The sequence below is a fragment of the Callithrix jacchus genome, chromosome 7 (genome assembly GCF_049354715.1).
Source record: "Callithrix jacchus isolate 240 chromosome 7, calJac240_pri, whole genome shotgun sequence".
Taxonomy (NCBI): domain Eukaryota; kingdom Metazoa; phylum Chordata; class Mammalia; order Primates; family Cebidae; genus Callithrix; species Callithrix jacchus.
Window position 1 is genome coordinate 872604 of NC_133508.1, and position 72089 is coordinate 944692.

The window sequence follows — 72089 nt, forward strand, 5'->3', positions numbered from 1 at the left end:
AATGTTAAAAGAAATTTCTCTGAATATAGTCTGTTAGAAAAAATATACAATGCCTTATTCTACTATGTTTTGGAGTATATACACCAACTTAAGACACTCTCTCATGTAAAATTCAGAAATTCTATATTTAAGCGAATCGAATAAATCTAAATAATATCTAGGCACCCCAATGTTATAAGGATAATTTCTCTGAATGTAGTCTGTCAGAAAAAATATAAAATGCCTTTTTCTACTCTATTTTGGTGTATATACACCAACTCAATATGCTCTCTCATATAAAATACCGAAATTCTAATTTTACGTGAATCGAAAATAATTGAAATAATATCTAAGCGCCCCAAAGTTAAAAGAAAATGGCTCTGAATATAGTCTTTTAGAGAAAATATACAATGCTTTATTCTACTCTCTTTTGGAGTATATACACCAACTAAGTATTCTCCCTCATGTAAAATACAAAATTCTAATTTTTCCCGAATCGATAAAAATCTAAATATTATCTAGGCACCCCAATGTTAAAACCAAATTGCTCTGAATATAATCTGTCAGAACAAATATACAATGCCCAATTCTACTCTGTTTTGGAGTATATACACCAACTTTATATGCTCTCTAATGTAAAATACAGAAATTCTATATATAAGCGAATCGAAAAAAATCTAAATATTATCGAGGCACCCCAATGATAAAAGCAAAATTGCTCTGAATATAATCTGTAAGAAAAAATATACAATGCCCTTTTCTACTACGTTTTCGAGTAAATACACCAACGCCGTATGCTCTCTCATGTAAAATACAGAAATTCTAATTTTACCAGAATCGAAAAAATCTAAATATTATCTAGGCACCCCAATGTTAAAAAAAAATTGCTTTCAATATAATCTGTCAGAAAAAATATACAATGCCCTATTGTACTCTGTTTTGGAGTATATACACCAACTGCATACGCTGTCTCATATAAAATACAGAAATTCTATATTTAAGAAAATCGAAAAAATCTAAATATTATCTAGGCACCCCAATGTTAAAAGCAAAATTGCTCTGAATATAGTCTGTCAGAAAAAATATAAAATGCCCTTTTCTACTCTCTTTTGGAGTATATACACCAACTCAATATGCTCTCTCATGTAAAATACCGAAATTCTAATTTTACGTGAATCGAAAGAAATCTAAATATTATCTAGGCACCCCAATGTTAAAAACAAAATTGCTCTGAATATAATCTGTCAGAAAAAATATACAATGCCTTGTTCTACTCTGTTTTGGAGTATATACACCAACTCAGTATGCTCTCTAATGTAAAATACTGCAATTCTAATTTTACGTGAATCGAAATAAATCTATATATTATCTAGGCACTTCAATGTTAAAAACATTATTGCTCTGAATATAATCTGTCAGAAAAAATATACAATGCCCTATTCTACTCTGTTTTGTATTATATACACCAACTCAATATGCTCTTTCATGTAAAATACAGAAACTCTAATTTTACCCGAATCAAAAAAATCTGAATATTTTATAGGCACGTTAATGTTAAAAACAAAATTGCTCTGCATAAAATCTGTCAGAGAAAACATACAATGCCCTTTTCTACTTTGTTTTGGGGTATATACACCAACTCCATAGGCTCTCTCATGTAAAATACCGAAATTCTAATTTTACGCAAATCGAAAAAAATCCAAATGATATCTAGACGCCCCGAAGTTAAAAGTTAATGGTTTGGAATAAAGTCTGTTAAAAAAAATATACAATGCCTTATTCTACTCTGTTTTGGAGTATATAAACCAACTCAGTATGCTCTCTCATGTAAAATAGAGAAATTCTATATTTAAGCTAATCGAAAATAATTTAAATATTATCTAGGCACCCGAATTTTAAAAGAAAAATACCTCTGAATATAATCTGTCAGGAAAAATATACAATGCACTATTCTACTCTGTTTTTAGTATATACAAGAACTCAATATGCTCTCTCATGTAAAATACAGAAATTCTAATTTTACCTGAATCGAAAAAATCAAAATATTATCAAGGCCCCCAATGTTAAAAGTAAAATTTCTCTGAATATAATCTGTCAGAAAAAATATACAATGCCCTATTCTACTCTGTTTTGGAGTATATACACCAATTCAGTATGCTCTCTCAAGTAAAATAGAGAAATTCTATATTTAAGTGAATCGAAAAAAATTTAAATATTATCTAGGCACCCAAATGTTAAAAAAAATAGCTCTGAATATAATCTGTCAGAAAAAATATACAATCCTGTATTCTACTCTCTTTTGGAGTATATACACCAACTCCATATGCTCTCTCAGGTAACATGCAAAAATTCTCTATTTAAGCGAATCGAAAAAAATCTAAGTATTATCTAGGCACCCCAATGTTAAAAAAAAAATTGGTCTGAATATTATCTGTCAAAAAAATTTACAATCCCGTATTCTACTCTCTTTTGGACTATACAAACGAATTCCATATGCTCTCTCATGTAAAATACAGAAATTCTATATTTAAACAAATCGAAAAAAATCTAAATAATATCTAGACGCTCCAAAGTAAAAAGAAAATGCCTCTGAATATAGTCTGTTAGAAAAAATATACAATGCCTTATTCTACTCTGTTTTGGAGTAAATAAACCAACTCAGTATGCTCTCTCATGTAAAATACAGTAATTCAAATTTTACCCGAATCAAAAAAATCTAAATATTATTTAGGCACCCTAATGTTAATAACAAAATTTCTCTGAATACAAAGTGTCAGAAAAAATATACAATGCCCTATTCTACTCTGTTTTTGAGTATATACACCAACTCTACCTGCTCTCTCATTTAAAATACAGAAAATCTATATTTCAGCGAATCAAAAAAATATATAAATATTATCTAGGCACCCCAATGTTAATAGCAAAATTTCTCTGAATGTAATCTGTCAGAAAAAATATACAACGCCCTTTTCTACTATGTTTTGGAATATATACACCAAATCAATATGCTCTCTTATGTAAAATACCGCACTTATAATTTCACATGAATCGAAATAAATCAAATTATCTAGGCACCCCAATGTTAAAAGCATGTTTGCTCTGAATATAATCTGTCAGAAAAAATATACAATGCCCTTTTCTACTCTGTTTTGTAGTATATACACCAACTCAATATGCTCTTTCATGTAAAATATAGAAATTCTAATTTTACATGAATTGAAAAAGTCTAAATATTATCTAGGCACACCAATGATAAAAACAAATTGCTCTGAATATGATCTGTCAGAAAAAATATACAATGCCCTATTCTACTCTGTTTTCGGATATATACAAAAACTCAGTATGCTCTCTCAAGTAAAATACCGAAATTCTAATTTTACGTGAATAGAAAAAATTCTAAATAATATCGAGGCGGAGGAGGGGACTCAAGATGGCGCTGTGAGAACAACCCAGGATTGGAGCCTGCGTTGAATTCGCAAACGGTGAGTCAGTGCTGCATTTCCAGACTGATCTTTGTTGCCCACAGAATGGGGAAACTTCCAAGTATAAAAAGACACGGGACGCCAGGCAGTAGGTCTGCCTGGCGAAGCCGGCAGCCGGGGCGGCGGCGGCCGGCCCTACCCAGCAATCCCCACAGGGCGCGCTTGTCCGGGTGCCTTGTTGAACCGGCAACCTGAGACTTGAGAGGGCTGGACTTGAGACTGAACGAGACTTGCACAGTAGCCCAGCCCAGGGGATTGCAGGGACAGATCGGTTGGGATACCCAGTGGGATGAACAAAACCGCGATTTCAAACTATCCCGGGCAGACGGTCCGAGACGCTCTGTGGGGGAGGGGCGTCCACCACTACGGAGGCAACCTGCCCCAACTGATATACACGCCCACTGCTGAGGCAGCCAGCCGTTGCTGAGGCAACCCGCCCCAACTGAGATACACGCCCACTGCTGACGCAGCCAGCCGTTGCTGAGGCAACCCGTCCCTACTGAGATACACGCCCACTGCTGACGCAGCCTGCCGTTGCTGAGGCAACACGCTACAACGAAGAGACTCTGCCGCAGGGCGTGGCGGAGACCACAGCAGAGCCGGCAGGAACAGCGCAAATCACACAACAGCAGGGCGGAGCCTCAGCAGCCAAACAGTGGCTAGTCTGCCTTTGAGCTGGGCAGGACACCTGATCGGACATCCAAAAATAAAGCCCAAACCCCTCAACACAGAGCATTTGAGAAAAAAAAAAAAGGGTTGTTTAATGAGCTGTGTTGCAGCAGAATCAAACATAGCAGCCTAACAGCCCTGAATGAACAACAGAGTGCACAGCTCAGCAATTAAACCCCTATAAAGTACAAACTGTCTCCTCAAGCAGCTCCCTGACCCCTCTATATCCAAAAGACTGTCATTAAGCAGGCATCATCCTGGGACAAAGAGAGCAGAAAAAGAAACCGGTAGCATCCCTCGCTGTGCCACGGCTACTAGAGGTGCACCCCAGACAAGCAGGGTCTGGAGCGGACCTCAACAGTCGTACAGCGAAGGGGTTAGACTGGTAGAAGGAAAACCAAGCAACAGAAATACTTCATCATCAACATTCTGGGTGTCCACTCAGAGACCCAAACGAAAAGTCAGCAACTACGCAGACGACCAGCGGACAAATCCACAAAGATGGGAAGAAACCAGTGCAAAAAGGAGGAAAACACCCGAAACCAGAACACATCGCCTCCTAGAAAGGACCAAGACTCCTCACCAGCAAGGGAACAAAGCTGGACGGAGAATGACTGTGACGAAATGACGGAATTAGACTTCAGAAGATGGATAATGAGAAACTTTTGTGAGCTAAAAGATCATGTATTAAATCAATGCAAAGAAACTAAGAACCTTGAAAAAAGATTTGAAAAAAGATTCGAGGAAATGATAACAAGAATGGATACCTTACAGAGGAATATGAATGAATTAAAGGAGCTGAAAAACACAATACGAGAACTTCGCGAAGCAAACGCAAGTTTCAATAGCCGAATTGACCAAGCAGAAGAGAGAATATCAGAAGTCGAAGACCAACTCAATGAAATAAAACGAGAAACCAAGATCAGAGAAAAAAGCGCAAAAAGGAATGAACAAAGTCTCCAAGAAATGTGGGACTATGTGAAAAGACCTAACCTACGTTTGATAGGTGTACCAGAAGGAAACGAAGAGAATGAATCCCAGCTGGAAAATACTCTTCAGGACATCATCCAGGAAAATTTCCCCCACCTAGCAAGACAAGCCAACACTCAATTGCAGGAAATACAGAGAACACCACAAAGATATTCCGCAAGAAGAGCAACCCCAAGGCACATAATCGTCAGATTCAACAGGGTTGAAATAAAGGAGAGAATACTAAGGGCAGCCAGAGAGAAAGGTCGGGTCACCCACAAAGGGAAGCCCATCAGACTCACAGCAGATCTCTCAGCAGAAACACTACAAGCCAGAAGAGAGTGGGGGCCAATATTCAACATTCTTAAAGAAAAGAACTTTCAACCCAGAATTTCATATCCAGCCAAACTGAGCTTCAGAAGTGAAGGAAGAATAAAATCCTTTGCGAACAAGCAAGTACTCAATGATTTTGTCACCACCAGCCCTGCTTTACAAGAGCTCCTAAAAGAGGCACTACACATAGAAAGGATCAATCAGTACCAGCCATTCCAAAATCACACTGAATGCTAAAGAGCTTCAACATAATGAAGAATCTGCAACAACTAACAGGCAAAACAGCCACTTAGAATCAAAATGGCAGTATCAAATGCACACATAACAATATTAACCCTAAATGTAAATGGACTAAATGCACCAATCAAAAGACACCGACTGGCAAATTGGATAAAAATCCAAAACCCATCAATGTGCTGTATCCAGGAAACCCATCTCACATGCAAGGATAAACAAAGGCTCAAAATAAAGGGATGGAGGAAGATTTACCAAGCTAATGGAAAGCAAAAAAAAGCAGGAGTTGCAATTCTCATCTCTGATAAAATAGACTTTAAAGCAACAAAGATCAAAAGAGACAAAGAAGGCCATTACATAATGGTAAAAGGATCGATACAACAAGAAGAGCTAACGATCCTAAACATATATGGACCCAATGCAGGAGCACCCAGATACATAAGGCATGTTCTTAATGACTTACAAAAGGACTTAGACTCCCACACAATAGTAGTGGGAGACTTTAACACTCCACTGTCAATACTAGACAGATCAACCAGACAGAAAATCAACAAGGATACCCAGGGCTTGAACTCAGACCTGGAGCAAGCAAACCTGGTGGACATTTACAGAACTCTCCACCCCAAATCCACAGAATACACATTCTTCTCAGCACCACATCACACCTACTCTAAAATTGACCACATAATTGGAAGTAAAGCACTGCTCAACAAATGCAAAACAACTGAAATCATAACAAACAGCCTCTCAGACCATAGTGCAATCAAGTTAGAACTCAGAATTCAGAAACCGACCCAGAACCGCACAGCTTCATGGAAACTGAACAACTGGCTCTTGAATGTTGACTGGGTAAACAACGAAATGAAGGCAGAAATAAAGAAGTTCTTTGAAACCAATGAGAATGAAGACACAACGTGCCAGAACCTCTGGGACACATTTAAAGCAGTCTCTAGAGGAAAGTATATAGCAATAAGTGCCCATATGAGGAGAATGGAGAGATCCAAAATTGACACCCTATCGTCAAAATTGAAAGAGCTAGAGGAGCAAGATCAAAAAAACTCAAAACCCAGCAGAAGACAAGAAATTACTAAGATCAGAGCTGAGCTGAAGGAGATTGAGACACGAAAAACCCTTCAAAAAATCAATAAATCCAAGAGCTGGTTTTTTGAAAAGATCAACAAAATAGACAGACCACTAGCCAGATTGATTAAAAAGAAAAGAGAGAACAACCAAATAGATGCAATAAAAAATGATAACGGGGAAATCACCATAGATTCCACAGAAATTCAAACCATCATCAGAGAATGTTACAAACAATTCTATGCACATAAACTAGTAAACCTGGAAGAAATGGATAAATTCCTGGACTCCTGTGTCCTCCCAAGCCTAAACCAGGAGGAAGCTGAAACTATGAATAGACCAATAACAAGGTCTGAAGTTGAGGCAGCAATTAAGAGCCTACCTCACAAAAAAAGCCCAGGTGCAGATGGGTTCACAGCCGAATTCTACCAGACACACAAGGAGGAGCTGGTACCTTTCCTTCTAAAACTATTTCAAACAATCCAAAAAGAGGGAATCCTTCCCAAATCATTTTATGAGACCAACATCATCCTGATACCAAAACCCGGCAGAGACCCAACGAGAAAAGAAAACTTCAGGCCAATATCCATGATGAACATAGATGCAAAAATCTTCAATAAAATATTGGCAAGCCGATTGCAACAGCAAATCAAAAAACTTATTCATCATGATCAAGTAGGATTCATCCCAGGGATGCAAGGCTGGTTCAACATACGCAAGTCTATCAACGTAATTCACCACATAAACAGAACCAAAAACAAAAACCACATGATTATCTCAATTGACGCAGAGAAGGCATTTGACAAAATTCAACAGCCCTTTATGCTAAAAACCCTCAATAAACTCGGTATCGATGGAACGTATCTCAAAGTAATAAAAGCTATTTATGACAAACCAACAGCCAATATCATACTGAATGGGCAAAAACTGGAAGCATTCCCTTTGAAATCTGGTACTAGACAAGGATGCCCTCTCTCACCACTCCTATTCAATATAGTACTGGAAGTTCTAGCCAGAGCAATCAGGCAAGAAAAAGAAATAAAGGGTATTCAAATAGGAAAGGTGGAAGCCAAATTGTCTCTATTTGCAGACGACATGATAGTATACCTAGAAGACCACATCGCCTCAGCCCAAAAACTCCTGAAACTGATAAACAACTTCAGCAAAGTCTCAGGATATAAAATCAATGTGCAAAAATCACAAGCATTCGTCTACACCAATAACAGACTTAAAGAAAGCCAAATCAAGAGCGAACTGCTATTCGCAATTGCTACAAAAAGAATAAAATACCTAGGAATACAACTCACAAGGAACGTAAGGGACCTCTTCAAGGAGAACTACAAACCACTGCTCAACGAAATCAGAGAGGAAACGAACAGATGGAGAAACATTCCATGTTCATGGTTAGGAAGAATTAATATCGTGAAAATGGCTATACTGCCCAAAGTAATTTACAGAATCAATGCTATCCCCATCAAGCTACCATTGACTTTCTTCACAGAACTGGAAAAAACCACCATGAACTTCATATGGAACCAAAAGAGAGCCCGCATAGCCAAGTCAATTCTAAGCAAAAAGAACACAGCGGGGGGCATCACACTACCGGATTTCAAACTATACTACAAGGCTACAGTAATCAAAACAGCATGGTACTGGTACCAAAACAGAGATATAGACCAATGGAACAAAACAGAGGCACCGGAGGCAACACAACATACATACAACTATACAATCTTTGATAAACCTGACAAAAACAAGCAATGGGGCAAGGATTCCATGTTTAACAAATGGTGTTGGGAAAACTGGCTAGCCATGTGCAGAAAGCAGAAACTGGACCCCTTCCTGACACCTTACACTAAAATTAACTCCAGATGGATTAAAGACTTAAACATAAGACCTGGCACCATAAAAACCCTAGAAGGAAATCTAGGCAAAACTATCCAGGACATAGGAGTAGGCAAGGACTTCATGAACAAAACACCAAGAGCATTGGCAACAAAAGCCAAAATAGACAAATGGGACCTAATGAAACTCCACAGCTTCTGCACGGCAAAAGAAACAGTCACTAGAGTGGATCGGCAACCAACAGAATGGGAAAAAATTTTCGCAGTCTACCCATCTGACAAAGGGCTGATATCCAGAATTTACAAACAACTCAAGCAGATTTACAGGAAAAAAACAAACAAGCCCATTCAAAAGTGGGCAAAGGATATGAACAGATACTTTACGAAAGAAGACATATATGAGGCCAACAATCATGTGAAAAAATGCTCATCGTCACTGGTCATCAGAGAGATGCAAATCAAAACCACATTGAGATACCATCTCACGCCAGTTAGAATGGCGATCATTAAAAAATCTGGAGACAACAGATGCTGGAGAGGATGTGGAGAAAAAGGAACACTTTTACACTGTTGGTGGGAGTGTAAATTAGTTCAACCATTGTAGAAGACAGTGTGGCGATTCCTCAAGGCCTTAGAAATAGAAATTCCATTTGACCCAGCAATCCCATTACTGGGTATATATCCAAAAGACTATAAATCGTTCTACTATAAGGACACATGTACACGAATGTTCATTGCAGCACTGTTTACAATAGCAAAGACCTGGAATCAACCAAATGCCCATTGATGATAGACTGGATTGGAAAAATGTGGCACATATACACCATGGAATATTATGCAGCAATCAGAAATGATGAGTTCGTGTCGTTTGTAGGGACATGGATGAATCTGGAAAACATCATCCTCAGCAAACTGACACAAGAACAGAAAATGAAACACCGCATATTCTCACTCATAGGTGGGTGATGAAAAATGAGAACACATGGACACAGAAAGGGGAGTACTAAACACTGGGGTCTATTGGGGGGAAAAGGGGAGGGCCAGTGGGAGGGGGAGGTGGGGAGGGATAGCCTGGGGAGAAATGCCAAATGTGGGTTAAGGGGAGAAGAAAAGCAAAGCACACTGCCATGTGTGTACCTACGCAACTGTCTTGCATGCTCTGCTCATGTACCCCAAAACCTATAATCAAATAAAAAATAAAAAAAAAAAATAATAATAATAATATCGAGGCGCCCCAAAGTTTAAAGAAAATGGCTCTGAATATAGTCTGTTAGAAAAAATATACAATGCCTTATTTGACTCTTTTTTGGAGTATATACACCAACTCAGTATGCTCTCTCATGTAAAATACAGAAAATATAATTTTACTTGAATCGAAAACATCTAAATATTATCAAGGCACACAATGTTAAAAACAAAATTACGCTCAATATAATCTGTCAGAAAAAATATACAATGCCTTATTCTACTCTGTTTTGAAGTATATACACCAACTCCATATGCTCTCTCATATAAAATACAGAATTTCTATATTTAAGCGAATCAAAAAAAATCTAAATATTATCTACGCACCCCAATGTTAAAACCAAAATTGCTCTGAATATAGTCTGTCAAAAAAATATACAATGAACTTTTCTACTCTCTTTTGTAGTATATACAACAACTCAATATGCTCTCTCATGTAAAATGCAGAAATTATGATATTACCCGAATCAAAAAACTAAATATAATCTAGGCACACACTATTAAAAACAAAATTGCTCTGAATATAATTTGTCAAAAAAAATATACAATGCTTTATTCTACTGTGTTTTGTGGTATATACACAAACTCAGTATGCTCTCTCATGTAAAATAACGAAATTCTAATTTTTCATGAATCGAAAAAAATCTAAATATTATCTAGGCACCCCAATGTTATAAGCAAAATTTCTCTGAATATAATCTGTCAGAAAAAATATACAATGCCCTTTTCTACTCTGTTTTGGAGTATATACACCAACTCAATATGCTCTCTCATGTAAAATACCGAAATTCTAATGTTACGCGAATCGAAAAAAATCTAAATAATATATAGGCGCCCCAATGTTATAAGAAAATGGCTCTGAATATAGTCTGTTAGGACAAATATACAATGCCTTATTCTACTATGTTTTGGTGTATATAAACCAACTCACTATGCTGTCTAGTGTAAAATGCAGAAATTCTAATTTTACCTGAATCGAAAAATCTAAATATTATCTAGGCAACCCAATGTTCAAAACAAAATTTCTCTGAATATTATCTGTCAGAAATAATATACAATGTCCTATTCTACTCTGTTTTGGGGTATATACACCAACTTTATATGCTCTCTCATGAAAAATAGAGAAATTCTATATTTAAGCAAATCGAAAAAATCTAAATATTATCAAGTTACCCCAATGTTAAAAACAAAATTGCTCTGAATATAATCTTTCAGAAAAAATATACAATGCCCTATTCTACTCTGTTTTGGAGTATATACACCAACTCTATATGCACTCTCATGTAAAATAGAGAAATTCTATATTTATGGAAATCGAAAAAAATCTAAATATAATCTTGGCACCCCAAAGGTAAAAGCAAAATTGCTGTTCACATAATCTGTCAGAAAAAATATACAATGCCCTTTTCTACTCTGCATTGGAGTATATACACCAAATCAATATGCTCTCTCATGTGAAATACAGAAAATCTAATTTTATGCGAATCGAATAAAAACTAAATAATATCTACGCACCCCAAAGTTTCACGAAAATGGGGACGAATATAGTCTGTTAGAAAAATAAACAACGACTTATTCTACTCTGTTTTGGAGTAAATACACCAACTCCGTATGCTCTGTCACGTAAAATACAGAAATTTAATTTTACCAGAATCGAAAAAATCTAAATATTACCTAGGCACCCCAATGTTAAAATATACAATGTCCTATTCTACTCTCTCATTTAAAATACAGGAATTCTATATTTAAGCGAATCGAAAAAAATCTAAATATTATCTAGGCACCCCAATGTTAAAAGCAAAATTGCTCTGAATATAGTCTGTCAGAAAAAATATACAATGTCCTTTTCTACTCTGTTGTGGAGTATATCCACTAACTCAATATGCTCTCTCATGTGAAATACCGAAATTCTAAATTTATGTGAATCGAAAAAAATCTAAATATTATTTAGGCACCCCAATGTTAAAAGAAAAATTGCTCTGAGTATATTCTGTCATAAAAAATATACAACGCCTTTTTCTACTCTGTTTTCTCGTATATACAACAACTTAATATGCTCTCTCATGTAAAATACCGAAATTCTAATTTGACTCGAGTCGAAAAATATCTAAATATTATCTAGGCACCCCAATGTTAAAAGCAAAATTGCTCTTAATATAGTCTGTCACAATAATTATGCAATGCCCTATTCTACTCGGTTTTGACGTATATACACCAACTCAGTATGCTCTCTCAAGTAAAATACACAGATTCTATATTTAAGCAAATCGAAAAAAATCTAAATATTATCTATGCACCCCAATGTTAAAAGCAAAATTGCTCTGAATATAATCGGTCAGAAAAAATATACAATGCCCTTTTCTACTCTGTTTTGTAGTGTATACACCAACTAAATATGCTCTCTCATGTAAAATACAGAAATTCTAATTTTACTTGAACCGAAAAAACCTAAATATTATCTAAGCACACCAATGTTAAAAGCAAAATTGCTCTGAATATAATCTGTCAGAAGAAATATACAACGCCCTCTTCTATTCTGTTTTGTAGAATAAACACCAACTCAATATGCTCTGTCATGCAAAATACAGAAATACTAACTCTACCCGAATCGAAAAAATATAAATATTATCTAGGCACCCCAATGTTAAAAGCAAAATTGCTCTGAATATAATCTGTGAGGAAAAATATACAATGCTCTTTCCTACTCTGTTTTGGCGTATATACACCAACTCAACATGGTCTCTTATGTAAAATACGGAAATTCTAATTTTAGGTGAATCAAAAAAAATCTAAATAATATCTAGGATCCCCAAAGTTAAAAGAAAATGGCTCTGAATATAGTCTTTTAGAAAAAATTTACAATGCCTTATTCCACTCTGTTTAGGAGTATATACACCAACTCAGGATGCTCTCTCATGTAAAATACAGAAATTCTACATTTAGGCGAACCGAAAAAAATCTAAATATTATCTAGGCACCCCAATGTTAGAAGCAAAATTGCTCTGAATAAAATTTGTCAGAAAAAATATACAATGCCCTTTTCTACTCTGTTTTGGAGTATATACAGCAACTCAATATGCTGTCTCATGTAAAATACTGAAAGTCTAATTTTAGGCGAATCAGAAAAGATCTAAATAATATCTAGGCGCCCCAAAGTTAAAAGAAAATGGCTCTGAATATAGTCTGTTAGAAAAAATATACAATGCCTTATTCTACTCTGTATTGGAGTATATACAGCAACTCAGGATGCTCTCTCATGTAAAATACAGAAATTCTATATTTAAGCGAATCGAAAACAATCTCAATATTATCTAGGCACCCCAATGATAAAAACAAAATTGCTCTGAATATAATCTTTCAGAAAAAAAATACAATGCCCTGTTCTACTCTGTTTTGGAGTATATACAGCAACTCTATATGCTCTCTCATGTAAAATACAGCATTTCTAATAGTACGCGAATGGAAAAAAATCTAAATAATATCTAGACGCCCCAACGATCAACAAAAATGGCTCTGAATAAAGTCTGTTAGAAAAAATATACACTGCCTTATTCTACTTTGTTTTGGAGTATATACACAACTCCATATGTTCTCTCATGTAAAATACAGAAATTCTAATTCTACCCTAATCGAAAATATATACATATTGTCTAGGCATCTGAATGTTAAAAACAAAATTGCTCTGAATATAATCTGTCACAAAAAATATTCAATCCCCTATTCTACTCTGTTTTGTAGTATATACACCAACTCAGTATGCTCTCTAATGTAAAATACCGCAATTCTAATTTTACGTGAATCGAAAAAGTCTATACATTATCTAGGCACTTCAATGTTAAAAACAATTATTGCTCTGAATATAATCTGAAAGAAAAAATATACAATGCCGTATTCTACTCTGTTTTGTATTATATACACCAACTCAATATGCTCTTTCATGTAAAATACAGAAATTCTATATTTAAGCGAATCGAAAAAAATCTAAATATTATCTAGGCACCCCAATGTTAAAAACAAAATTACTTTGAATAAAATATGTCACAAAAAATATACAATACCCTTTTTTACTCTGTTTTTTTGTATATCCACCAAATCAATATGCTCTCTCATATAAAATACCGAAATTCTAAATTTACGTGAATCGAATATAATCTAAATATTATCGAGAAACCCCTATGTTAAAAGCAAAATTGCTCTGAATATTATCTGTCAGAAAAAAATATACAATGCCCTTTTCTACTCTGTTTTGGAGTATATACACCAACTCCATATGCTCCCTCATGTAAAATACAGAAATTCTATATTTAAGCGAATCAAAAAAATTCTAAATAATATCTAGGTGCACCAAAGTTAAAAGAAAATGGCTCTGAATATAGTATGTTAGAAAAATTATACTATGCCTTATTCTACTATGTTTTGGAGTATATACACCAACTCAGTATGCTCTCTCATGTAAAATACAGAAATTCTAATTTTACCCGAATCGAAAAAAATCTGAAAATTATCAAGGCACCCCAACGTTAAAAACAAAATTGCTCTGAATATAAATCCTCAGAAAAATATAGAATGCGCTATTCTACTCTGTTTTTGAGTATATACACCAACTCTACATGCTCTCTCATGTAAAATACAGAAATTCTATATTTAAGCGAATCGAAAAAAATCTAAATATTATCTAGACACCCCAATGTTAAAAACAAAATTGCTCTGAATATAATCTATAATTAAAAATATGCAATGCACTTTTCTGCTCTGTACTGGAGAATATACACCAACTAAATATGCTCTCTCATGTAAAATACCCAAATTCTAATTTTACGCGAATCAAAAAAAATCTAAATAATATCTATGCGCCCCAAAGTTAACAGAAAATGGCTCTGAATATAGTCTGTTAGAATAAATATACAATGCCTTATTCTACTACATTTTGGAGTATATACACGAACTCAATATGCTCTCTCGGGTAAAATAAATAAATTATAATTTTACCCGAATCGAGAAAATCTAAATATTATCTAGCAACCCCAATATTAAAAACAAAATTGCTCTGAATATATAGTGTCAAAAAAATTATACAATGCCCTATTCTTTTTTGTTTTGGAGTATATACACCAACTCCATATGCTCTCTCAGGTTAAATACAGAAATTCTATATTTAAGCGAACCAAAAAATCCTAAATATTATCTAGACACCCCAATGTTAAAAGCAAAATTGCTCTGAATATAATCTGACAGAAAAAATATACAATGCCTTTTTCTAATCTGTTTTGGTGTATACACACCAATTCTATATGCTCCCTCATGGAAGATACAAAAATTCTAATTTTACGTGAATCGAAAAAAATCTAAATAATATCTAGGCGCACCAAATTTAAAAGAAAATGGCTCTGAATATATTCTGTTAGAAAAAATATAAAATGCCTTATTCTACTATGTTTTGGAATATATACACCAACTCAACTTGCTCTCTCATGTAAAATACCGAAATTCTAAATTTACGCGGATCGAAAGAAATCTAAATATTATCTAGGCAACCCAATGTTAAAAGCAAAATTTTTCTGAATATAATCTTTCAGAAAAAATATACAATGCCATTTTCTACTGTGTTTTGCAGTATATACACCAACTCAATATGCTCTCTCTTGTAAAATACAGAAATTTTAATTTACGTGAATCGAAAAAATCTAAACAATATCTAGACGACCCAAACATATCAGAAAATGCCTCTGAATATAGTCTGTTAGAAAAATATACAATGATTTATTCTACTGTGTTTTGGAGTATATAAACCAACTCAGTATGCTCTCTCATGTAACATACCGAAATTATAATTTTGCGTGAAGTGAAAAATATCTAAATATTATCTAGGCACCCCAATGTTAAAAACAAAATTGCTCTGAATATAGTCTGTCAGAAAAAATATACAATGCCCTATTCTACTCTGTTTTGGAGTATATACATTAACTGTATATGCTCTCTCATGTAAAAAACATAAATTCTATATTTAAGCGAATCGAAAAAATTCTAAATATTATCTAGGCACCCCAGTGTTAAAAGCAAAATTGCTCTTAATATAATTTGTCAGAAAAAATATACAATGCCCTATTCTACTCTGTTTTGGAGTAGATACACCAACTCAGTATGCTATCTCATGAAAAATACCGGAATTAAAATTTACGCGAATGGAAAAATATCTAAATAATATCTAGGCGACCCAAAGTTTAAAGAAAATAGCTCTGAATATACTCTGTTAGAAAAATATGCAATGCCTTATTCTACTCTGTTTTGGAGTATATACACCACCTCAGTATGCTCTCTCATGTAAAATACCGAAATTATAATTTTACGTGAATCGAAAAATATCTAAAAATTATCTAGGCACCGCAATGTTAAAAACAAAATTGCTCTGAATATAATCTGTCATAAAAAATATACAATGCCCTATTCTACTCTGTTTTGGAGTATATACAACAACTCAATATGCTCTCTCATGTAATATACCAAAATTCTAATTTTACGAGAATAAAAAAATCTAAATAATATCTAGGTGTCTCTAAGTTAAAAGAAAATGGCTCTGAATATAGTCTGTTAGAAAAAATATACAATGCCTTATTCTACTGTGTTTTAGAGTATATTCACCAACTCAGTTTGTGCTACCATGTAAAATACAGAAATTCTAATTTTACCCAAATCGAAAATATCTAAATAATATCTAGGCACCCCAAAGTTAAAAGCAAAATTGCTCTGAATATAATCTGTCAGAAAAAATATACAATGCCATTTTCTACTCTGTTTTGTAGTATATACCTTCACTTAGTATGCTCTCTCATGTAAAATGAAAAAATTCTAATTTTAACTGAATTGAAAAAATCTAAATATTATCTAGGCACCCCAATGTTAAAAGCAAAATTGCTCTGAATATAATCTGTCAGAAAAAATAATACAATGCCCTATTCTACTCTGTATTGGAGTATATACACCAAATCCATATGCTCTCACATGTAAAATACAGAAATTCTGTATTTAAGTGAATCGAAAAAAATCTTAATATTATCTAGGCACCCCAAGGTTAAACACAAAATTGCTCGGAATGTAATCTGTCAGAAAAAATATACAATGCCTTTTTGTACTCTGTTTTGGAATACATACACCAACTCAGTATGCTCTCTCATGTAAAATACCGAAATTCAAATTTTATCTGAATAGAAAAAATCTAAATATTATCTAGGCACCCCAATGTTAAAAAAAATGGCTCTGAATATAATCTGCCAGAAAAAAATATACAATAAACTATTCTACTCTGTTTTCGAGTATATACACCAACTCAATATGCTGGCTCCTGTAATATACAGAAATTAAAATTTTAGCGGAATCGAAATAATCTAAATATAATCTAGGCACCCCAATGTTAAAAACAAAATTGCTCTGAATATAATCTGTAAAATAATATATAAAATGCCCTATTCTACAATGTTTTGGTGTATATACACGAACTCAGTGTTCTCTCTCATGTAAAAGATCGAAATTCTGATTTTACGTGAATCGAAAAAAATCTAAATGTTATCTAGGCACCACAATGTTAAAATCAAAATTGCTATGAATATAATCTGTCATAAAAAATATACAGTGCCCTTTTCTACTCTTTATTGGAGTATATACACCAACTCAATAGGCTCTCTGATGTAAAATACTCAAATTCTAATTTTACGAGAATCGAAAAAAATCTAAATGATATCAATTCGCCCCAAAGTTAAAAGAAATGGCTCTGAATATAGTCTGTTAGAAGAAATATACAATGCCTTACTCTACTATGTTTTGGAGGATATACACGAACTCACTATGCTCTCTCGTGTAAAATACAGAAATTCTAATTTTACCCGAATTCAAAAAATCTAAATATTATCTAGGCACCCCAATGTTAAAAACAAAATTACTCTGAACATAATCTGTCAGAAAAAATATACAATTCAGTTTCCTACTTTGTTTTGGAGTATATACACCAACTCCATATGCTCTCTCATGTAAAATACCGAAATTCTAAATTTACGCTAATCAAATAAAATATAAATATTATCGAGGCACCCCAATGGTAGTAGCAAAATTGCTATGAATATAATCTGTTAGAAAATATATACAATGCTTTTTCTTCTCAGTTTTGGAGTATATACACCATCTCAATAAGCTCTCTCATGTAAAATACCAAAATTCTAAAATTACGCGAATTAAAAAAAAATCTCAATATTATCTAGGCACCCCAAGGTTAAAAGCAAAATTGCTGTGAATATAATCCGTAAGAAAAAATAAACAATGCCCTTTTCTACTCTGTTTTGGAGTATATACAACAACTCAATATGCTCTCTCATGTAAAATACAAAAATTCTAATTTTACGCGAATTGTAACAAATCTAAATATTATCTAGGCATCCCAATGTTAAAAGAAAAATTTCTCTGAATATAATCTGTCAGAAAAAATATACAATTCCTTATTCTACTCCCTTTTGGAGTATATACACCAACTCAGTATGCCCTCTCATGTAAAATACAGAAATTCTAATTTTACCCGAATCGAAAAAATCCAAGTATTACCTAGGCACCCCAATGTAAAAAACAAAATTGCTCTTAATATAATCAGTCACAAAAAATATTCCATGCCCTATTCTACTCTGTTTTGGAGTATATACACCAACTCCATATGTTCTCTCATGAAAAATACAGAAATTCTATATTTAAGCGAATCGAAATAAATCTAAATAATATCTAGGCACCCAAATGTTAAAAACAATATTGATCTGAATATAATCTGTCAGAAAAAATATAAAAGGCCTTATTCTACTCTGTATTGTAGTATATACACCAACTCCATATGCTCTCTCATGTAAAATACAGAAATTCTATATTTAAGCGAATTGAAAAATATCTAAATATTATCTAGGCACCCCAATGTAAAAAGCAAAATTGCCCAGAATATAATCTGTCAGAAAAAATATACAATGCTTTTTTCTACTCGGTTTTGTAGTATATACACCAACTCATTATGCTCTCTCATATAAAATACAGAAATTCTAATTTTACCCGAATAGAAAAAATCTAAATATTATCTAGGCACCACAATGTTAACAACAAAATTTCTCTGAATATAATCTGTCATAAAAAATATACAATGTCCTTTTCTACTCTGTTTTGGAATATATAAACCAACTCAATATGCTCTATAATGTAAAATACCGAAATTCTATATTTTAGCGAATCGAAAAAAATCTAAATAATATCTAGGTGCTCCAAAGTTAAAAGAAAATGGTTCTCAATAAAGTCTGTTAGAACAAATATAGAATACCTTATTCTACTATGTTTTGGAGTATATACACCCACTCAGTATGCTCTCTCATGTAAAATACGGAAATTCTAAATTTACGTAAATCGAAAAAAATATAAATATTATCTAGGCACCCCAATGTTAAAAGAAAAATTGCTTTGAATATAATCTGTCAGAAAAAATATACAATGCCGTTTTCTACTCTGTTTAGTAGTATATACACCAACTCCATATTTTGTGTCATGTAAAATACAGAAATTCTAATTTTACCCACATTGAAAAAATCTAAATATTATCTAGGCACCCCAATATTAAAAACAAAATTGCTCTGAATATAATCTGTCAGAAAAAATATACAATGCCGTATTCTAGGCTGTTTTGGTGTATATACACCACATCCATAAGCGCTCTCATGTAAAATATAGAAATTCTATATTTAAGCGAATCGAAAAAAATCTAAATATTATCTACGCATCCAAATGTTGAAAGCAAAATTGTACCGAATATAATCTGTCATAAAAAATAAACAATGCCCTTTTCTACTCTGTTATGTAGTATATACACCAACTCAATATGCTGTCCCATGTAAAATACCAAAATTATAATTTTTCATGAATCGAAAAAAATCTAAATCTTATCTAGGCGCCCCAAAGTTCAAAAAAATGACTCTGAATATAGTCTGTTAGAAAAATATACAATGCCTTATTCTACTCTGTTTTGAAGTATACACAAGAATTCAGTATGCTCTCTCATTTAAAATACAGAAATTCTAATTTTACGTGAATCGAAAATAATCTAAATATTATCTAGGCACCCCAATGTTAAAAGAAAATTGCTCTGAATATAATCTGTCAGAAAAAATATATAATGCCCTATTCTACTCTGTTTTGGAGTATATACATAAACTCAATATGCTCTCTTATGTAAAATACAGAAATTCTATATTTAAGTGAATCGAAAAAAAATATAAATATTATCTAGACACCCCAATGTTAAAAGCAAAATTGCTCTGATATCATCTGTCAGAAAAAATATACAATGCTCTTTTCTACTCTGATTTGTATTATATACACCAACTCAATATGCTCTCTCCTGTAAAATACCAAAATTCTAATTTTACGTGAGTCGACAAAAATATAATTAATAGCTAGGCGCCCCAAAGTTAAAAGAAAATGGCTCTGAATATAGTCTGTTAGAAAATATATACAATGCCTTATTCTACACTTTTTTGGAGTATATACACCAACTCTGTTTGCTCTCTCATGTAAAATACCAAAATTCTAAATTTACGTGAATCAAAAACAATCTAAATATTATCTAGGCACCCCAATGTTAAAAACAAAATTGCTCTGAATATAATCCGTCAGAAAATATATACAATGCACTATTCTACTCTCTTTTGGAGAATATACACCAACTCAGTATGCTCTCTTATGTAAAATACCGAAATTCTAATTTTACGTGAATCAAAAAAAATCTAAATATCATCTAGGCACACCAATTATAAGAGCAAAATTGCTCTGAATATAATCGGTCAGAAAAATTATACAATGCCCTTTCCTACTGTGTTGTGGAGTATATAAACCCACTCAATATGCTCTCTCATGGAAAATATCGAAATTAAAATTCTAAGCGAATCAAAAAAAATTTAAATAATATCTAGGCACCCGAAAGTTAAAAGAAAATGGCTATGAATATAGTCTGTTAAAAAAAATATACAATTTCTAATTCTACTCTGTTTTGGAGTATATACACCATCTCAGTATGCTCTCTCATGTAAAATACCGAAATTCTATATTTACGTAAATCGAAAAAAATCTAAATATTATCTAGGCACCCGAATATTAAAAGCAAAATTGCTCTGAATATAATCTGTCAGAAAAAATATACAGTGCCCTTTTCTACTTTGTTTTGTAGTATATACACCAACTCAATATGCTTTCTCATGTAAAATACAGAAATTCTAATTTTACCCGAATTGAAAAAATCTAAATATTGTCTACAACAACTCCATATGCTCTCTCATGAAAAATACAGAAATTCAATATTTAAGCGAATCGAAAAAAATCTAAATATTATCTAGGCACCCCAATGTAATTAGCAAAATTGCTCTGAATGTAATCTGTCAGAAAAGATATACAATGCCCTTTTCTACTCTGTTTTGGTGTATATAAACCAACTCAATATGCTCTCTCATGTAAAATACCGAATTTCTAATTTTACGCAAATCAAAAAAATTTAAATAATATCTAAGCACCCCAAAGTTAAAGAAAATGGCTCTGAATATAGTCTGTTAGAATAAATATACAATGCCTTACTCTACTTTGTTTTGGAGTATATACACCAACTCTGTATTCTCTCACATGTAAAATACCGAAATTCTAATTTTACATGAATCGAAAAAACTCTAAATATTATCTAGGCACCGCAATGTTAAAAACGAAATTGCTCTGAATATAATATATCAGAAAAAATATACAATGCCATTTTCTACTCTGTTTGGGAGTATATACACCAACTCCATACGCTCTCTCATGTAAAATACAGAAATTCTATATTTAAACGAATCGAAAAAAATGTAAACATTATCTAGGCACCCCAATGTTAAAAGCAAAATTGCCCTGAATATGATCTGTCAGAAAAAATATACAATGCCCTTTTCTACTTTGTTTTGTAGTATATACACCAACACAATATGCTTTCTCTTGTAAAATACCGAAATTCTAATTTTACCCGAATCGAAAAAATCTAAATATTGTCTAGGCACCCCAATGTTAACAACAATATTGCTCTGAATATCATCTGTCAGATAAATATACGATGCACTTTTCTAGTTTGTTTTGTAGTATATATACCAACTCTATATGCCCTCTCTTGTAAAATACTGAAATTCTAATTTTACTTGAATCGAAAAATTCTAAATATTATCTAGGCTCCCAATCTTAGAAACTAAATTGCTCTGAATATAATCTGTCCGACAAAATATACAATGTCCTATTCTACTCGCTTTTGGAGAATATACACCAACTCAGTATGCTCTCTTATGTAAAATACTGAAATTTTTATTTTACGTGAATCAAAAAAAATCTAAATATTATCTAGGCACGCCAATGTTTAAAGCAAAATTGCTCTGAATATATTGTGTAAGAAAAAATATACAATGCCCTTTTGTACTCTGTTTTGGAGTATATACACCAACTCCATATGCTGTCTCATATAAAATACTGAAATTCAAATTTTATGCGAATTGAAAAAAATCTAAATAATATCTAGGCGCCCCAAAGTTATAAGAAAATGGCTCTGAATAAAGTCTGTTAGGGAAAATACACAACGCCTTATTCTACTCTGTTTTGGAGTATATAAACCAACTCAGTATGCTCTCTCATGTAAAATACAGAAATTCTAATTTTACCCGAATTGAAAATATCTAAATATTATCTAGGCACCCCAATGTTAACAACAAAATTGCTCTGAATATAATCCGTCAGAAAAAATATACAATACCCTATTCTACTTTGTTTTGGAGTATATAAACCAATTCCATATGCTCTCTCATGTAAAATACAGAAATTGTATATTTAAGCAAAACAAAAAAATCTAAATATTATCTAGGCACCCCAATGTTCAAAGCAAAATTTCTCTGAATATAATCTGTCACAAAAAATATACAATGCCCTTTTCTACTCTGTTTTGTAGTATATACATCAACTCAATATGGTCTCTCATGTAAAATACAGAAATTCTAATTTTACCCAAATAGAAAAAATCTAAATATTATCTAGGCACCCCAATCTTAAAAACAAAATTTCTCTGAATATAATCTGTCAGAAAAAATATACAATGCCCTATTCTACTCTGTTTTAATGTATGTACACCAACTCAATTACTTCTCTCATGTAAAATACCGAAATTCTCATTTTACGCGAATCGAAAAAATCTAAATAATATCTAGGCGCCTGAAAGTTAAAAGAAAATGGCTCTGAATATAGTCTGTTAGAAAATATATACAATGCCTTATTGTACTATGTTTTGGAGTATATACACCAACTCGGTATGCTCTCTAATGTAAAATACCGAAATACAAATTTTACGTGAATCGAAAAAAATCTAAATATTATCTAGGCATTCCAATATTAAAAACAAAATTGCTCTGAATATAATCTGTCAGAAAATATTTACAATGCCGTATTCTACGCTGTTTTGGAGTATATATTCCAACTACATAAGCTCTCTCATTTAATATACAGAAATTCTATATTTAAGCGAATCGAAAAGAATCTAAATATTATCTAGGCACCTTAATGTTAAAAGCAAAATTGCTCTTAATATAATCTGTCAGAAAAAATAAACAATGCCATTTTCTACTCTGTTTTGTATTATATACACCAACTCAATATGCTCTCTTATGTAAAATACCGAAATTCTAATTTGACGAAAATCAAAAATAATCTAAATAATATCTAGGCGCTCCAAAGTTAAAAGAAAATGGTTCTCAAAATAGTCTGTTAGAAAAAATATACAATACCTTATTCTACTCTGTTTTGGAGTATATACACCAACTGAGTATGCTCTCTCATGTAAAATACCGAAATTCTAAATTTACGTAAATCGAAAAAAATCTAAATATTATCTAGGCAGCCCAATGTTAAAAGCAAAATTGCTCTGAAAATAATCTCTCAGAAAAAATATACAATGCCCTTTTCTACTCTATTTTGTAGTATATACACCAACTCCATATTCTGTGTCATGTAAAATACAGAAATTCTAATTTTACCAACATCGAAAAAATCTAAATATTATCTAGGGACCCCAATGTTAAAAACAAATTTGCTCTGAATATAATCTGTCAGAGAAAATATACAATGCCGTATTCTATGCTGTTTTGGAGTATATACACCACGACCATTAGCTATCTCATGTAAAATACAGAAATCCTATATTTAAGCGAATCGAAAAAAATCTAAATATTATCTACGCATCCAAATGTTGAAAGCAAAATTGTACAGAATATAATCTGTCATAAAAAATAAACAATGCCCTTTTCTACTCTGTTATGTATTATATACACCAATTCAGTATGCTCTCTCATGAAAAATATAGAAATTCTAATTTTATGTGAATCGAAAAAAATCTAAATATTATCTAGGCACCCCAATGTTAAAAACAAAATTGCTCTTAATATAATCTGTCAGAAAATATATACAATGCTGTATTCTACGCTGTTTTGGAGTATATATTCCAACTCCATAAGCTCGCTCATGTAATATACAAAAATTCTATATTTAAGCGAAACGAAAAAAATCTAAATATTATCTAGGCACCCCAATGTTAAAAGCAAAATTGCTCTGAATATAATCTGTCAGAAAAAGTAAACAATGCCCTTTTCTACTCTGTTTTTTAGTATATACACCAACTCTATATGCTCTCTCATGTAAAATACCGAAATTCTAATTTTACACGAATCGAAAAAAATCTAAGTAATATCTAGGCGCCCCAAAGTTAAAAGAAAATGGCTCTGAATATAGTCTGTTACAGAAAATATACAATGCTTCATTCTACTTTGTTTTGGAGTATATACACCAACTCAATATGCTCTCTCATGTAAAATACAGAAATTCTAATTAAACCTGAATCGAAAAAATATAAATACTGTCTAGGCATTCCAATGTTAAAAACAAAATTGTGCTGAAAATAATCTGTCCGAAAAAATATACAATGCCCTATTCTACTCTGTTTTGGAGTATATACACCAACTCCATATGCTCTCTCATGTAAAATACAGAAAACCTATATTTAAGGGAATCGAAAAAAATCTAAATATTATCTAGGCACCCCAATTTTAAAAGTAAAATTGCTCCGAATATAATTTGTCAAAAAAATATACAATGCCCCTTTCTACTCTGTTTTGTAGTATATACACCAACTCAATATGCTCTCTCATGTAAAATACAGAAATTCTAATTTTACGTGAATCGAAAAAATCTAAATATTATCTAGGCACCCCCATGTTAAAATCGAAATTACTCTGAATATAATTTGTCAGAAAAAAATATACAATGCCCTATTCTACTCTATTTTTGAGTATGTACACAAAATCTGTATGCTCTCTCATGTAAAATACCATAATTCAAATTTTACGTGAATCGAAAAAAATCTAAATATTATCTAGACACCCCAATGTTAAAAGCAAAATTGCTCTGCATATATTCTGTCAGAAAAAATATACAGTGTTTTTTACTACTTTGTTTTGGAGTACATACACGAACTCCATATGCTCTCTCATGTAAAATACAGCAATTACAATTTTACAAGAATCGATACAAATCTAAATAATATCTAGGCACTTAGAAGTTAAAAGAAAATGGCTGTTAATATAGTCTGTTAGAAAAAATATACAATGCCTTATTCTACTCTGTATTGGAGTATATACACCAACTCAGTATGCTCTCTCATGTAAAATACAGAAATTCAAATTTTACCTGAATCAAAAAAATCTAAATATTATTTAGGCAACCCAATGTTAAAAGCAAAATTGCTCTGAATATAATCAGTCAGAAAAAATATACAATGTACTATTCTACTCTCTTTTGGAGTATATACACCAACTCCATATGCTCTATCGTGTAAAATACAGAAATTCTATATTTAAGCGAATGGAAAACAATTTAAATAGTATATCGGCACGCCAATGTTAAAAACAAAATTTCTCTGAATATAATCTGTCAGAAAAAATATACAATGCCCTATTCTACTCTGTTTTTGAATATATACACCTACTCCATATGCTCTCTCATGTAAAATACCGAAATTCTAATATTACGCGAATCGAAAAAAATCTAAATAATATCTATGCCCCCCAAAGTTAAAAGAAAATGGCTCTGAATATAGTCTGTTAGAAAAAATACACAATGCCCTATTCTACTCTCTTTTGGAGTATATAAACCTACTCAGTATGCTCTCACATGTATAATAATGAAATTCTAATTTTACGTGAATTAAAAATATCTAAATATTATCTAGGCACCCCAATGTTAAATGAAAATTGCTCTGCATAAAATCTGTAAGAAAAAATAAACAATGCCCTATTCTACTCTGTTTTGGAGTATGTACACCAACTCAGTATGCTGTCTCATGTAAAATACAGAAATTTTAATTTTACCTGAATCGAAAAAATCTAAATATTATTTAGTCAACCCAATGTTAAAACCAAAATTGCTCTGAATAAAATCTGTCAGAAAAAATATACAATGCCCTTTTCTACTCTGTTTTGTAGTATATACACCAACTCAATATGCTCTCTAATGTAAAATACAGAAATTCTAATTTTCCGCGAATCGAAAAAAATCTAAATAATATCTAGGCGCCTCAAAGTTCAAAGAAAATAACTCTGAATACAGTCTGTTAGAAAAAATATACAATGCCTTATTCTATTCTGTTTTCGAGTATATACACCAACTCAGGATGCTCCCTCAAGTACAATATAGAAATTCTTATTCTACCCGAATCGCAAAATCTAAATATTATCTAGGCCCCCCAATGTTAAAAACAAAATTGCTCCAAATATAGTCTATCAGAGAAAATCTACAACGCCCTATTCTACTCTGTTTTAAAGTATATACACCAACTCCATATGCTCTCTCATGTAAAATACAGAAATTGTATATTTAACTGAATCGAAATAATTCTAGATAGTATCTATGCACCCCAATGTGAAAAGCAAAATTGCTCCTAATATAATATGTCAGATAAAATATACAATGCCCTTTACTTTTCTGTTTTGTAGTATATACAAGAAATCAATATACTCTCTCATGTAAAATTCAGAAATTCAAATTCTACCCAAATCGAAAATATCTAAATATTATCTAGGCACTCTAATGTTAAAAACAAAATTGCTCTGAATATAAACTGTCAGAAAAAATATACAATGCCCTATTCTACTCTCTTTTGCAGAATATACACCAACTTTATATGCTCCCTCTTGTAAAATACAGAAATTCCATATTTAAGTGAATCAAAATAAATCTAAATATTATCTAGGCACCACAAGGTAAAAAGCAAAATTGCTCTGAATATAATCTGTCAGAAAAAATATATAATGCTCTTTTCTACTCTGTTTTGGAGTATATACACCAACTCCATATGCTCTCTCACGTAAAATAGAGAAATTCTAATTTGACGCGAATCAAAATATATCTAAATAATATCTAGGCGCCCCAAAGTTAAAAGAAATTGGCTTTGAATATAGTCTGTTAGAAAAAATATACAATGCCTTATTCTACTCTGTTTTGGAGTATATACACCATCTCAGTATGCTCTCTTATGTAAAATACAGCAATTCTAATTTTACGTGAATCAAAAATAATCTAAATATTATCTACGCACCCCAATGTTTAAAAAAAATTGCTCTTAATATAATCTGTCAGAATAAATGTACAATGCTCTATTCTAATTTTTTTTAAAGTTTATACACCAACTCCATATGCTCTCTCATGTAAAATACAGAAATTCTAATTTTACTTGAATCGAAAAAATCTAAATATTATCTTGGCACCTCAGTGTTAAAAAAATTGCTCTGAATATAATCTCTCAGAGAAACTATACAATGCCCTATTCTACTCTGTTTTGGAGTATGTACACCAACTCAGTATGCTCTCTCATGTAAAATACAGAAATTCTAATTTTACGTGAATCGAAAAAAATGTAAATATTATCTAGGCACCCCAATGTTAAAAGGAAAATTGCTCTGAATATAATCTGTCAGAAAAAATACACAATGTCCGATTCTACTCTGTTTTGGAGTATATACACCAGTTCCATATGCTCTCTCATGTAAAATACAGAAATACTAATTCTACGCGAATCGAAAAAATGTAAATAATATCTAGGCCCCACAAAGTTACAAGAAAATGGCTCTTAATATAATCTGTTAGAGAAAATATACACTGCCTTATTCTACTGTGTTTTGGAGTATATACACCAACTCAGTATGCTCTCTTATGTAAAATACAGAAATTCTAATTTTACCCGAATCGAAAAAATCTAAATATTATTTAGTCAACCCAATGTTAAAAACAAAATTGCTCTGAATATAATCTTTCAGAAAAAATATAGAATGCCCTATTCTACTCTGTTTTGGAGTATATAAACCGACTCCAAATGCTCTCTCATCTAAAATACAGAAAATCTATATTGAAGTGAATCGAAAAATGTCTAAATATTACCTAGGCACCCCAATGTTAAAAGCAAAATTGCTCTGAATATAATCTGTCAGAAAAAATACACAATGCCATTTTCTGCTGTGTTTTTTAGTATGTACACCAACTCAGTATGCTCTGTCATGTAAAATACAGAAATTGTAATTTTACCCGAATCGAAAAAATCAAAATATTATGTAGGCAACGCAATGTTACAAACAAAATTTCTCTGAATATAATCTGTCAGAAAAAATATTCAATTCCCTATTCTACTCTCTTTTAAAGTATATAAACCAACTCAGTATGTTCTCTCATTTAAAATACCGAAATTCTAAATTTACGTGAATTGAAAAAAATCTAAATATTATCTAGGCACTTCAATGTTAAAAACAAGATTGCTCTGAATATAAGCTGTCAGAAAAAATATACAATGCCCAATTCTACTCTGTTTTGGTGTATATATAGCAACTCCATATGCTCTCTCAAGTAAAATACCGAAATTCCAATTTTACGCCAATCGAAATAAATCTAAATAATATCTAGGTGCCCCAAAGTAAAAAGAAAATGGTTCTCAATATAGTCTGTAAGAAAAAATATACAATGTTTAATTCTTCTCTGTTTTGGAGTATATACACCAACTCCATATGGTCTCTCAAGTAAAATACAGAAATTCTATATTTAAGAGAATTGAAAAAATTCTAGATATTATCTAGGCACCCAAATGTGAAAAGCAAAATTGCTCTTAATATAATCTGTCAGATAAAATATACAATGCCCTTTACTTCTCTGTTTTGTAGTATATACACCAACTCAATATGCTCTCTCATGTAAAATACAAAAATTCTATTTCTACCCAAATCGAAAAAATCTAAATATTATCTAGGCACCCCAGTGTTAAACAAAAAGTTGCTCTGAATATCATCCGTCAGAAAAAATATAAAATGCCCTATTCTACTCTGTTTTGCAGTATATACACCAACTCCCTATGCTCTCTCATGTAAAATACAGAAATTCTATATTTAAGCGATTCGAAAAAAATCTAAATATTACCTAGGCACCGAAATGATAAAAAAAAAAATCGCTCTGAATATAATCTGTCAAAAAATATATAAAATGCTCTATTCTACTCTGTTTTTGAGTATATACACCAACTCCATATGCTCTCTCATGTAAAATACAGAAATTATTTATGCGAATCGAAAAGAATCTAAATATAATCTAGGCACCCCAATGTTAAAAGCAAACTTGCTCTGAATATAATCTGTCAGATAAAATATACAATGCCCTTTTCTACTCTGTTTTGGAGTATATACACCAACTCCATATGCTCTCTCATATAAAATAGAAAAATTCTAATTTTACGTGAATCGAAATATATCTAAATAATATCTAGGCGCCCCAAAGTTAAAAGAAATTGGCTCTGAATATAGTCTGTTAGAAAAAATATACAATGCCTTATTCTACTCTGTTTTGGAGTATATACACCATCTCAGTATGCTCTCTTATGTAAAATACAGCAATTCTAATTTTACGTGAATCAAAAAACAATCTAAATATTATCTAGACAACCCAATGTTAAAAAGAAAATTGCTCTGAATATAATCTGTCACAATAATTATACAATGCCCTATTCTACTCGGGTTTGGAGTATATACACCATCTCAGTATGCTCTCTCATGTAAAATACAGTAATTCTATATTTAAGCAAATCGAAAAAAATCCAAATATTATCTAGCCACCCCAATGTTAAAAGCAAAATTTCTCAGAATATAATCTGTCAGAAAAAATATACAATGCCCTTTTCTACTCTGTTTTGTAGTATATAGACCAACTCAATATGCTCTCTCATGTAAAATACAAAAATTCTAAATTTACCCGAACCGATAAAATCTGAATATTATCTAGGCACCCCAATGTAAAAAGCAAAATTGCTCTGAATATAAACTGTCATAAAAAATATACAATGCCCTATTCTACTCTCTTTTGGAGTATATATACCAACTCCATATGCTCTCTCAGATAAAATACAGAAATTCTATATTTAAGCGAATTGAAAAAAATCTAAATATTATCTAGGCACCGCAATGGTAAAATCAAAATCGCTATGAATATCATCTGTCATAAAAAATATACAATGTTCTAATCTACTCTATTTTTGAGGATATACACCAACTCAATATGCAATCTCATGTAAAATACAGAAATTCTATATTTATGTGATCGAAAAAAATCTAAATATTACCTAGGCACTCCAATGTTAAAGCAAACTTGCTCTCAATATAATCTGTCAGAAAAAATATACAATGCCCTATTCTACTATGCTTTAAAATATATACACGGACTCAGCATGCTCTCTCATGTAAAATACCAAAATTCTAATTTTACGTGAATCGAAAAAAATCTAAATATTATCTAGGCACCCCAATGTTAAAAACAAAATTGCTCTAAATATAATCTGTCAGAAAAATTATACAATACCCTATTCTACTTTGTTTTCGAGTATATACACCAACTTCATATGCTCTCTCATGTAAAATACAGAAATTCTGTATTTAAGCGAATCGACAAAAATCTAAATATTCTCTAGGCACCTCAATTTTAAAAGCAAAATTTCTCTGAATATAATCTGTCAGAAAAAATATACAATGCCCTTTTCTACTCTGTTTTGGAGTATATAACGCAACTCAGTATGCTCTCTCATGTAAAATACAGAAATTCTATATTTAAGCGAATCGAAAAAAATTTAAATATTATCTAGGCACCCGAATGTTAAAAGTGAAATTGCTCTGAATATAATCTGTCAGAAAAAATATACAATGCCTTTCTACCCTGTTTTTAGTATATACACCAATTCAATATGCTCTCTCATGTAAAATACAGAAATTCTAATTTTACCCGAATTGAAAATATCAAAATATTATGTAGGCACCCAAATGTTTAAAACATAATTGCTCTGAATATAATCTGTCAGAATAAATATAAAATGCCCTATTCTACTCTGTTTTGGAGAATATACACCAACTTTACATGCTCCTCCATGTAAAATACAGAAATTCCATATTTAAGCGAATCGAAATAAATCTAAATATTATCTAGGCACCACAAAATGAAAAGCAAAATTGCTCTGAATATAATCATTCAGAAATAATATATAATGCCCTTTTCTACTCTGTTTTGTAGTATATACACCAAATCAATATGCTCTCTTAGGTAAATTACAGAAATTCTAATTCTACCCGAATTGAAAATATCTAAATATTGCCTAGGCACCCCAAGTTAAAAAAAAAATTGCTCTGAATATAATGTATCAGAAAAAATTAACAATGCCCTATTCTACTCTGTTTTGGAGTATATACACCAACTCAGTGTGCTCTGTCATGTAAAATACGGAAATTCTAATTTTACGTGAATCGAGAAAAATCTAAATTTTATCTATGCACCCCAATGTTAAAAGTAAAATTGCTCTGAATATAATCTGTCATAAAATATATACAATGCCCGATTCTACTCTGTTTTGGAGTATATACACCAACTCCATATACTCTCTCGTGTAAAATACAAAATTCTAATTTTACGCAAATCAAAATATATCTAAATAATATCTAGGCGCCCCAAAGTTAAAATAAATTGGCTCTGAATACAGTCTGTTAGAAAAAATATCAAATGCCTTATTCTACTTTGTTTTGGAGTATATAAACCATCTCAGTATGCTGTCTTATGTAAAATACAGCAATTCTAATTTTACGTGAATGAAAAAAAATCTAAATATTATCTACGCACCCCAATGTTTAAAACAAAATTGCTCTGAATATAATCTGTCAGAAAAAATATACAATGCCCTATTCTAATCTGTTTTAAAGTTTATACACCAACTCCATATGCTCTCTCATGTAAAATACAGAAATGCTAATTTTACTTGAATCGAACAAATCTAAATATTATCTAGGCACCTCAGTGTTAAAAAAATATTCCTCTGAATATAATCTCTCAGAGAAAATATACAATGCCCTATTCTACTCTGTTTTGGAGTATATAGACAAACTCCACATTCTCTCTCATGTAAAATACAGACAATCTATATTTAAGCGAATCGAAAAAAATCCAAATATTATCTAGTCACCCCAAAGGTAAAAACAAAATCGATCTGAATATAATCTGTCAGAAAAAATATACAATGTCCTATTCTTCTCTGTTTTGGTGTATATACACCAACTCCATATGCTCTCTCATGCAAAATACAGAAATTCTATATTTTAGCAAATCGAAAAACTCGAAATATTATCTAGGCAACCCAATGTTAAAAGAAAAATTGCTCTGATAGTAATCTGTCAGAAAAAATATACAATGCTTTTTTCTACTCTGTTTTGTAGTATATACACCAACTCAATATGCTCTGACATGCAAAATACAGAAATTTTAATTTTACCCGAATCGAAAAAATCTAAATATTATGAAGGCAGGCCAATGATAAAAACAAAATTGCTCTGAATATAATCTGTCAGAGAAAATATACAATACCGTATTCTACTCTGTTTGGGGTATATACACCAAGTGCATATGCTCTCTAATGTAAAATAGAGAAATTCTATATTTAAGCTAATTGAAAAATATCTAAATATTATCTTGGCACCCCAATGTTAAAAACAAAATTTCTCTCAATATAAACTGTCAGAAAAAATACACAATGCCATTTTCTACTCTGGTTTGTATTATATAAACCAACTCAATATGCTCTTTCATGTAAAATACAGAAACTCCAATTTTACCCGAATCGAAAAAATCTAAATATTTTTTAGGCACGCCAATGTTAAAAATAATATTGCTCTGCATAAAATCTGTCAGAAAAAATATACAATACCCTTTTTATCTTCGTTTTGGGGTATATACACCAACTCCATATGCTCTGTCAAGTAAAATACCGAAATTCTAATTTTATGCAAATCGAAAAAAATCTAAATGATATCTAGACGCCCCGAAGTTAAAAGTTAATGGCTCGAAATATAGTCTGTTAAAAAAAATATACAATGCCTATTCTACTCTGTTTGGGAGTAAATAAACCAATTCAGTATGCTCTCTCATGTAAAATAGAGAAATTCTATATTTAAGCGAATCGAAAAAAAGTTAAATATTATCTAGGCACCCGAATGTTAAAAGAAAACTACCTCTGAATATAATCTCTCAGAAAAAATATACAAAGCCCTATTCTACTCTGTTTTTAGTATATACACCAACTCAATATGCTCTCTCATGTAAAATACAGAAATTCAAATTTTACTTGAATCGAAAAAATTGAAATATTATCTAGGCACCCCAATGTTAAAAGTAAAATTTCTCTGAATAAAATCTGTCATAAAAAATATAGAATGCCATATTCTACTCTGTTTTGGAGTATATACACTAATTCAGTATGCTCTCTCAAGTAAAATAGAGAAATTCTATATTTAAGTGAATCGAAAAAAATTTAAATATTATCTAGGCACCCCAATGTTAAAAGCAAAATTGCTCTGAATATAATCTTTAAGAAAAAATATACAATGCCCTTTTCTACTCCGTTTTGTAGTATATACACCAACTCAATATGCTCTCTCATGTAAAATACAGAAATTAAAATTTTATCCGAATCGAAAAAATCTAAATATTATGTAGGCACGCTAATGGTAAAGAAAAAATTGCTCTGAATATAATCTGTCAGAAAAAATATACAATGGCCTATTCTACTCTGTTTTAAAGTATATACACCAACTCAGTACGCTCTCTCACTTAAAATACCGAAATTCAAATTTTACGTGAATCGAAAAAAATCTAAATATTATGTAGGCATTCCAATGTTAAAATCAAAATTTCTCTGAATATAATCTGTCAGAAAAAATATACAGTGTCCTTTTCTACTCTGTTTTGGAGTATATACAACAACTCCATATGCTCTCTCATGTAAAATACAAAAATTCTAATTTTACTCGAATCGAAAAAAATCTAAATAACACCTAGGCGCCTCGAAGTTCAAATAAAATGGCTCTTAATATAGTCTTTTAGAAAAAATATAGAATGCCTTATTCTACTTTGTTTTAGAGTATATACACCAACTCAGTATGCCATCAGATGTAAAATACTGAAATTCATATTTTACCCGAATTGAAAAAATCTAAATATGATTAAGGCAACCCAATGTTAAAAACAAAATTGCTCTGAATATTATCAGTCAGAAAAAATATACAATGCACTATTCTACTCTATTTTGGAGTATATACACCAACTCCACCTGCTCTATCATGTACAATAGAGAAATCCTATATTTAAGCGAATCGAAAACAATTTAAATATTATCTAGGCACCCCAATGTTAAAAACAAAATTTCTCTGAATGTAATCTGTCAGAAAGAATATACAATGCCCTATTCTACTCTGTTTTGGAGTATATACATCAACTCCATATGCTCTCTGATCTAAAATACAAAAATTCTATATTTAAGCGAATCGAAAAATATCCTACTATTATCTAGGCACCCCAATGATAAAAACAAAATTGCTCTGAATACAATCTTTCAGAAAAAAAATACAATGCCCTATTCTACTCTGTTTTGGAGTATATACAACAACTCTATATGCTCTCTAATGTAAAATACAGAAATTGTAATTTTACGCGAATAAAAAAAAATCTAAATAATATTTAGGCGCCCCAATGATCAACAAAAATGGCTCTAAATAGAGTCTGTTAGAAAAAATATACAATGACTTATTCTACTTTGTTTTGGAGTATATGCACAACTCCATATGCTCTCTCATGTAAAATATAGAAATTCAAATTCTACCCTAATCGAAAAAATATACATATTATCTAGGCATCTGAATGTTAAAAACAAAATTGCTCTGAATATAATCTGTCACAAAAAATATACAATGCCCTATTTTACTCTTTTTTGGAGTATATACACCAACTCCATACACTCTATCCTGTAAAATACAGAAATTCTATATTTAAGGGAATCGCAAAAAATCTAAATTTTATATAGGCACACCAATATTAAAAGCAAAATTGCTCTGAATATAATCTGTCAGAAAAAATATAAATGCCCTTTTCTACTCTGTTTTGTAGTATATACACCAACTCAATATTCTCTCTCATGTAAAATACAGAAATACTAATTTTACCCGAATCAAAATATCTAAATATTATGTAGGCACCCTAATGTTAAGAACAAAATTTCTCTGAATATAATCTCTTAGAGAAAATATACAATGCCCTATTCTACTCTGTTTTGGTGTTTGTACACCAAATCAGTATGCTCTCTCATGTTAAATACCGAAATTCTAATTTTATGTGAATCGAAAGAAATATAAATATTATCTAGGCAGTTCAATGATAAAAAAAATTGCTCTGAATATAATCTGTCAGAAAAAAATATACAATGCCTATTCCACTCTATTTTGGAGTATATACAGCAACTCTATATGCTCTCTTATGTAAAATACAGAAATTCTAATTTTACGTGAATCGAAAACAATCTAAATAATATCTAGGCACCCCGAAGTTCAAAGAAAATGGCTCTTAATATAGTTTGTTAGAAAAAATATACAATGCCTTATTCTACTCTGTTTTGGAGTATAAAAACAAACTCAGTATGCTCTCTCATGTAAAATACAGACATTCTATATTTAGGCGAATTGAAAAAAATCTAAATATTATCTAGGCACACTAATGTTAAAAAAAAATTGCTCTGAATATAATCTGTCAGAAAAAATATACAATGCCCTTTTCTACTGTGTTTCAAAGTATATACATCAACTCAATATGCTCTATCATTTAAAATACAGAAATTCTAATTTTACGTGAATCGAAAATTATCTAAATAATATCTAGGCACCCCAAAGTTAAAACAAAATGGCTCTGAATATAGTCTGTTAGAGAAAATATAAAATACCTCATTCTACCCTGTATTGGAGTATATAAACTAACTCAGTATGGTCTCTCACTTAAAATACGAAAATTCTAATTTTAAGCAAACCAAAATAAATCTAAATAATATCTAGGCACCAAAATGTTAAAAGAAAAATTGCTCTGAATATAATCTGTCAGAAAAAATACACAATGCCCTATTCTACTCTGTTTTGGGGTATATACAACAACTCAGTATGCTCTCTCATGTAAAATACCAAAATTCTAATTTTACGTGAATCGAAAAAAATCTAAATATAATCTAGGCACCCCAATGTGAAAAACAAAATTGCTCTGAATATAATCTGTCAGAAAAAATATACGAAGCCCTATTCTACTCTGTTTTGGAGTATATACACCAACTTCATATGCTCTCTCATGTAAAATACAGAAATTCTATATTTAAGCGAATCAAAAAAAATCGAAATTTTATCTAGGCACCCCAATGTTAAACGCAAAATTGCTCTGAATATAATCTGTCAGAAAATATATACAATGCTCTTTTCTACTCTGTTATGTAGTGTATACGCCAACACAATATGCTCTCTGATGTAAAAAACCGAAATTAAAATTTTACGCTAATCGAAAAAAATCTAAATAATATAAAGGCGCACGAAAGTTAAAAGAAAATGGCTCTGAATATAGTCCCTTAAAAAAATTAGAAGAAATATACAATGCCCTATTCTACCCTGATTAAAAGTACATACACCATCTCCATATGCCCCCTCATGTAAAATACAGAAATTCGGTATTTAAGCGAATCGAAAAAAATCTAAATATTATCTAGGCACCCCAATGTTAAAAGAAAATTTGCTCTGAATATAGTCTGTCAGATAAAATATACAATGCCCTTTTCTACTCTATTTTAAAGTATATACACCAACTCAATATGCTCTCTCATGTAAAATACCAAAATTCTAATTCTACGTGAATCGAAAAAAATCTAAATAATATCTAGGTGCCCCAAATTTAAAAGAAGATGACTCTGAATACCGTCTGTTAAAAAAATGTACAATGCCTTATTCTACTCTGATTTGGAGTATATACACCAACTCACTATGCTCTCTCACGTAAAATGCAGAAATTCTATATTTAAGTGAATCGAAAATAATCTAAATATTATCTAGGGACCCCAATGTTAAAAGCAAAATTGCTCTGAATATAATCTGTCAGAAAAAATATACAACGCCCTTTTCTACTCTGTTTTCGAGTATATACACCAACTCAATATGCTCTCTCATGTAAAATACAGAAATGCAAATTTTACCCGAGTCGAAAAAAATCTATATATTATCTAGGCACCCGAATGATAAAAAAAAAATTGCTCTGAATATAGTTTTTCAGAAAAAATATACAATGCCCTATTCTACTCTGTTTTCGAGTATATACACCAACTGACTATGCTCTCTCATATAAAATACCGAAATTCTTACTTTACGTGAATCGAAAAAAATCTAAATATTATCTAGGCACCCCAATGTTAAAAGCAAATTTGCTCTGAACATAATCTGTCAGAAAAAATAAACAATGCCCTATTCTACTCAGTTTTGAAGCATATACACCACCTACATATTCTCTCTCATGTAAAATACAAAAATTCTATATTTAGGGAAATCAAAAAAAATCTAAATATTATCTAGGCACCCAAATGTTAAAAGCAAAATTGCTCTGAATATAGTCTGTCAGAAAAAATATACAATGCTTATTTCTACTCAGTTTCAGAGTATATACACCAACTGAGTATGCTCTCTCATGTAAATTACAGAAATTGTAATTTTACACGAATCGAAAAAATCTAAATATTATCTAGTCACCCGAATTTTAAAAAGAAATTTGCTCTGAATATAATCTGTCATAAAAAATATACAATGCCCAATTCTACGCTGTTTTGGAGAATATAAACCAACTCAGTATGCTCCCTATGTAAAATAACGAAATTCTAATTTTACGTGAATCGAAAAATAACTAAATATTATCTGGGCACCACAATGTTAAAAGCACAATTGCTGTGAATATAATCTGTCAGAAAAAATATACAATGGTTTATTCTACACTATTTTGGAGTATATACAACAACACAGTATGCTCTCTCATGTAAACACCGAAATGGTAATTTTACGCAAATCGAAAAAATCTAAATATTATCTAGGCACCCGAATGTTAAAAACAAAATTGCTCTGAATATAATCTGTTATAAAAAATATACAATGCCCTATTCCACACTGTTTTGGAGTATATACACCAACCCAATATGCTCTCTCATATAAAATACCAAAATTCTAATTTTACGTGAATCGAAAAAAATCTAAATAATATCTAGGCTCTTCAAAGTTAAATGAAAATGGCTCTGAATATAGTCAGTTAAAAAAATATACAATGCCTTATGCTACTCTGTTTTGCGGTATATACACCAACTCAGTATGCTCTCTCATGTATAATATGGAAATTCTAATTTAACGCGAACTGAAAAAATTCTAAATAATATTTAGGTGCCCCAAAGTTAAAAGAAATGGCTCTGAATATCGTCTGTTAGAAAAAATATACAATGCCTTATTCTACTCTGTTTTGGAGTACATACACCAACTCAGTATGTTCTTCCATGTAAAATACCGAAATTCTAATTTTAAGTGAATCAAAAAAAATGTAAATATCTAGGCGCCCCAAATTTAAAACAAAATGGCTCTGAATATACTCTGTTAGAAAAAATATACAATGCCTTGTTCCATTTTGTTTTGGAGTATAAACACTAACTCAGTGTCCCCTTTCATGTAAAATACAGAAATTATATTTTTACCGAAATCGAAAAAATCTAAATATTATCTAGGCACCCCAAAGTTAAAAACCAAATTGCTCTGAGTATAATCTCTCAGAAAAAATATACAATGCCCTATTCTACTCTTTTTTGGAGTATTCACCAACTCCGTATGCTCTCTCATGTAAAATACTGAAATCCTAATTTTACGTGAATCGAAAAAAATCTAAATCATATCTAGGCGCCCCAAAGTTAAAAGAAAATGGCTGTGAATATAGTGTGTTAGAAAAAAAAATACAATGCCTTATTCTACTCTGTTTTGGAGTATATACACCAACTCAGTATGCTCTCTCATGTAAAATACAGAAATTCTAATTATACCCGAATTGAAAAAATCTAAATATTATCGTGGAACTCCAATGTTAATAACAAAATTGCTCTGAATATAATCTGTCATAAAAAATATACAATGCCCTATTCTACTCTTTTTTGGAGTATATGAACCAACTGAATATGCTCTCTCATGTAAAATATAGATATTCTATATTTAAGCGAATCGAAGAAATTCTAAATATTATCTAGGCACCGCAATGTTAAAAGAGAAATTGCTCTAAATATAATCTGTGAGAATAAATATACAATGCCCTTTTATACTCTGTTTCGAACTGTGTACACCAACTCCATATGCTCTCTCATGTAAAATACCGAAATTCTATATTAAAGCGAACCGAAAAAAATCGAAATATTATCTAGAAACCCCAATGATATAAGCAAAATTGCTCTGAATATAATCTATCAGAAAAAATACACAATTCCTTTTTCGACTCTGTTTTGTAGTATATACACAAAATTAATATGGTCTCTCATGTAAAATACCGATATTCTAATTTTATGCAAATCAAAAAAAATCTAAATAATATCTAGGTCCCCAAAGTTAAAACAAAATGGCTCTGAATATTGTCTGTTAGAAAAAATATAGAATGCCTTATTCTACTCTGTTTTGGAGGAAATACACCAACTCACTATGCTCTCTCATGTAAAATACACAAATTCTAATTTTACCAGTATTGAAAATATCTAAATAATATCTAGGCACCCCAAAGTTAAAAGAAAATGGCTCTGAATATAGTGTGTTAGATTAAATATAGAATGCCTTATTCTACTCTGTTTTGGAGTATATACACCAACTCACTATTCTCTCTCATGTAAAATACAGAAATTATAATTTTACCAGAATTGAAAAAATCTAAATATTATCTAGGCACCCCAATGTTAAAAACAAAATTGCTCTGAATATAATCTGTCAGAAAAAATATAAAATGCCCTATTCTACTCTTTTTGGAGTATATACACCAACTCCATATGCTCTCTCATGTAAAATACAGAAAGTCTATATTTAAGCGAATCGAGAATAATCTAAATATTATCTAGGCACCCCAATGATAAAAGCAAAATTGCTCTGAATATAATCTGTCAGAAAAAATATACCATGCCCTTTTCTATTCTGTTTTGTAGTATATACACCAACTCAATATGCTCTCTCAAGTAAAATACAGAAATTCTTATTTTACCCGAAAGAAAAAATCTAAATATTATCTAGGCACCCCAATGATAATAACTAAATTCCTCGAAACATAAACTGTCATAAAATATATACAATGCCCTATTCTAATCTGTTTTGGAGTATATACACCAACTCAGTATGCTCTCTTGTGGAAAATACCGAAATTCTAATTTTATGTGAATCGAAAAAAATCTAAATATTATCTTGTCACCCCAACGTTAAAAGCAAAATGGCTCTGAATATAATCTGTTGGAACAAATATATAATGCCTTAATCTACTATGATTTGGAGTATATACACCAACTCAGTATGCTCCCTCATGTAAAATACAGAAATTCTAATTTTAACCGAATCGAAAAAATCGAAATATAATCTAGGCACCCCAATGTTAAAAACAAAATTGCTCTGAATATAGTCTGTCAGAAAAAATATACAATGCCCTATTCTACTCTGTTTTGAAGTATATACACCAACCCCATATGCTCTCTCATGTAAAATACAGAAATTATATATTTAAGCGAACCGAAAAAAATCTAAATATTATCTACGCACCCCAATGTTAAAACCAAAATTGCTCTGAATATAGTCTGTCAGAAAAAATATACAATGCCCTTTTCTACTCTGTTTCGTAGTATATACAACAACTCAATATGCTCTCTCATGTAAAATACAGAAATTATAATTTTACCCGAATAAAATATCTAAATATAATCTAGGGACCCACTGTTAAAAACAAAATTGCTCTGAATATAATCTGTCAAAAAATATATACAATGCTTTATTCTACTGTGTTTTGTGCTATATACACCAAATCAGTATGCTCTCTCATGTAAAATACCGAAATTCAAATTTTTCGTGAATTGAAAAAATCTAAATAACATATAGGCGCCCCAATGTTAAAAGAAAATGGCTCTGAATATAGTCTGTTAGAACAAATATACAATGCCTTATTCTACAATGTTTTGATGTATATAAACCAACTCACTATGCTGTTTCTTGTAATATGCAAAAATTCAAATTTTACCCGAATCGAAAAAATCTAAATATTATCTAGGCAACCCAATGTTAAAAACAAAATTGCTCTAAATATAATCTGTCAGAATAAATATACAATGCCCTTTTCTACTCTGTTTTGGTGTATATACACCAACTCAATATGCTCTCTCATGTAAAATACCGAAATACTAATTTACGTGAATAGAAAAAAATCTAAATAATATCTAGGCAACCCAAAGTTAAAAGAAAATGCCACTGAATATAGTCCGTTAGAAAAATATACAATGCCTTATTCTACTCTGTTTTGGAGTATATAAATTAACTCCATATGCTCAATCATGTAAAATATAGAAATTCTATATTAAAGCGAATCAAAAAAAATCTAAATATTATCTAGGCACCCCAATGTTAACAACAAAATTGCTCTGAATATAACCTGTCAGAAAAAATATACAATGGCTTATTCTACTTTGTTTTGGAGTATATACACCAACTCAGTATGCTCTCTCATGTAAGATAGAGAAATTCTAATTTTACGCGAATCGAAAAAAATCTAAATAATATCTAGGTGCCCTAAAGTTAAAAGAAAATGCCTCTGAATATAGTCTGTTAGAAAAAATATACAATGCCTTATTCTACTCTGTTTTGGAGTATATACACCAACTCAATTTGCTCTCTCATGTAAAATAGGGAAAGTCTAATTTTACCCTATTTGAAAATGTGTAAATATTTTATAGGCACCCCAATGTTAAAAATAAAATTGCTCTGAACATAATCTGTCAGAAAAAATATACATTGCCCTATTCTCCTCTGTGTTGGAGTATATACACCAACTCAATATGCTGTCTCATGTAAAATACCAAAATTCTATATTTAAGCGAATTGAAAAAAATATAAATACAATCTAGGCACCGCTATGTTAAAAGCAAAATTGCTCTAAATATAATCTCTCAGAAAAAATATAAAATACTTTTTTCTACTCTCTTTTGGCGAATATACACCAACTCAATATGCACTCTCATGTAAAATACCGAAATTCTAATTTTACGTGAATCGAGAAAAATCTAAATAATATATACGTGCCACAAAGTTAAATGAAAATGGCTCTGAATATAGTCTGTTAATAAAATATACAATGCCCTATTCTACTATGTTTTGGAGTACATACACCAACTCACTATGCTCTCTTATGTAAAATAATGAAATTCTACTTTTACGTGAATCCAAAAAATCTAAATATTATCTAAGCAACCCAATGTTAAAAGGAAAATTGCTCTGAATATAATCTGTCTGAAAAAATATACAATGCCCTTTTCTACTCTGTTTTAGAGTGTCTACACCAACTCAGTATGCTCTCTCATGATAAATACCGAAATTCTAATTTTACGCGAATCGAAAAAAATCTAAATAATATCTAGGCACCCCAAAGTTAAAAAAAATGGCTCTGAATATAGTCTGTTAGGAAAAATATACAATGCCTTATTCTACTCTGTATTGGAGTATATGCACCAACTCCATATGCTCTCTCATTTAAAATAGAGAAATTTTATATTTAAGCGAATCGAAAAAAATCTAAATATTATCTAGGCACACCAATGTTAAAAGCAAAATTGCGATGAATATATTCTGTCAGAAAAAAATATACAATGCCTTATTCTACTCTGTTTTGGAGTATATACTCCAACTGAGTATGCTCTCTCATGTAAAATACCGAAATTCTAATTTTACGGAAATCAAAAATAATCTAAATATTACCTAGGCACCCGAATAATAAAAGCAAAATTTCTCTGAATATAATGTGTCATAAAACATATACGATGCCCTTTTCTTCTTTGTTTTGGAGTATATACACCAACTCCATATGCACTCTCATATAAAATAACGAAATTCTAATTTTACGTGAATCGAAAAAAATCTAAATAGTATCTAGGCGCCCCAAAGTTAAAAGAAAATGGCTCTGAATATAGTCTGTTAGAAAAAATATACAATGCCTTATTCTAATCTTTTTTGGAGTATATGCACCAACTCAGTGTGCTCTCTCATGTAAAATACAGAAATTCTAATTTTACCTGAATCAAAAAAATCTAAATATTATCTAGGCACCCCAATGTTAAAATCAAAATTGCTCTGAATATAATCTGTCAGAAAAAATATACAATGGCTTATTCTACTCCATTTTGGAGTATATACACCAACTCAGTATGCTCTCTCATGTAAGATAAAGAAATTCTAATTTTACGTGAATCAAAAAAATCTAAATATTACCTTGGCACCCAAATGTTAAAAACAAAATTACTCTGTATATAATCTGTCATAGAAAATATACAATGCCCTATTCTACTATGTTTTTGAGTATATACACCAACCCCATATGCTCTCTCATGTAAAATACCGAAATTCTAATTTTACGCGAATCGAAAAAAATCTAAATATTATCTAGGTGCCCTAAAGTTAAAAGAAAATGCCTCTGAATATAATCTGTCACAATAATTATAAAATGCCCTATTCTACTCGGTTTTGGAGTATATACACTAACTCAGTATGCTCTCATGAAAAATACAGAAATTCTAATTTTACCCATTTTAAATAAATTTAAATATTTTCTAGGCACTGCAATGTTAAAAACAAAATTGCTCTGAATAAAATCTGTTAGAAAAAATATACAATGCCCTATTCTTTTCTGTTTTGGAGTATATAAACCAACTCAATATGCTCTCTCATGTAAAATGCCAAAATTCTATATTTAAGCGAATTGAAAAATATATAAATATAATCTAGGCACCACTATGTTAAAAGCAAAATTGCACTGAATATAATCTCTCAGACAAAATATACAATGCCCTTTTCTACTCTCTTTTGGCATATATACACCAACTCAATATGCACTCTCATGTAAAATACCGAAATTCTAATTTTACGTGAATCGAAAAAAATCTAAATACTATATAGGCGCCACAAAGTTAAATGAAAATGGCTCTGTATATAGTCTGTTAAAAAAAATATTCAATGCCCTATTCTACTCTATTTTGGAGGATATAAACCAACTCAGTATGCTCTCTTATGTAAAATACCGAAATTCAAATTTTACCTGAATCGAAAAAATATAAATATTATCTAGGCACCCCAATGTTAAAATCAAAATTGTTCTGAATATAATCTGTCATAAAAAATATACAATACCCTATTCTACTCTGTTTTGGAGTATATACACCAACTGAGTATGCTCTCTCATGTAAAATACCAAAATTCTATATTTAACCGAATCGAAAATATCTAAATGCAATATAGGCACCACAATGTTAAAAGCAAAATTGCTCTGAATATAATCTCTCAGAAAAATTATACAATGCCCTTTTCTAATTTGTTTTGGCGTATATACACCAACTCAATATGCACTCTCATGGAAAATACGGAAATTAAAATTTCACGCGAATCAAAAAAAATCTAAATAATATCATGGATATTGGCCTGAAGTTTTCTTTTCTTATTGGGTCTCTGCCGGGTTTTGGTATCAGGATGATGTTGGTCTCATAAAATGATTTGGGAAGGATTCCCTCTTTTTGGATTGTTTGAAATAGTTTTAGAAGGAATGGTACCAGCTCCTCCTTGTGTGTCTGGTAGAATTCGGCTGTGAACCCGTCTGGACCTGGGCTTTTTTTGTGAGGTAGGCTCTTAATTGCTGCCTCGACTTCAGACCTTGTTATTGGTCTATTCATAGTTTCAGCTTCCTCCTGGTTTAGGCTTGGGAGGACACAGGAGTCCAGGAATTTATCCATTTCTTCCAGGTTTACTAGTTTATGCACATATAGTTGTTTGTAATATTCTCTGATGATGGTTTGAATTTCTGTGGAATCTGTGGTGATTTCCACTTTATCATTTTTTATTGCATCTATTTGGTTGTTCTCTCCCTTTTTTTTAATCAATCTGGCTAGTGGTCTGTCTATTTTGTTGATCTTTTCAAAAAACCAGAAAACCTCAGGCCAATATTTATGATGAACATAGATGCAAAAATCTTCAATAAAATATTGGCCAGCCGATTGCAACAGCAAATCAAAAAACTTATTCATCATGATCAAGTAGGATTCATCCCGGGGATGCAAGGCTGGTTCAACATACGCAAGTCTATCAACGTAATTCACCATATAAACAGAACCAAAAACAAAAACCACATGATTATCTCAATTGACGCAGAGAAGGCATTTGACAAAATTCAACAGCCCTTTATGCTAAAAACCCTCAATAAACTCGGTATCGATGGAACGTATCTCAAAGTAATAAAAGCTATTTATGACAAACCAACAGCCAATATCATACTGAATGGGCAAAAACTGGAAGCATTCCCTTTGAAATCTGGTACTAGACAAGGATGCCCTCTCTCACCACTCCTATTCAATATAGTACTGGAAGTTCTAGCCAGAGCAATCAGGCAAGAAAAAGAAATAAAGGGTATTCAAATAGGAAAGGTGGAAGCCAAATTGTCTCTATTTGCAGACGACATGATAGTATACCTAGAAGACCCCATCGCCTCAGCCCAAAAACTCCTGAAACTGATAAACAACTTCAGCAAAGTCTCAGGATATAAAATCAATGTGCAAAAATCACAAGCATTCGTCTACACCAATAACAGACTTAAAGAAAGCCAAATCAAGAGCGAACTGCCATTCGCAATTGCTACAAAAAGAATAAAATACCTTGGAATACAACTCACAAGGAACGTAAGGAACCTCTTCAAGGAGAACTACAAACCAGTGCTCAACGAAATCAGAGAGGACACAAACAGATGGAGAAACATTCCATGTTCATGGTTAGGAAGAATTAATATCGTGAAAATGGCTATACTGCCCAAAGTAATTTACAGAATCAACGCTATCCCCATCAAGCTACTTCACAGAACTGGAAAAAACCACCATGAACTTCATATGGAACCAAAAGAGAGCCCGCATAGCCAAGTCAATTCTAAGCAAAAAGAACACAGCGGGGGGCATCACACTACCGGATTTCAAACTATACTACAAGGCTACAGTAATCAAAACAGCATGGTACTGGTACCAAAACAGAGATATAGACCAATGGAACAAAACAGAGGCACCGGAGGCAACACAACATACATACAACTATACAATCTTTGATAAACCTGACAAAAACAAGCAATGGGGCAAGGATTCCATGTTTAACAAATGGTGTTGGGAAAACTGGCTAGCCATGTGCAGAAAGCAGAAACTGGACCCCTTCCTGACACCTTAAACTAAAATTAACTCCAGATGGATTAGAGACTTAAACATACGACCCGGCACCATAAAAACCCTAGAAGGAAATCTAGGCAAAACTATCCAGGACATAGGAGTAGGCAAGGACTTCATGAACAAAACACCAAAAGCATTGGCAACAAAAGCCAAAATAGACAAATGGGACCTAATGAAACTCCACAGCTTCTGCACGGCAAAAGAAACAGTCACTAGAGTGGATCGGCAACCAACAGAATGGGAAAAAATTTTCGCAGTCTACCCATCTGACAAAGGGCTGATATCCAGAATTTACAAACAACTCAAGCAGATTTACAGGAAAAAAACAAACAAGCCCATTCAAAAGTGGGCAAAGGATATGAACAGATACTTTACGAAAGAAGACATATATGAGGCCGACAATCATGTGAAAAAATGCTCATCGTCACTGGTCATCAGAGAGATGCAAATCAAAACCACATTGAGATACCATCTCACGCCAGTTAGAATGGCGATCATTAAAAAATCTGGAGACAACAGATGCTGGAGAGGATGTGGAGAAAAAGGAACACTTTTACACTGTTGGTGGGAGTGTAAATTAGTTCAACCATTGTGGAAGACAGTGTGGCGATTCCTCAAGGCCTTAGAAATAGAAATTCCATTTGACCCAGCAGTCCCATTACTGGGTAGATATCCAAAAGACTATAAATCATTCTACTATAAGGACACATGTACACGAATGTTCATTGCAGCACTGTTTACAATAGCAAAGACCTGGAATCAACCCAAATGCCCATTGATAATAGACTGGATTGGAAAAATGTGGCACATATACACCATGGAATATTATGCAGCAATCAGAAATGATGAGTTCGTGTCGTTTGTAGGGACATGGATGAATCTGGAGAACATCATCCTCAGCAAACTGACACAAGAACAGAAAATGAAACACCGCATATTCTCACTCATAGGTGGGTGATGAAAAATAAGAACACATGGACACAGAAAGGGGAGTACTAAACACTGGGGTCTATTGGGGGGAAAAGGGGAGGGCCAGTGGGAGGGGGCGGTGGGGAGGGATAGCCTGGGGAGAAATGCCAAATGTGGGTGAAGGGGAGAAGAAAAGCAAAGCACACTGCCATGTGTGTACCTACGCAACGGTCTCGCATGCTCTGCTCATGTACCCCAAAACCTATAATCAAATAAAAAATTAAAAAAAATAAAATAATAATAATAATATCTAGGCGCCCCAAAGTTAAACAAAAATGCCTCTGAATATAGTCTGTTAGAAAAAGTAAAAAATGCCTTATTCTATTTTGTTTTGGAGTCTACAAACCAACTCAGTATTCTCTCTGATGTAAAATACCGAAATTCTCATTTTACGTGAATCGAAAAAAATCTAAATAATATCTAGACACCCCAATGTTAAAAACAAAATTGCTCTGAATATAGTCTGTCAGAAAAGATAAACAATGCCCTATTGGACTCTGTTTTGGAGTATATGCACCAACTTTATATGTTCTCTCATGTAAAATACAGAAATTCTATATTTAAGCGAATCGAAAACAATCTAAATATTATCTCGGCACCCAAATATTATAGGCAAAATTGCTCTGTATATAATCTGTCAGAGAAAATATACAATGCCCTTTTTTACTCTGTTTTGGAGTATATACACCAACTCAATATGCTCTCTCATGTAAAATACGATAATTCTAATTTCACGCGAATCCAAAAAAATCTAAATAATATCTAGGCGCCCCAAAGTTAAAAGGAAATGGCTCTGAATATAGTCTGTTAGAAAAAATACACAATACCTTATTCTACTCTGTTTTTGAGTATATACACCAACTCAGTTTGCTCTCTCATGTAAAATAGAAAAATTCTAATTTTACCCAAATCGAAAGAATCTAAATATTATCTAGTCACCCCAATGTTAAAAACAAAATTGCTCTGAATATAATCTGTCAGACAAAATATACAATGCCCTATTCTACTCTGTTTTGGAGTATATACACCAACTACATATGCTCTCTCATGTAAATACAGACATTCTATATTTAGGCAAATTGAAAAAAATGTAAATATTATCTAGGCACCCAAATATTATAAGCAAAATTGCTATGTATATAATCTGTCAGAGAAAATATAAAATGCCTTATTCTACTCCCTTTTGGAGTATGTACACCAACTCCATATGCTCTCTCATGTAAAATACCGAAATTCTAATTTTACGTGAATTGAAAAGCATCTAAATAATATCTAGGCGCCCCAAAGCAAAAATAAATGGCTCTGAATATAGTCTGTTAGAGAAAATATACAATGCCCTATTCTATTCTCTTTTGGAGTTTATACACCAACTCAGTATGCTCTCTTGTGTAAAACACCGAAATGCTAATTTTACGAGAATCAAAAAAAATCTAAATATTATGTAGGCACCCCAATGTAAAACCAAAATTGCTCTGAATATAATCTGTCAGAAAAATATACAATGCCCTATTCTACTCTGTTTTGTAGTATAGACATCAACTTCATATGCTCTCTCATGTAAAATACAGAAATTCTATATTTATGTGAATCAAAAAAATCTAAATATAATCTAGGGACCCCAATGTTAATAGCAAAATTGCTCTGAATATAATCTGTCAGAAACAACATACAATGCCTTATTCTACTCTGTTTTGGAGTATATACACCAACTCAGTGTTCTCTCTCATGTAAAATACCGAAATTCTATTTTTATGTGAATCGAAAAAAATCTAAATTTTTTCTAGGCACCCCAATGTAAAAATCAAAATTGCTCTGAATATAAACTCTCAGAAAAATATACAATGCCCTATTCGACTCTGTTTTGGAGTATATACACCAACTCCATATGCTCTCTCATGTAAAATACAGAAATTCTATATTTAAGCGAATCGAAAAATATCTAAATATTATCTTGGCACCCTAATGTTAAAATCTAAATTGCTCTGAATATAAACTGTCAGAAAAAATATACAATGCCCTATTCAACTAGTTTTTGGAGCATATAAACCAACTCCATATGCTCTCTCATGTAAAATACAGAAATTCTATATTTAAGCGAATCGAAAAGAATCTAAATATTATCTAGTCACCCCAATGTTAAAAGCAAAATTTCTCTGAATTTAATCTGTCAGAAAAAATATACAATACCCTTTTCCACTTTGTTTTGTAGTATATACACCAACTCAATATGCTCTGTCTTGTAAAATACCAAAATTCTAATTTTACACGAATCGAGAAAAATGTAAATAATATCTAGGCGACCCAACGTTAAAAGAAAATGGCTCTGAATATAGTCTGTTATAAAAAATATACAATGCCTTATTCTACTCTGTTTTGGAGTATATACATCAACTCATTATGCTCTCTCATGTAAAATAACGAAACTTAAATTTTACCAGAATCGAAAAACTCTAAATAATATATAGGCGCTGCAAAGTTTAAAGAAAACGGCTCTAAATATAGTCTGTTAGAGAAAAGATATAATGCCTTATTCTACTCTGTTTTGGAGTATATACACCAACTAACTATTGCTCTCTCATGTAAAATACCGAAATGCTAATTTTACCCGAATTGAAAAAATCTAAATATTATCAAGGCACCCCAATGTTTGAAACAAAATAGCTCTGAATATAGTCTGTCAGAAAAAATATACAATGCCCTATTCTACTCTGTTTTGGTGTATATACACCAACTTCATATGCTCTCAAATAAAAAATACATAAATTGTATATTTAAGCGAATCGAAAACAATCTAAATATTATCTAGGAATCCCTATGTTAAAAGCAAATTTGCTCTGAATATAATCTGTCAGAAAAAATATACAATGCCCTTTTCCATTCTGTTTTGGTGTATATTCACCAACTCAATATGCTCTCTAATAGAAAATACATAAATTCTGTATTTAAGCGAATCGAAAAATATCTAAATACTATCTAGGCATCCCAATGTTAATAGCAAAATTTCACTGAATATAATCTGTCAGAAGAAATATACACTTCCGTTTTCTACTCTGTTTTGGAATATATACACCAACTCAATAGGCTCTCTCATGTAAAATACAGAAATATAAATTTTATGTGAATAAAAAAATCTAAATATTATCTAGGCACACCAATATTAAAAAGAAATTTGCTCTGAATATAGTCAGAAAAAATATAAAATGCCCTTTTCTACTCTGTTTTGGAGTATATACACAAACTCAGTATGCTCACTCATGTAAAATACAGAAATTCTAATTTTACGTGAATCGAAAAAAATCTAAATATTATCTAGGAACCCCAATGTTAAAAACAAAATTGCTCTGAATATAATCTGTCAGAAGAAATATACAATGCTTTATTCTACTCGGTTTAGGAGTATATAAACCAACTCAGTATGCTCTCTCTTGTTAAATACGGAAATTCTCATTTTACGTGAATCGAAAAAAATTTAAATATTATCTAGGCACCCCAATGTTAAAAGCAAAATTGCTCTAAATATCATCTGTCAGAAAAAATATGCAATGCCCTTTTCTACTCTGTTTTGGTGTATATACACCAACTCAATATGCTCTCTCGTGGAAAATACGGAAATTATAATTTCATGCTAATAAAAAAAAATCTAAATAATACCTAGGCGCCCCAAAGTTAAACGAAAATGCCTCTGAATATAGTCTGTTAGAAAAAATATAAAATGCCTTATTCTACTTTGTTTTGGAGTCTATACACCAGCTCAGTATTCTCTCTGTTGTAAAATACCGAAATTCTAATTTTACATGAATCGAAAAAAATCTAAATAATATCTAGGCACCCCAATGTTCAAAACAAAATTTCTCTGAATATAGTATGTCAGAAAAAATAAACAATGCCCTATTCTACTCTGTTTTGGAATATATGCACAAACTCCATATGCTCTCTCATGTAAAATACAGAAATTCTATATTTAAGCGAATCGAAAAAAATCTAAATATTATCTAGGCACCCCAATATTATAAGCAAAATTGCTCTGTATATAATCTGTCAGAGAAAATATACAATGCCCTTTTTTACTCTGTTTTGGAGTATATACACCAACTCAATATGCTCTGTAATGTAAAATACCTAAATTATAATTTTACGCAAATCGACAAGAATCTAAATAATATCTATGCGCCCCAAAGATAAAAGAAAATGGCTCTGAATATAGTCTGTTATAAAAAATATACAAAGCCTTATTGTACTCTGTTTTGGAGTATATACACCAACTCAGTATGCTCTCTCATATAAAATACTAAAATTCTAATTTTATGTGAATCGAAAAAAATCTAAATGTTATATAGGCACCCCAATGTTAAAAGAAAAATTGCTCTTAATACAATGTGTCAGAAAAAATATACAATTCCCTTCTCCACTTTCTTTTGGAGTATATACAGCAACTCAATATGCTCTGTCATGTAAAATACCTAAATTCTAATTTTACGCGAATCGAAAAAAATCTAAATCATATGTATGCGCCTTAAAGTTAAAGGAAAATGGCTCTGAATATAGTCTGTAAGGAAAAATATACAATAACTTATTCTACTCTCTTTTGGAGTATATACACCAACCCACTATGCTCTCTGATGTAAAATACCGAAATTCTAATTTTACGTGAATCGAAAAAATTCTAAAAACAATCTCGGCACCACAATGTTAAAAGCAAAATTGCTCTGAATATAATCTCTCAGAAAAAATATACAATGCCCTTTTCTAATCTGTTTTGGCTTATATACACCAACTCAATATGCACTCTCATTTAAAATACCAAAATTCTAATTTTACGTGAATCGAAAATAATCTAAATAATATATAGGTGCCACAAAGTTAAAATAAAATGGCTTTGAATATACTCTGTTAGGAAAAATATACAATGCCTTATTCTACTCTGTATTGGATTATATAGACAAACTCAGTATGCTCTCTAATGTAAAATACTGAAATACTAATTTTACGTGAATCGAAAAAAATCTAAATAATATCTAGGCGCCCCAAAGGTAAAAGAAAATGGCTCTTAATATATTCTGTTAGAGAAAATATACAATGCCCTATTCTACTCTGTTTTGGAGTATATACACCAACTCAGTATGCTCTCTCATGTAAAATACCAAAATTCTTTTTTTATGCGAATCGAAAAAATTCAAAATAATATCTAGGCGCCCCAAAGTTAAAAGAAAATGGCTCTGAATATATATATTCTGTTAGAAAAAATATACATTGCCTTATTCTACTCTGTATTGGAGTATATACACAAACTCTGTAGGCTCTCTCATGTAAAACACAGAAATTCTAATTTTACGTGAATCGAATAAAATCTAAATATTATCTAGGCAACCCAATGTTAAAAACAAAATTACTCTGAATATAATCTGTCAGAAAAAATATACAATGCCCTATTCTACTCTGTTTTGGAGTATATACATTAACTCCATATGATCAATCATGTAAAATACATAAATTCTATATTAAACCGAATCGAAAAATATCTAAATATTATCTAGGCACCCCAATGTTAACAACAAAATTGCTCTGAATATAATTTGTCAGAGAAAATATACCATGCCCTTTTCTACTCTGTTTTGTAATATATACACAAACTCAATATGCTCTCTCATGAAAAATACAGAAATTCTAATTTTACCAGAATAGAAAAACCAAAAGTTATCTAGGCACCACAATGTTGAAAACAAAATTGCTCTGAATATAATCTGTTGGAAAAAATGTACCCTGCCCTTTTCTACTCTGTTGTGGATTATATATACCAAATCAGTATGCGCTCTCATGTCAAATACCGAAATACTCATTTTAGGTGACTCGAAAAAAATCTAAATATTATTTAGACACCCCAATGGGAAAAACAAAATTGCTCTGAATATAATCTGTTAGAATAAATATACAATGCCCTATTCTACTCTGTTTTGGAGTATATACACTAACTCAGTATGCTCTCTCATGTAAAATACCAAAATTCTAACTTTACGTGAATCGAAAAAATTCTAAATATTAGCTAGGCACCCCAATGTTAACAGAAAAATTGCTCTGAATATAATCTGTCAGAAAAAATATACTATGCCCTTTTCTACTCTGTTTTGGAGTATATACACGAGCTCAATATGCTCTCTCATGTAAAATACTGAAATTCTAATTTTACGCGAATCGAAAAAAATCGAAATAATATCTAGGCACCACAAAGTTAAAAGAAAATCGCTCTAAATATAGTCTGTCAGAAAAAATATACAATGCCTTATTCTACTCTGTTTTGGAGTATATACACCAACTCCATATGCTCTCTCATGTAAAATACCGAAATTCAAATTTTACCTGAATCAAAAAAATCTAAATATTATCTTGACACCCCAATGTAAAAACAAAATTGCACTGAATATAATCTGTCAGAAAAAATATACAATGAATCATTCTACTCTATTTTGTAGTACATACACCAAGTTTATATGCTCTCTTATGTAAAATATGGAAATTCTATATTTAAGCAAATCGAAAAAATCTAAATATTATCTAGGCACCCCAATGTTAAAAGCAAAATTCCTCTGAATATAATCTGTCAGAAAAAATATACAATGCCCTATTCTACTCTGTTTTGGAGTATATACACCAACTCAATATGCTCCCTGATGTAAAATAGAGAAATTCTAAATTTGGGAGAATCGAAAAAAATCTAAATATTATCTAGGCACCCGAATGTTAAAAGCAAAATGATCTAAATATAATCTGTCATAAAAAATATACAATGCTTCTTTCTACTCTTTTTTGTAGTATATACAACAACTCAATATGCTCTCTCATATAAAGAACCGAAATTCTAATTTTACACGAATTGAAATAAATCTAAATAATATCTAGGTGCCCAAAAGTTAAAAGGAAATGACTCTGAATATAGTCTGTTTGAAAAAATATACAATGCCGTATTCTACTCTGTTTTGGAGTAAACACACCAACTCAGTGTGCACTCTCATGTAAAATACGGAAATTCTAAATTTACATGAATCGAATAAAATTTGAATATTATCTAGGCATCCCAATTTTAAAAACAAAATTGCTCTAAATATAATCTGTCAGAAAAATTATAGAATGCCCTATTCTACCCTGTTTTGGAGTATAAAAAAACACCTATGCTCTCTCACATAAAATAAAGAAATTCTATATTTAAGCGAATCGAAAAGAATCTAAATATTATCTAGGCACCCCAATGTTAAAAGCAAAATGATCTAAATATAATCTGTCATAAAAAATATACAATGCTTCTTTCTAATTTTTGTAGTATATACACCAACTCAATATGCTCTCTCATGTAAAATACAGAAATTCTAATTTTACCAGAATAGAAAATATCTAAATATTATCTAGGCACCCCAATGCTAAAAAGAAAATGGCTCTGAATATAATCTGTCAGAAATAATATACAATGCCTTATTCTACTATGGTTTGGAGTATACACACCAACTCAGTATGCTCTCTCATGTAAAATACAGAAATTCTAATTTTAACAGAATCGAAAAAATCCAAATATAATCTAGGCACCCCAATGTTAAAAACAAAATTTCTCTGAATATAATCTGTCGGAAAAAATATACAATGCCCTATTCTACTCTGTTTTGAAGTGTATACACCAACTCCATATGCTCTCTCATGTAAAATACAGAAATTCTATATTTAAGCGAATAGAAAAAAATCTAAATATTATCTACGCACCCAGTGTTAAAACCAAAATTGCTCTGAATATAATCTGTCAAAAAATATATACAATGCTTTATTCTACTGTGTTTTGTGGTATATACACGAACTCAGTATGCTCTCTCATGTAAAATACCAAAATTCTAATTTTTCGTGAATCGAAAAAAATCTAAATATTATCTAGGCACCCCAATGTTAAAAGCAAAATTGTTATGAATATAATTTGTCAGAAAAAATATACAATGCCCTTTTCTACTCTGTTTTAGAGTATATACACCAACTCAATATGCTCACTCATGTAAAATACTGAAATTCTAATGTTACGGGAATCGAAAAAAATCTAAATAATATATAGGCGCCCCAATGTTAAAAGAAAATGGCTCTGAATATCGTCTGTTAGAACAAATATACAATGCCTTATTCTATTATGTTTTGGTGTATATAAACCAACTCACTATGCTGTCTACTGTAAAATACAGAAATTTTAATTTTACCCAAATCGAAAAAATCTAAATATTATCTAGGCACCCCAATGTTGAAAGCAAAATTGCTCTGAATATAATCTGTCTGAAAAAATATAGAATGCTCTTTCCTACTCTGTTTCAAAGTATATACACCAACTCAATATGCTCTGTCATGTAAAATACCGAAATTATAATTTTACACGAATCGACAAAAATCTAAATAATATCTAGGCGCCCCAAAGTTAACAGAAAATGGCTCTGAATATAGTCTGTTAGAATAAATATACAATGCCTTATTCTACTATGTTTTGGAGTATATAGCCGAACTCAATATGCTCTCTCGGGTAAAATAAAGAAATTAAATTTTACCCAAATTGACAAAATCTAAATATTATCTAGGAACCCCAATATTAAAAAAAAATTGCTCTGAATATAATCTGTCAGAAAAAATATTCAATGCCCGTTTCTACTCTATTTTGGAGTATATAAACAAACTCAATATGCTCAATCATGTAAAATACCGAAATTCTAATTTCACGCGAATTTAAAAAAATCTAAATATTATCTAGGTACCCCAATGTTAAAGGAAAATGGCTCTGGAATATAATCTGTCAGAAAAAATATGCAGTCCCCTTTTCTAGTTTATTTTCGAGTATACACACCAATTCAATATGCTCTCTCATATAAAATACCGAAATAGTAAATACACGGGTATCGAAGAAAATCTAAGTATTATCTAGGCACCCCAATGTAAAAAGCAAAATTTCTCGGAACAAAATCTGTCAGAGAAAGTATACAATGCTTTTTTTACTCTCATTTGGAGTATATACACCAACTCAATATGCTCTCTCATGTAAAATACCGAAATTCTAATTTTACACGAACCAAAAAAAATCTAAATATTATCTAGGCACACCAATGTTGAAAGCAAAACTGCTCTGAATATAATCTTTCATAAAAAATATACAATGCCCATTTCTACTCTGTTTTGTAGTATATACACTAATTCAATATGCTCGCTCATGTAAAATACAGAAATTGTAATTATACGCGAATCGAAAAAAATCTAAATACTATCTTAGCACCCCAATGTTAAAATAAAATAGCTCTGAATATAATCTGTCAGAAAAATTATTCAATGCCCTATTATACTCTGTTTTGGAGTATATACACCAACTCAATATGCTCTCTCATGTAAAATATCGAAATTCTAAATTTACGCAAATCGAAAGAAATCTAAATATTATTGAGGTACCCCAATGTTAAAACAAAATCGCTCTGATTATAATCTGTCAGAAATAATATACAATGCTTTATTCTATTTTCTTTTGAAGTATATACACAAACTCAATATGCTCTCTCATGTAAAATACCGAAATTCTAATTTTACGGGAATCGAAAAAAATCTAAATATTGTCTAGGAACCTTAATGTTAAAAGCAAAATTGCTCTGAATATAATTTGTCAGAAATAATATACAATACCTTTTTCTACTCTGTTTTGGGGTATATAAACCAACTAAATATGCTGTCTCATGTAAAATACCGAAATTCTAATTTTACGCAAATTGTAAAAAATCAAAATATGATCTAAGCACCACAATGTTAAAAGGAAAATTGCTCTGAATATAATCTGTCAGAAAAAATATACAACGCCCTTTTCTACTCTGTTTTTGAGTATATAAACCAACTCAATATGCTCTCTCATGTAAAGTAACGTAATTCAATTCTTACGCGAATCGAGAATTCTAAATAATATCTAGACGCCTCAAAGTTAAAAGAAAATGGCTCTGAATATAGTCTGTTAGAAAAAATATACAATGCCGTATTCTACTCTGTTTTGGAGTATATACACCAACTCAGAATGCTCTCTCATGTAAAATACAGAATTTCTAATTTTACGTGAATTGAAAAAAATCTAAATATTATCTAGGCACTCCAATGTTAAAAGCACAATTGCTCTGAATATAATCTGTCATAGAAAATATACAATGCCCTTTTCTACTCTGTTTTGGAGTATATACAGCAACTCAATACGCTCTCTCAAGTAAATTACCAAAATTCTAATGTTACGCGAATCGAAAAAAATCTAAATAATATCTAGGCGCCCCAAAGTTAAAAGAAAATGTCTCTGAAAACATTCCGTTATAAAAAATATACAATTCCTTATTCTACTCTGTTTTGGAGAATATACACCAACTCAATATGCTCTCTGATGTAAAATACAAAAATTCTAATTTTACGTGAATCGAAAAAAATCTACATATTATCTACGCACCCGAATTTTAGAAGTACAATTGCTCTGAATAAAATCTGTCAGAAAAAATATACAACGCCCTTTTCTACTCTGTTTTGGACTATATACAACAACTCAATATGCTCTCTCATGTAAAATACCGAAATTCTAATTTTACGCGAATCGAAAAAAGTCTAAATAATATCTAGGCGCCCCAAGTTAAAAGAAAATGGCTCTGAATATAGTCTGTTAAAGAAAATATACAATGGCGTATTCTACTATGTTTTGGAGTATATACACCAACTCAGTATGCTCTCTCATGTAAAATAAAGAAATTCTAATTTTACCCAAATCGAAAAAATATAAATATTATCTAGGTACCCCAATGTTAAAAATAAAATTGCTCTGAATATAGTCTGTCAGAAAAAATATACAATGCCCTATTCTACTCTTTTTTAGAGTATATACATCAACTCCATATATTCTCTCATGTAAAATACAGGAATTCTATATTTAAGAGAATCGAAGAAAATCTAAATATTATCTAGGCACCTCAATGTTAAAAACAAACTTGCTCTGAATATAATCTGTCAGAAAAAATATACAATGCCCTATTCTACTCTTTTTTGGAGTATATACACCAAGTCAATATACTCTCAAATGTAAAATACAGAAATTCTAATTTTACCCGAATCAAAAAAATCTAAATATACTGTAGGCACCCCAATGTTAAAAACAAAACTGCTCTGAATATAATCTGTCAGATAAAATATACAATTCCCTATTCTACTCTTTTATGGAGTATATACACCAACTCCATATGCTCTCTCATGTAAAGTACAGGAATTCTAATTTTACTCGAATCGAAAAAATCTAAATATTGTCTAGGCACTCCTATGTTAAAAACAAAATTGCTCTGAATATAATCAGTCAGAAGTAATATATAATGCCTTATTCTACTCTGTTTTGGAGTATATACACCAACTGCATATGCTTTCTCATGTAAAATACAAAAATTCTGTATTTGAGCGAATGGAAAAATATCTAAAATTTATTTAGGCACCTTAATGTTAAAAGCAAAATTGCTCTGAATATAATCTGTCATAAAAAATATACAATGCCTTTTTGGACTCTGTTTTGTAGTATATACACCAAGTTATTATGCTCTCTCATGTAAAATACCGAAATTCTGATTTTACGCAAATCAAAAAAATCTAAATAATATCTAGGCCTCCCAAAGTTAAAAGAAAATGGCTCTGAATATAGTGTGTTAGAGAAAATATACAATGCCTTTTTCTACTCTGTTTTGGAGTATATACAGCAACTCAGTATGCTCTCTCATGTAAAATACAGAAATTCTAATTTTACGTGAATTGAGAAAAATCTAAATATTATCTAGGCACCCGAATGTTAAAAGAAAAATTTCTCTGAATATAATCGGTCAGAAAAAATATTCAATGCCCCTTTCTACTCTGTATTAAATTATATAAACCAACTTAATATGCTCTCTCATGTAAAATACAGAAATTCTATATTTAAGCGAATCGAAAAAATCTAAATACAATCTAGGCACCACAATGTTAAAAGCAAAATTTCTCTGAATATAATCTCTCAGAAAATATATACAATGCCGTTTTCTAATCTGTTTTGGCGTATATACACCAACTCAATATGCACACTCATGTAAAATACCGAAATCCTAATTTTACGTGAATCGAAAAAACTCTAAATAATATATAGGCGCCACAAAGTTAAAATAAAATGGCTCTGAATATAGTCTGTTAGAAAAAATATACAATGCCTTATTCTACTTTGTTTTGGAGGCTATACACCAACACAGTATACCCTCTCATGTAAAATACCGAAATGCTAATTTTACGTGAATTGATAAAAATCTAAATAATAACTAGGCACCCCAATGTTAAAAACAAAATTATTCTGAATATAGTTTGTCAGAAAAAATATACAATGCCCTATTCTACTCTGTTTTGGAGTATATGCACCAACTCCATATGCTCTCTCATGTAAAATACAGAAATTCTATATTTAAGTGAATCGAAAGAAATCTAAATATTATCTAGGCACCTTAATATTATAAGAAAAATTTCTCTGTATATAATCTGTCAGAGTAAATATACAATGCCCTTTTCAACTCTGTTTTGGAGAATATACAGCAACTCAATATGCTCTCTCATGTAAAATACCAAAATTCCATATTTAAGCGAATTAAAAAAATATAAATATAATCTAGGCACCACTATGTTAAAAGAAAAATTGCTCTGAATATAATCTCTCAGACAAAATATACAATGCCCTTTTCTACTCTCTTTTGGCGTATATACACCAACTCAATATGCACTCTCATGTAAAACACCGAAATTCTAATTTTGCATGAATCAAAAAAAATCTAAATAATATATAGGCGCCAGAAAGTTAAATAAAAATGGCTCTGAATATAGTCTGTTAAAAAAATATACAATGCCCTATTCTACTCTGTTTTAAAGTATATACACCAACTCAGTATGCGCTCTTACGTAAAATACCGAAATTCTAATTTTACGTGAATCCAAAATATCTAAATATTATCTAGGAACTCCAATGTTAAAAGCAAAATTTCTCTGAATATAATCTGCCTGAAAAAATATACAATGCCCTTTTCTACTCTGTTTTGGAGTATCTACACCAACTCAATATGCTCTCTCATGTAAATTATCGAAATTCTAATTTTACACGAATCGAAAAAAATCTAAATAATATCTAGGCGCCCAAGAGTTAAAAGAAAATGGCTTTGAATATAGTCTTTTAGGAAAAATATACAATGGCTTATTCTACTTTGTATTGTAGTATATGCACCACCTCCATATGCTCTCTCATTTAAAATACAGAAATTCTATATTCAAGCGAATCGAAAAAAATCTAAATATTATCTAGGCACCCCAATGTTAAAACCAAAATTGCTCTGAATATAGCCTGTCAGAAAAAATATACAATGCCTTATTCTACTCTGTTTTGGTGTATATACACCGACTGAGTATGCTCTCTCATGTAAAATACCGAAATTCTAATTTTACGGGAATCAAAAAAAATCTAAGTAATACCTAGGCACCCGAATGTTTAAAGCAAAATTTCTCTAAATATAATCTGTCAGAAAAAATATACGATGCCCTTTTCTTCTTTGTTTTGGACTATATACACCAACTCAATATGCACTGTCATTTAAAATACCGAAATTGTAATTTTACGTGAATCGAAAAAAATCTAAATAGTATCTAGCCACACCAATGTTAAAAGAAAGATTGCTCTCAAGAAAATCTGACAGTAAATGTATACAATGCCCTTTCCTACTCTGTTTAGGAGTATATACACCAACTCAAAGTGCTCTCTAATGTAACATTCTAAATTTCGAATATTACGTGAATCAAAAAAAATCTAAATAATATCTAGGCGCCCCAAAGTTAAAAGAAAATGGCTCTGAATATAGTGTGTTTGAAAAAATATACAATTCCTTATTCTACTCGGTTTTAAAGCATATACACCAACTCAGTATGCTTTCTCATGTAAAATAACAAAATTCTAATTTTAACAAAATCGAAATAATCTAAATATTATCTAGGCACCCCATTGTTAAAAACAAAATTGCTTTGAGTATAATCTCAGAAAAAATATACAATGCCCTATTCTACTCTCTTTTGGAGTATATACACAAACTCCATATGCTCTCTCATGTAAAATACAGAAATTCCATATTTAAGCAAAGCAAAAAAAATCTAAATATTATTTAGGCAACCCAATGTTAAAAGCAAAATTTCTCTGAATATAATCTTTTAGAAAAAATATACAATGCCCTTTACTACTCTGTTTTGCAGTATATACACCAACTCAATATGCTCTCTCATGTAAAATAAAGAAATTCTAATTTTACGCGAATCGAAAAAAATCTAAATATTATCTAGGCACCCAATGTTAAAAACAAAATTGCTCTGAATATAATCTGTCATAAAAAATTTACAATGCCTTATTCTACTCTGTTTTGGAGTATATAAACCAAGTCAGTATGCTCTCTCATGTAAAATACCGAAATTCTAATTTTGCATAAATCGAAATATATCTAAATATTATCTAGGCACCCCAATGTTAAAAACAAAATTGCTCTGAATATAATCTGTCAGAAAAAATATACAATGCCCTATTCTACTCTGCTTTGGAGTATATACATTAACTATATGCTCTCTCATGTAAAATACAGATATTCTATATTTAAGTGAATCGAAAAAATTCTAAATATTATCTAGGCACCCCAATGTTAAAAGCAAAATTACTCTGAATATAATCTGTCAGAAAAAATATACAATGGCCTATTCTACTCTGTTTTGGGGTATATACACAAACTCAGTATGCTCTCTCATGAAAAATACCGAGATTCTAATTTTACGTGAATCGAAGAAAATCTAAATAAAATCTAGGCTCCCCAAAGTTAAAAGAAAATGGCTATGAATACAGTCTGTAATGAAAAATATACAATTCCTTATTCTACTGTGTTTTGGAGTTTATACACCAACTCCATATGCTCTCTCAAGTAAAATACAGATATTCTATTTTTAAGCGAATTGAAAATAATCTAAATATTATCTAGGCAACCCAATGTTAAAAGCAAAATTTCTCTGAATATAATATGTCAGAAAAAATATACAATGCAATTTACTACTTTGTTTTGCCATATATACACCACCTCAATATGCTCTCTCATGTAAAATACCGAAATTCTAATTTACGCGAATCGAAAAAAATCTAAATAATATCTAGGCGACCCAAAGATAAAAGAAAATGGCTTTGAATATACTTTGTTAGAAAATTATACAATGCCTTATTGTACTCTGTTTTGGAGTATATACACCAACTCCATATGCTCTCTCATGTAAAATATCGAAATTCTAATTTTACCTGAATCGAAAAAACCTAAATATTATCTAGGCACCCCAATGTTAAAAAGAAAATTGCTCTGAATATAATCTATCAGAAAAAATATACCATGCCCTTTTCTACTCTTTTCTGTAATATATACACCAACTATATATGCTCTCTCATGTAAAATTCAGAAATTATAATTTTACCAGAATTGAAAAACCAAAATTTATTTAGGCACCCCAATGCTAAAAACAAAATTGCTCTGAATATATCCTGTCAAAAAAATATACAGCCCTATTCTACTCTGTTTTGGAGTATATACACCAACTCAGTATTCCCTCTCATGTAAAATACAGAAATTCTCATTTTAAATTAATCGAAAAAAATATAAATATTATCTAGGCATCCCAATGTTAAAAACAAAATTGCTCTGAATATAATCTGTCAGAATAAATATACAATGCTTTATTCTACTCTGTTTTGGAGTGTATACAACAACGCAGTATGCTCTCTCATGTAAAATACAGGAATTCTAATTTTACGTGAATCGATAAAAATCTAAATATTATCTAGGCACCCCAATGTTAACAGCAAAATTGCTCTGAATACAATCTGTCAGAAAAAATATACAATGCCCTTTTCTACTCTGTTTTGGACTATATACAACAACTCAATATGCTGTCTCTTGTAAAATACCGAAATTCTAATTTTACGTGAATCAAAAATAATCTAAATAATATCTAGGCGCCACAAAGTTAAAAGAAGATGGCTCTAAATATAGTGTGTCAGAGAAAATATACAATGACTTATTCTACTCTTTTTTGGAGTATATACACCAACTCCATATGCTCTATCATGTAAAATATCGAAATTCTAATTTTACCCGAATCGAAAAAGTCTAAATATTATCTTGACACGCCAATGTTAAAAACAGAATTTCTCTGAATATAATCTGTCAGAAAAAACATACAATGCCTTATTCTACTCGGTTTTGGAGTATATGCACCAACTCCATATGCTCTCTCATGTTAAATACAGAAATTCTATATTTAAGCGAATCGAAAAATATCTAAATATTATCTAGGCAACCCAATGTTAAAAACAAGATTGCTATGAATATAATCTGTCAGAAAAAATATACAATGCCCTATTCTACCCTGTTTTGGAGTATACACACCAACTCAATATGCTCTCTCATGTAAAATAACGAAATTCTAATTTTACGCGAATCTAAAAAAATCTAAATAATATCTAGGCGCAACAAATTTAAAAGAAAATGGCTCTGAATATAGTCTGTTAGAAAAAATATACAATGCCTAATTCTACCCTGTTTTGGAGTATATACACCAACTCAGTATGCTCTCACATGTAAAATGTAAAAATTCTAATTTTACACGACTCGAGAAAATCTAAAAATTATTTAGGTGCCCCAAAGTTATAAACAAAATTTCTCTGAATATAATGTGTCAAAAAAAATATACAATGCCCTATTCTACTCTGTTTTGGAGTATATACACCAACTCAGTATGCTCTCTCATGTAAAATACCGAAATTCTAATTTTACATGAATCGAAAAAAATATAAAGAATATCTAGGGACCCCAATGTTAAAAACTAAGTTGCTCAGAATATAATTTGTCAGATAAAATAAACAATGCCCTATTCTACTCTGTTTTGGAGTATATGCACCAACTCCATATGCTCTCTCATTTAAAATACAGAAATTCTATATTTAAGCGAATAGAAAAAATTCTAAATATTATCTAGGCACCCCAATGTTTAAAGCAGAATTGCTCTGAATATAATGTGTCAGAAAATATATAGAATGGCCTTTTTTACTCTGTTTTGGAGTATATACACCAACTCAACATGATCTCTCATGTAAAATACCGAAATTCTAACTTTACGTGAATCGAAAATAATCTAAACAATATCTAGGTGCCCCAAAGCTAAAAGAAAATGGGTCTGAATATACTCGGTCTGTAAAATATACAATGCCCTATTCTACTCTGTTTTGTAGTATAGACACCAACTTCATATGCCCTCTCATGTAAAATAGAGAAATTCTATATTTATGCGAATCAGAAAAAATCAAAATATACTCTGGGGTCCCCAATGTTAATAGCAAAATTGCTCTGAATATAATCTGCCAGAAAAAATATTCAATGCCTTATTCTACTCTGTTTTGGAGTATATACACCAACTCAGTGTGCTCTCTCATGTAAAATACCGAAATTATAGTTTTACGTGAATCAAATAAAATCTAAATATTATCTAGGGACGCCAATGATAAAACCAAAATTGCTCTAAAAATAATCTGTCAGAAAAAATATACAATGTTCTTTTCCACTCTTTTTTGGAGTATATACACCAAGTCAGTTTGCTCTCTCATGTAAAATACCGAAATTCTAATTTTACCAGAATCAAAAATATCTAAATATTATCTAGGCACCCCAATGTTAAAAACAAAATTGCTCTGAATATAATCTGTCAGAAAAAATATACAATGCCCTATTCTACTCTGTTTTGGAGTATATACACCAACTCCGTATTCTCTCTCATGTAAAATACATTAATTCTATATTTAAGCAAATCGAAAAAAATCTAAATATTATCTAGGCACCTTAATGTTAAAAGCAAAATTGCTCTGAGTATAATCTGTCAGAAAAAATATACAATGCCTTATTCTACTCTGTTTTGGAGTATATACACCAACTCACTATGCTCTCTTATGTAAAATAAGGAAATTCTAATTTTACGTGAATCGATAAAAATCTAAATATTATGTAGGCACCCGAATGTTAAAAGCAAAATTGCTCTGAATATAATATGTCAGGAAAAATATACAATGCCGTTTTATACTCTGTTTTGGACTATATACACTAACTCAATATGCTCTCTCATGTAAAATACAGAAATTCTAATTTTAGGCGAATCGAAAAAAATCTAAATAATATCTAGGCACCACAAAGTTAAAAGAAAACGGCTCTAAATATAGTATGTCAGAAGAAATATATAATGCCTTATTCTACTCTGTTTTGGAGTATATACACCAACTCCATATGCTCTCTCATGTAAAATACCAAAATTCTAATTTTACCCGAATTGAATAAATCTAAATATTATCTTGACACCCCAATGTTAAAAACAAAAGTGCACTGAATATAATCTCTCAGAAAAAATATACAATGCATTATTCTACTCTGTTTTGGAGTACATACACCAACTCCATATGTTCTCTTGTGTAAAATACAGAAATTCTATATTTAAGCGAATCGAAAAACATCTAAATATTATCTAGGCACACGAATGTTAAAAGCAAAATTTCTCTGAATATAATCTGTCAGAAAAAATATACAATGGCTTATTCTACTCTGTTTTGGAGTATATACACCAACTCAGTATGCTCTCTCAAGTAAAATACATAAATTCTAATTTTACCCGAATTGAAAAAATCTAAATATTATCTAGGCACACCAATGTTAAGAACAAAATTTCTTTGAATATAATTTGTTAGAAAAAATATAAAATGCTTTATTCTACTCTGTTTTGTAGTATATACACCAACTCCATATGCTCTCTCCATGTAAAACACAGAAATTCTATATTTAAGGGAATCGATAAAAATCTAAATATGATCTAGACACCCCAATGTTAAAAGCAAAATTGCTCTGAATATAATCTGTCAGAAAAAATATACAATGCCTTATTCTACTCTGTTTTGGCGAATATACACCAATTAATATGCTCTCTCATGTAAAATTCCGAAATTCAAATTTTACGTGTATTGAAGAAAATCTAAATAAAATCTAGTCACCTCAAAGGTAAATGAAACTGGCTCTGAATATATTCTGTTAGAAAAAAAATACAATGCCTTATTCTACTGTGTTTTGTAGTATATACACCAACTCAGTATGCTCTCTCATGTAAAATACCAAAATTGTATTTAACCGAATCGACAAAATCTAAATATTATCTATGCACCCCAATGTTAAAAACAAAATTGCTCTGAATATAATCTGTCAGAAAAAATATGCAATGCCCTTTTCTACTCTGTTTTGGAGTATATACACCAACTCAGTATGCTCTCATGTAAAATACCGAAATTCTATTTTAACGGGAATTGAAAAAAATCTAAATAATATCTAGGTGCCCCAAAGTTAAAAGAAAATGGCTCTGAATATAGTCTGTAAGAAAAAATATACAATGCCTTATTCTACACTGTTTCGGAGTATATACACCCACTCAGTATGCTCTCTCATGTAAAATCCAGAAATTCTAATTTTACCCAAATCGAAAAAATCTAAATATAATCTAGGCACCCCAATGTTAAAAACAAAATTGCTCTGAGTATAATCTGTCAGAAGAAATATACAATACCCTATTCTACTCTTTTTTGGAGTAAATACACCAACTCCATATGCTCTCCTGTAAAATAAAGAAATTCTATATTTAAGTGAATCAAAATAATCTAAATATTATTTAGGCACCCCAATGTTAAAAACAAAATTTCACTGAATATCATTTCTCAGAAAGCATATACAATACCTTATTCTACTCTGTTTTGGAGTATATACAGCAACTACATATACTCTCTCATGTAAAATACAGAAATTCTCTATTTAAGCAAATCGAAAAAATCCTAAATATTATCTAGGCACTTCAATGTTAAAAGCAAAATTTCTCTGAATATAATCTTTCAGAAAAAAATATACAATAGTCTATTCTACTCTTTTTTGGAGTATATACACCTACTCAATATGCTCTCTCATGTAAAATACGGAAATTCTAATGTTACACGAATCGAAAAAAATCTAAATATTATCTAGGCACCCCAGTTTGAAAGAAAAATTGCCCTGAATATAATCTGTCAGAAAAAATATGCAATGCTTTTTTCTACTCTGTTTTGGAGTACATACACCAACTCCATATGCTCTCTCATGTAAAATACAAAAATTCTATATTTAAGCGATTTGAAAAAAATATAAATATTATCTAGGCACCCCAGTTTGAAAGAAAAATTGCCCTGAATATAATCTATCAGAAAAAATATACAATGCCCTACTCTACTCTGTTTTCGACTATATACACCAACTCCATATGCTCTTTCATGTAAAATACCGAAATTCTAATTTTATGTGTATCAAAAAAAATCTAAATAATATCTAGGCACCCCAACGTTAAAAGAAAATGGCTCTGAATATAGTCTGTTAGAGAAAATATACAATGCCTTATTCTACTGAGTTTTGGAGTATATACACCACCTCAGTATGCTCTCTCATGTAAAATAGAGAAATTCTAATATTACCCGAATCGAAAAAATCTAAATATTATTTAGGTACCCCAATGTTAAAAACAAAATTGCTCTGAATATAACCTCTCAGAGAAAATATACAATGCCCTATTCTACTCTATTTTAGATTATATACACCAACTCAATATGCTCTCTCATGTAAAATACAGAAATTGTATATTGAAGCGAATGGAAAAAAATCTAAATACTATCGAGGCACCCCAATTTTAAAAGCAAAATTGATCTGAATGTAAGCTTTCAGAAAAAATATACAATGCCCTTTTCTACTCTGTTTTGTATTATATGAACCAAATCAGTATGCTCTCTCATGTAAAATACCGAAATTCTAATTTTACACCAATCGATAAAAATCTAAATAATATCTAGGCTCCTCAAAGTTAAAAGAAAATGGCTCTGAATATAGTATGTTGGAAAAAATATACAATGCCTTATTCTACTCTGTTTCGGAGTATATACACGAACTCAGTATGCTCTCTCAAGTAAAATACCGAAATTCTAATTGTACGTGAATCGATAAAAATCTAAATATAATCTAGTCTCCCCAACGTTAATAGCAAAATTGCTCTGAATATGATCTGTCAGAAAAAATATACAATGCCCTATTCTACTCTGTTTTGGAGTATATACACCAACTCCATATTCTCTCTCATGTAAAATACAGAAATTCTATATTTAAACGAATCGACAAAATCTAAATATTATCTAGGCACCCCAATGTAAAAAGCAAATTGCTCTAAATGTAATCTGTCAGAAAAAATATACAATGCACGTTTCTACTCTTTTTTGTAGTACAGGCACCAACTCAATATGCGCTCTAATGGAAAATACCGAATTTCTAATTTTCCACGAATCGAAAAAATTCTAAATAATATCTAGGCTCCACAAAGTTAAAAGAAAATGGTTCTGAATATAGTCTGACAGAAAAAATATACAATGCCTTATTCTACTGAGTTTTGGAGTATATACACCAACTCAGTATGCTCTCTCATGTAAAATAGAGAAATTCTCATATTACCCGAATCGAAAAAATCTAAATATTATTTAGGCACCCCAATGTTAAAAACAAAATTGCTCTGAATAAAGTCTGTCAGAGAAAATATAGAGTGACCATTTCTACTCTGTTTTGTAGTATCTACACCAACTCCATATGCTCTCTCATGTAAAATACAGAAATTCAGTATTTAAGCCAATCGAAAAAAATCTAAATATTATCTAGACAATCCAATGTTTAAAGCAAAATTGCTCTGAATATAATCTGTGAGAAAAAGTATACAATGCCCTTTTCTACTCTGTTTTGTAGTATATACACGAACTCAAATGCTCTCTCATGTAAAATACAGAAATTCTAATTTAACCCGAATCGGAAAAATCTAAATATTATCTAGGCACCCCATTGTTGAAAACAAAATTGCTCTGAATATAATCTGTCAGAAAAAATATACAATGCCATATTCTACTTTGTTTTGGAGTATATACACCAACTCAGTATGCTCTCTCATGTAAAATACAGAAATTCTATATTTAAGCGAATCGAAAATAATCTAAATATTATCTAGGCACCCCAATGTTAAAAGGAAAATTTCACTGAATATAATCTGTCAGAAAAAATATACAATGCCCTTTTGTACTCTGTTTTGGAATATATACACCAACTCAATATGCTCTCTCATGTAAAATAGAGAAATTCTAATTTTACGTGAATCGAAAAAAATCTAAATATTATCTAGGCACCTCAATGTTTAAAACAAAATTGCTCTGAATATAATCTGTCAGAAAAAATATACAATGCTTTATTCTACTCTTTATTGGAGTATATACACTAACTCGATATCCTCTCTAATGTAAAATACAGAAATTCTAATTATACGTGAGTCAACAAAAATGAAAATGGTATCTAGGCACACCAATGTTATAAGCAAAATTTCTCTGAATATAATCTGTCAGAAAAAATATACAATGCCCTTTTCTACTTTGTTTTGTAGTATATATCCCAACTCAATATGCTCTCTCATGAAAAATACAGAAATTCTAATTTTACGCGAATCGAATAAAACCTAAATAATATCTAGGCATCGCAAAGTTAAAGGAAAATGGCTCTGAATGTAGTCTGTTAGAAAAAATTTACAATGCCTTATTCTACACTGTTTTACAGTTTATAAACCAACTCAGTATGCTCTCTCATGTAAAATACCAAAATTTTAATTTTACGTGAATCGAAAAAAATCTAAATATTATCTAGGCACCCAAATGTTAAAAGGAAAATTGCTGAGAATATAATCTGTCAGAAAAGATATACAATGCTTTTTTCTACTTCGTTTTGGAGTATATACACCAACTCAATATGCTCTCTCATGTAAACTTGCGAAATTCTAATTTTACGCGATTCGAAAAAAATCTAAATAATATCTAGGTGTTCCCAATTTAAAAGAAAATGGCTCTGAATATAGTCTGTTAGAAAAAATATACAATGCCTTATTCTACTTTGTTTTGGATTATATACACCAACTCAGTATGGTCTCTCATATAAAACAGCAAAATTCCAAATTTACGTGAAACGAAAAAAATCTAAATATAATCTAGGCTCCCCAATGTTAAAAGCAAAATTGCTCTGAATATAATCTGTCAGAATAAATATACAATGCCTTATTCTCCTCTGTTTTGGAGTATATACACCAACTGAGTATGCTTTCTCATGTAAAATACAGAAACTGTATATTTAAGCGAATCGATAAATATCTAAATATTATACAGGCACCCCAATGTTAAAAGCAAAGTTGCTCTGAATATAATCTGTCAGAAGAAATATACAATGCCCTTTTCTAATTTGTTTTGGAGTATATACACCATGTCAATAGGCTCCGTCATTTAAAATGCAGAAATTCAAATTTTACGCGAATCGAAAATATCTAAATAATATCTAGGCGCCCAAAGTTAAAAGAAAACGGCTCGGAATATAGTATGTTACAGAAAATATACAATGCCTTATTCTACTCTGTTCTGGAGTATATACACCAACTCAGTATGCTCTCTCATGTAAAATACCGAAATTCTAATTTTACGCAAATCGAAAAAAATCTAAATAATATCGAGGTGCCGCAAAGTTATAAGAAAATGGCTCGGAATATTATCTGTTGGAAGAAATATACAATGCCTTATTCTACTCTGTTTTGTAGCATATACACAAACCCAGAATGCTCTCTCATGTAAAATACCAAATTCTAATTTCACCCGAATCGGCAAAATCTAAATATTATTTAGGCACCCGAATGGTAAATGCAAAATTGGTATGAATATAAACTGTCAGAAAAAATATACAATGACCTTTTCTACACTGTTTTAGGGTATATACAGCAACTCAATATGCTCTCTCATGTGAAATACCGAAATTCTAATTTTACGTGAATCGAAAAAAATCTAAATATTATCTAGGCACCCCAAAGTTAAAAGAAAATGGTTCTGAACATAGTCTGTTAGAAAAAATATACAATGCCTTATTCTACTCTGTTTTGGAGTATATACACCAACTCAGTATGCTCTCTCATGTAAAATACAGAATTTCTATATTTAAGCGAATCAAAAAAAATCTAAATATTATCCAGGCACCCCAATGTTAAAAGCAGAATTGCTCTGAATATAATCTGTCAGAA